At 44.2% G+C, this 53925-nt stretch overlaps 1 pseudogene; it reads left to right on the top strand.

Moving 5' to 3' along the window:
- The first annotated feature begins 1766 nt into the window (after positions 1-1766).
- LOC138774956 (beta-1,4-galactosyltransferase 1-like) lies at positions 1767-50150 on the top strand (annotated as a pseudogene).
- Positions 50151-53925: the final 3775 nt, after the last annotated feature.

Genomic DNA, 53925 nt, shown 5'->3' with positions numbered 1-53925 from the left:
TCTTGGCGGGAGTGTTTCCCGCTGTTGTGACAGATATTTGTAAAAATGTTTTTGGTTGAAAAACAATAAAAAAAAAAAAAAAAAAAAAAAAAAAAAAAAGATATAGTTTACAGTGCGGTAGGGGGCCCAGGCTTGGTGAACAGACCCGGGCCTATGGTAAAGTTAATCCGCCCCTGTCTATTACAGACTTCAGAATTCCCAGGAGATGACTCCCAGGGAGACACGGGCAGCTATAGGCCTGTGGGAGCTGCAGCCAAGAAGATCTGGTAAAAACCAGTGAGTGCAACTGGTGAAATTGAGCAGTAGGCTAAAAGGACAGCTAGGGAAGCTGTGGGTTAGTCAGTGGCTAGACGGCCTAAGATTTATTGATGTGTCAAGTGTCAATGTCTTACACGTTTTTCCTTGGATGGATAAAACAGTTTAAAACGTACAGCAGTGTCTGAACTGAAGTTTATGGCAAAACTAATTTGTCCACAGGATAAGTAAGAGATTGCAGGGGGTCCGACCTCCGTACTCCTCCCTCCCCAGGTTCCTTTGTTATGAATACAGAGTGCTGTAGTCTGCTCTCTCAGGCGGCTCGATTCATTCTCTATGGAGTGCGTCAGAGAGCAGAATACAGCACTCAGCTCTTTCTTGCAGCTCCAGAGGAATGATTAGATGCACAGGTCGCATGCCGTACCCGTGGCGGTATACATAAGGGAGCCAGGGGACAATAAAGAGATTGGCAGGGATCGGTACGGAGGCTACCCCCCCCCTCCCTATGATCTCTTACTTGTCCCCTATGCTGTGGATAGTGGACAAGTAAGTTTTGAATGCAAGAAAAACCTGGCTTACTGCTTCCACTGGGCATGCAGCACAGACTCCAACCAGCGTGCAATTTACATATAATCAAACAGGAAAAAAAGTCCAGCATCCAGTTAAGTGATCAATGAGTTGTGTATTCTTTTCACCTTGCAACACGCACACAAAGCAGCATTCCCCAACCATATTCCAATGCGTTTCAGCTGCATTCACAGCCATGATTAATGGTACTTTTACACGGTGCGATAATTCGCCCGATCGCACGATTAACGATTTTGAATGAACGATGGTTTTTTTCTAACGATCAGCGTTTAGACGGAACGATACATCGTATGGAAAATTCGCAATGCGATCGTTTTGCAATCGTTTAAGCCTATCTGACACATAGGGGAAATCGTTGAAAGAATGTTTACACTGAACAATCTGCGATTTTTTTGCGAACGATCTACGATGATTTGTGAACATGTTGAAAGATCAAATGAACGATTTTTTTTGCTGGTCATTTGATCGTTCGCTGCGTTTACCACGTACGATTATCGTTCGAATTTGACCGTTATCGTGCAAAAACGAACGATCAATCGTCCCGTGTAAAAGTACATAAGGCTGTGGAGCGCATCTGAAATGCATTATCGTTTAGTTAAGGGTAATGCTGCACTGTGCTCACTTTGCATGGTGAGAAGAAAAAGCTAATCATTCATTACTTTGCAGGATGCTGGACTCGTATTTCCTGTTTGACAAGTTAGTTTTGGCTGGACAACCCCTTTAATTGGTCATTTACAGGTGTTTTAAGCAATTTCTTTTTAGCTGGAGGGCCCTGTATAACCTTTTAGCACGTCACTACTACATTCTACCTGGTCTGAAACAGAAAAACATAAAGATATATATTTTGAGCTATTTTTCAAAAATGTAATAAACATTGTTCTTCTATTTTTTTTTTATAAGGTTCTGTCACAGTCAAAGTTTCCAAAATGGAAGAAATGCCTCTGTGTCCTGAACATCCACCAAATTTAAGTATGTGGCATCTATTTTTTTTATGATCATTAACAAATGTATATAGAAATAAGCAAGTGATAATTTGAGCAATCTGGGAAAACAAGACAGCATGTTCACAGCTCTCTTATAAAAAGTGCCTGAAAAGTCCCAGCACAGTGTATAAGGGCCCTTTTAAACAGAAAGATTATCTGACAGAGATTTGAAGCCAAAGCAAGGAATGGAATTGAAAAGAGAAGAAATCTCAGGCTTTCCTTTATGACCTGTTCCTGGTTTTGGCTTCAAATCTTTGGCAAATAATCTGTCAGATAATCTTTCTGTGTAAAAAGGCCCTCACACAGTGATTTTTAACTACATGACTAAGGGCCCTTTTACACGGAAACAGAAATCAGGTCATAAAGGAAAGCCTGAGATTTCTCCTCTTTTCAAATCCATTCCTGGTTTTGGCTTCAAATCTTTGGCAGATAATCTGTCAGATAATCTTTCCGTGTAAACGGGCCCTAATAAACACTGCAAAAAGAAAAAACTTTATCAGTGACAGCTACTTTGCCTAGTAGTGAGGCAAAGTACTAGACAAGTAAACGCCAGTAAAATAATAATATATATATTTTTTTCAAATCAATGGTCCCATAAAGTTGTAAGATTTGTAAATTAATTCTATTTAAAAATCTCAAGTCTTCCAGTAATTATCAGCTACTGTATGTCCTGCAGGAAGTTGTGTATTCTTATCAGTCTGACATGGTGCTCTCTGCTGCCACCTTTATCCATGTGAAGAAGTGTACAGAGCAGTAGCAAATCCTCATAGAAATCCTCTTCTGCTCTGGACAGTTCCTGACAGCTGATAGTTACTGAGAGACTTGAGATTTTTAAATAGAAGTAATTTACAAATCTGTAAAACTTTCTGGTACCAGTTGATTTGAAAAAAATTAAAGGTGCGTTTCTATGTACAGGGTCCGCAGCAGATTTGATGCTGTGTTCAGTCATTTAGTTACATTGATATCTGCAGCATCAAATCTGCACGATCAAATCTACTGCAGATCCTGTACGTCGTGAACGCAACAACCCTGAAACAGTCATTTAGCTGGTCTGCTACATTCTGGTGAAACAAGAGAGCAAGAACTTTTACTCTTAGCAGAGAGGTTCGTTACATATCCTTTTCACCATAAATTCCCAGAGAAGTTTTTGTACCTATAAGGCCTACTTACTGAATTTGAAAATCGTAAATTTGATTGGAGTAAAAAAAATAAAACGCAAAACTGTGTGCTTTGACCAGCAGTGGGAGCAGTGGGAGCTCCAGCCGTCCCTCGAGCTGGCCCCCCTCTGCCGTGTCATTAGCTGCTCAGCCGTGATTGGCTGAGCAGTTATGCTCAGCCAATTGCGGCTGAGCAGCTGATGATGCGGCAGAGGGGGGCGGCAGAAGGGAAGGCTGGAGCGGTCCGGCCCGCCTCCCGAAGATGACGTCTTCAACCCATATATACTGTGTGCCTGTTTAAGCAGTTTACACACTGTGTGCCTGTGTAAGCAGTATATACACTGTGTGACTGTGTAATCAGTATATACACTGTGTGTATGAGTGTCTGTATGTATGTGTATATGTGCCTGAATGTTTGTCTGTGCTTGTGTTTGTATGTGTACATATGTGACTGTATGCACTGTATGTGTGTGTATGTGCCATTCCTCTTTGCAAACAAAAGCACTGTATTTCCATCACTTGTCACACCTATCACCGGTCCTGCATGTACAGCATTTCAAGCTACATTGTGACTTATATAAAAGACTTTATATAGTGGACTATATTATATTTTATCTATATAATAAAATGAAAGTCTGTCTGTCTGTCTGTCCCGTATAGACTTCCAAACGCCTGAACAGTTTGACCCCAAATTTGGCACATAGATACATTGGGTACCCAGGAAAGTTATTGCGAAGGTCCCATCCCCGCCACATGTACAGGAGGGGAGGGGGGGGGAAGAGCGGCGCCCAATAGAGATGAATGGGAAAATCTCCACACTGCAAACACAGGTGATATAATTAGCTGCATGTCTCCAGCAGTAAACGGCAGTTGGGAGCCTTAGCAACCAATAGGATTACTGCTTTAATTTTCACGGGGAGCAATGGTTGCTAAGGCAGCTGCCTCACAACATCCACAGTAATAACTGGTAGACCCCCCTACTCCATCTATACAGTACATGTATACAGGACCCCCTACTCCATCTATACAGTACATGTATACAGGACCCCCTACTCCATCTATACAGTACATGTATACAGGACCCCCTACTCCATCTATACAGTACATGTATATACAGGGCACTACAGGTATACAGGACCATCTACTCCGTCTATAAAGTACATGTATACAGGACCCCCTACTCCATCTATACAGTACATTTATACAGGACCCCTACTCCATCTATACAGTATATGAATTACAGAACCCCCTACTCCATCTATACAGTACATGTATACAGGACCCCTACTCCATCTATACAGTACATGTATACAGGACCCCCTACTCCATCTATACAGTACATGTATACAGGACCCCCTACTCCATCTATACAGTACATGTATACAGGACATTATTACCAGCTGATGCTGCCCTAAGCACTATACCTGAAGGTGCCCCATCCTCACTCACCAATTAGCATCAGGATAGGTAGCTAATAGCTCCAGACGTCACATTTAACACCGCCACACCAGGCCTGACCAATACCGCCATACTGTGACTGGATAACACTGTCATACCACACCTGACCAATACCCCCATACTGTGACTGGATAACACTGTCATACCAGACCTAACCAATACCGCCATACTGTGACTGGATAAAACTGTCATACCAGACCTAACCAATACCGCCACACTGTGACTGGGTAACACTGCCATACCAGACCTGACCAATACCACCATACTGTGACTGGATAACACTGTCATACCAGACCTGACCAATACCGCCACACTGTGACTGGGTAACACTGCCATACGAGACCTGACCAATACCGCCATACTGTGACTGGATAACACCGCTATACCAGAACTGACCAATACTGCCATACCCCCCTCGAAAAGACACCAGATTTTTCTGGCAAGTCTGAACAGGAGGGTACTGCCCCTCTTCAAGGTGCTACCCTACGCACCAGACCATAGGTGCCTAATGGTAAATACGACCCTGCAGGTATACAGGACACTACAGGTATACAGGACCCCAAAACTATACACTACAGGTGTGCGGGACCTCCACCAACTATATACTACAGGTATACAGGACCCCAAACTTTACACTACAGGTATACAGGACCCCAAACTATACACTACAGGTATACAGGACCCCCGAACTATATACTACAGGTATACAAGACCTCCACCAATTATACACTACAGGTATCCAGGACCCTCAAACTATAAACTACAGGTATACACGACCTCCAACAACTATACATTACATGTATACAGCACCAACTATATACTACAGGTATACAGGACCCCTGAACTATACAGTGCAGGTATACAGGACCTTCACCAACTATACACTGCAGGTATACAGGACCTCCCTCAACTATACACTACAGGTATACAGCCCCCCCCCAACTACACACTACAGGTATACAGGATCCCCCCAACTATACACTACAGATATGCGAGACCCCTAAAAACTATACACTGTAGGTATACAGAACCCCTCCAACTATGCACTACAGGTATACACTAATTCCACTGATTAACTCAGATGAAACAATACCTTTAGCTTGGCCTCCTGGGCACCGTAGAACAAATCTAATTAACACACTGACATTTTATACCCGGGCAGCGCCGGGTACATTTTCTAGTTCTTACTAATTGTAGCTACAGTATCTGACTGCATTATCAATAAATTATGATACATTTTCACTCTTACATTTACCAGCTATTCCCCTTTGCGGTAATTTCTAATTACAGGTTAACTAATGAATAAAATTGTATATTTTTACATTTATAGTATATTTTCATTTTAGTTTTGCTATTGTAAACAAAAATATCAAAATTAAAATGAAAATATTCTATATAAAGTAAATGTAAACTAAAAGGAGGAGCGCAATTGCATGCATTAGACAGGATCCCATTATTGTAAAACCCGAATGTCTTTTTAATTTATACTTATTTAAAGGAGAACTCCAGATAGAGGTTAAAAAAATGAAACTTCTGCAGAAGCATAAAGCATTACTTACCTATCTATTGCATTTTTGAAACTACCAAAAATCACAGTTCTACAGGTTCCAGAATGCAATACTTTCCCTCAGCTGTTCATCACAGTCCTCCACCCTGCCCATTCCCCGCCCCAAACTGTTGCATTACATCTAGGCTGTGTTCACACATTGCAGTTTCATGTGTTACTGAATTATTTGCAGTAATTTATGATTTTATTGTGGTCCCACCCACCCACACAACACACTGTATTCTCTACCTATAACACGACACAGCACACTGTATTCTCTCCCTGTAACACCACACAGCACACTGTATTCTCTCCCTGTAACACCACACAGCACACTGTATTCTCTCCCTGTAACACCACACAGCACACTGTATTCTCTACCTGTAACACCACACAGCACACTGTATTCTCTACCTGTAACACCACACAGCACGCTGTATTCTCTACCAGTAACACCACACAGCACACTGTATTCTCTACCTGTAACACCACACAGCACACTGTATTCTCTACCTGTAATACCACACAGCACACTGTATTCTCTCCCTGTAACACCACACAGCACCCTGTATTCTCTACCTGTAACACCACACAGCACACTGTATTCTCTCCCTGTAACACCACACAGCACCCTGTATTCTCTACCAGTAACACCACACAGCACACTGTATTCTCTACCTGTAACACCACACAGCACACTGTATTCTCTACCTGTAACACCACACAGCACGCTGTATTCTCTACCTGTAACACCACACTGTATTCTCTACCTGTAACACCACGCTGTAATCTCTACCTGTAACACCACACAGCACGCTGTAATCTCTACCTGTAACACCACACAGCACACGGTATTCTCTACCTGTAACGCTGATATTGGAATAAAGTAAAGAACTTTTTGAATTTTTTTTTCTCTTTTCATTTCCATGCACATATTATGATCAAGCATCTGTCATCTTTGAAGTTGAGCCTCACAATAAGGCTTTGATCCTCTCTGCCGTTTACCATCATTTACTTGTGTTACTGCATCATTTTTGTGAATACACTGCAGTACTGCAATGACACTCCAACATGTGTGAACACAGCCCTTATTTCACTGCAGACTTGTGCACAATTAGAGAAATCAATGCAACACCTGATTCTGGCTGGTCAGAGATGGTGAATCACTCAGGGGATTGGGTGATCCAGCCAAGCCTCCTGTGAGATCACGCCCTGCCCTCTGTCTGCATCATCAGCCTGATCTCAGCAACACACACAATGTGAGACAGAGGCATGGAAGATTTGTCTCCTAAGGTGGGAGAGCAGAAGGAGCAGGAGACAATGTGGATTTGCACAGAGGCCATTTTTCTTCACTTCCTGGATTTCTATCAGCTACCAGTGTGGCAGAACCATACAGATACAGTAATACATTGTATAGACACATATATTTAACTTTTAATGTACTTTTAATAGAAAACAAGTTTTTCTTATCCAGAGTTCCCCTTTAACCCCTTAACGACATCGGGTGTAAGTATACGCCCCCGCAGGGTGGGCTTTAACGCAAACGGGCGTATACTTACGCCCGATGTTTCCCCGATCGCTGTGTGTTCACACACAGCGGTCGGGGAAGATGGCCTGCTATAATGTATAGCAGGCCATCTCTGCTCGTCGGCATGGGGGGTGATTAACCCCTCCCGTGCCGACGATCGCTGCTATATGCTGATCTATAAAGATCAGCATATAGCAGCTGAAAACAGCTTTCCGGGTCATCGGTGACCCGGTGACCCGGAAAGCAATGGCGATTGGTGCTGTCCGAGACAGCACCAATCGCCATTAGAGTCCCCACCAAAGATGGCGCCGATGCCACCCCCACGATTGCCGTGATAGGCCGGCCAGTTTTGTCGCGTTCTGCACCCCTCAGCTAGGTAGCTAAGGGGTACAGAACAGGTGTGTGTGGTGCAGGTGTACCATACTCACCTGATCTGGGCGTCCGGAGCGACGATCTGCGGTCCGCGCCGTCCTCGCGTCTTCTTCGGGTTACTTCCGGGTTCGGTCGTCCAGCGTCGGAAATCTTCGTAATCACTCGGGTCCTCGTGTTCGGCGGGCCTTGGTAATCTCTGGCAGCGTCGCTCTACCGCCCCCTAGCGGCTGATCAGTGAATATCATTCACTGATCAGTTGCTTTGGGTTAAAAAGATTTATTTTTATTTTTTTTCCAATTTTTTTTTTCTTTTTTTGCGCCCTAACGCCGCTGAGTGCTGATCAGCATCGCCCGTAAGTGCGCCACTGATCAGCAACTCCTCCTTTTTGGCGTAGGGGCTTTTTTCCCCCCTATATCCTACCGCCACTGTCTGCTGATAAGTGCCGCACATAAGTGTGGCATTTAGCAGCAGCTCCTTTCTTGGCAAAGGGATATTTTTTCTTACTGTCAAAAAAACACGTAAAAAACACTACACTACACTACATGAAATAAAGTTTACACTACCCCACTACACATTTACATACCCCATATACCAATCCCCATATAAAGATGGCCCCCAAGGTGTTTTCAGTGTCGGACGCATACGCTATTATTGCCTCCGACACCGAAACAGCCAGTGAGGATGAATGGGGGGATCCTTCTTTCCTCCATTCATCCTCATCATCCTCATCATCCAGTGACGTGTCTGGGGGTAGTGTAGCGTACGCTGCCCCCCAGACACGTCTTTTCCGCCAGTACCGTCCCAATAAGAGATCACGGTATGGCTTGAAATTTTACACACTCTGTGAGAGTACCTCAGGGTAAACTTACAGATCCAGGGTACGTGCACACTGCGGAATGGCGAAGGATAACCCTTTGTGCATTCCGCAGCTGGCACCCGCCGGCGGACTGATGGAGGCGAGCGTCTCCCCCGTGTCATAGACTCCATTCTATGCACGGGCGGATTCCGTCGTCCGTCCAAAGAATGAACACATTGGACAGAGGGCAGAATCCGCCCGTGCATATAATGGAGTGTGACACGAGCGGAGACGCGCGCCTCCATCAGTCCGCCGGCGGGTGCCACCTGCGGAATGCACAAAGGGTTATCCTTCGCCATTCCGCAGTGTGCACGTACCCTTAGAGTGTATGAAGGAAGGGACACCAAAATCCAGCCCCCAGATCAAGGTTCCCGAACGATCTCCCCACTAACTTGGAGGATGGGGGGGGGGCCCCATCCTCCAAGTTAGCGGGGAGATCGTTCGGGAACTGATCTTCCCACTGCTAGATAAAGGTTACCACCTGTACAGGGATAACTTTTATACCAGCGCCCCCTCTTCCGGTCCCTCGCTGCCTGAGCTACTGTAGCTTGCGGCACGATCCGTAAATAACAGAAGTAGTAATAAAGCCCTAATATTTAGCAGCCATGGAGCGGACCCAGCGCTTCTGGATATGAAGGACCCCGTATCGCACCAGGACAACATTTTCCAGGTGATGTCCCCCACACTGGAAAACAGGAGACCCCAGAAGAAGTGCAGAGTGTGGTGTAACAGGGGGATCAGGAAGGACACCATTTTCCAGTGTGACACCTGTCCTGATCGCCCCAGCCTCTGCAGACTGGATCGCTTCAAAGCGTACCTCACGTCATTGGAGTTCTACATTTTCTAAATTCTGTCCCTTATTCCTATTTCAGGGGTCACGTTGATCCAGGGATTATTCTGATCGCCATTATGGAGTCGGGAAGGAATTTTTCCCCTGTGATGAGGCTACTGTCGTCTGCCTTATGAGGGTTTTTTTTTTGCCTTCCTCTGGATCAACACAGGTTGAATTTGATGGACACCTGTCATTTTCAACCTTATAAACTAATAATTGGCCTAATACCCCCAAATAAATTAGAATGGTCCCTTTTCCCCAGCTAAATAGGTATGGCCGCCATTCCCATTAGAGGATGCCATGATGCAATTATAAACCCTCTGTGATGCCAGGGCAGTAGAAACCCCCCACAAGTGACCCCATTCTGGAAACTACACCCCATAAGAAATCTAACGAGGGGGGCAGTGGGGATATGGCCCTCTGGTGACGGGCACATTTGGGCCGTGAAAATGAAAAAATTGTATTTTTTATTTTCATGGCACATGTTCCACTTATGTGCCTGTTACCAGTGGGGTCCATATGCTCACTGTACCCCTTGTTGGATTCCTTATGGGGTGTAGTTTCCAGAATGGGGTCACTTGTGGGGGGTTTCTACTGTCCTGGCAGCACAGGAGCTTTGTAATTGCGACATGGCCTCCATCCTCCATTCAAGCCTCTAAATGGCACTCTGTCCCTTTGGTGGCTTGCCCTCTGCCCATATGGCACATTATATCCACATGTGGGGTATTTTCGTACTCAGGGGAAATTACCCTACACGTTTGTTGTTCACTTTCTTTTTTAACCCCTTGTGGAAAAAGAAAAAATCAAGGCTAGACCAACATTTAGTGTAAAAAATGTTTAATTTTTACACTAAATCATTGATCTTGTCTTGATTTTTTCATTTTCACAAAGGGTTAAAAGATAAAAAAACCACTAAATGTGTAGAGCAATTTCCCCTGAGTATGGAAATACCCGACATGTGGACATAAAGCGCCATGCGGGTGTAGGGTAAGCCTCCAAAGGGGAGGAGCGCCATTTGGCTTTTTGAGGCTGGATTTGGCTGGAATGGATGTCGAGGGGCCATGTTGCATTTAAAAGGCCCCTGTGTTGCCAAGACAGTTGAATCCCCCCACAAGTGACCCCATTATGGAAACTACACCCCTTAGGGAATGTAACAAGGGGTGCAGTGAGCATATGGACCCCACTGGTGACGGGCACAAATGTGGAACAATATTGCGTGAAAATGAAATATTACATTTTTTACACTATAATGTTGGTCTAGCCTTAAATTTTTCATTTTCACAAGAGGTTAAAAGAGAAAAAAACACACAAAATGTGTAGAGCAATTCCCCCTGAGTCCGTAAATACCCCACATGTGGACATAAAGCGCCATGTGGGCGCAGGGCAAACCTCCGAAGGGAAGGAGCGCCATTTGGATTTTGAAGGCTGGATTTGGCCAGAATGGATGATGAACGCCATGTCGCATTTACAGAGCCCTTGTGCTGCCAAGACAGTGAAAAAACCCCACAAGTGACCCCATTCTGGAAACTACACGCCTCAAGGAATCTAACAAGGGGTGCAGTGAGGATATGGACCCCTTGATGATGGCCACATTTGTGCCGTGAAAGTGAAAAAATTAAATTTTTCCCTTTCACGTCACAGTGTTCCACATTTGTGCCCGTCACCAGTGGGGTCCATATGCTCACTGAACCCCTTGTTAGATTCCTTGAGGGGTGTAGTTTCCAGAATGGGGTCACTTGTGGGGGGTTTCCAGTGTTTTGGCAGCACGAGGGCTCTGTGAATGCGACGTGGCCCTTGAAATCCATTCCAGTAAAATCCAGCTTGCAAAGGCCAATTGGCGCTCCTTCCCTTTGGAGGCTCGTCCTGCGCCCGCTTGGCACTTTATGTCCACATGTGGGGTATTTCCGTACTGGGGAGAAACTGCGCTACATGTTTGGTGTTTTTTTTTTTCCTTAATCCCCTTGTAAAAATGAAAAATGTATGCTAGAACAACATTTTAGTGTAAAAAATTGAATTTTTCCTTTTTTACACCACATTGTTCTGAAAATCTGCGAAGCACCTGTGGGGTCCAAATGCTCACCGCACCCCTTGTTACTTTTCTTGAGGGTTGCAGTTTTCTAAATGGTGTCCCTTTAGGGGTGTTTTTTAGGTTTTGGCACCCCAGAGCCTCTAACAACCTGAAGTGATACAGTCAAAAATTACAAAAAAAAAACGGAGGCGTTGAAATTCACTAGGCGCTCCCTTATATCTGAGGCTTGTGGTTGCGTCAAATAGCGCAATAGGGCCACATATGGGGTATTTCTATAAACTGCAGAAACGGGGCAATCAATATTGGGGTGCATTTCTCTGCTAATAGGTTTATCATTATGAAAGATATTGGATTACAATAAAATCTCTGCACAGAAAATAAAAATTTTCAAATTTCTTACACACTTCGCTTTTATTTCTGTGACTCCCCTAAAGGGTTAAAAAACTTTCTGGATGTGCTTTTGCTGAGTTTGGGGGGTGCAGTTTCTGAAATGGGGTGCTTTGTGGGGCTTTCTAACATACAGGCCCCTCAAATACACTTTGAACCTGAACAGGTCCCTAAAAATATCTGATTTTGAAATTTTACTGAAAATTTGGAAAATTGCTGCTAATGTTTTAAGCTTCCTATTGTCTAAAAAAAATGAAATATAGTTTAATAAATGCCGCCAGCATAAAGTAGACATGTTGCTAATACTATTTAATATATAATTTATGTGGCATAACCATTTTCTGTATAAGCAGAAAGGTTTCAAAGTTTGAAAGATGCATTTTTTCACAATTTTTCACGTTTTTTTAGTGTTTTTCATAAAGATTCGTTATGAGTATCGACTCCATTTTACCAGAAAAGCCGGATAGGTAAAAGCATCCCGAAGTTATTAATAAATAAAGTGACACTGGTCATATTCATAAAATTTGTCTCTGTCCTTAAGGCCATTTCAGGCTCTGTCCTTAAGGGGTTAATACAGCATATTTTCATTTTAACTTTTCTATTTTTTGTTTAAAAAATAATAATGATAATTAAAACGGATTTGGAAACAAATTTTGCAAAGTTTGCTTCAAGGCGAAGCTAATTTAGCAAAATTTGCTGCGAATCCTGCTTCGCTCATCTCTACACAGGAGTGAGGATCTTCTATAGGGTCATTGGTGCCCTTAAAGTAGACTGGCTCTGCTAGAATGACAAGCCAGTACATGCCACCACTTTATTGCTGTCTGGTCGGATACTCAGAGATGGTGATCAGACAGTATTCATGAATCTCAGTGACTTAGAACTTCACACGACTACTGTGATTGTTTAAGTCCTGTGATTTAAATTAAGTTGTGGCCATCTGAACATCAAAAAGTGTGTTTTGTGCCTTCATTTTATAGTCTGTGTTGATTGTTGTTGGAAATGTTTCAAGAAGAGGGGTCCACCTAATAACAAAAAGTCCATCCCATAACCAAAAGCTTTGGCTCTGCAATCTCTGCCAGCAGTACTGAAATGACACTGAGCAATGGACACTGCAGTCAATCACCGACCTCAGTGATCACATGCACTTTCTGTTTTTTTATTGCCACATGTTAAGGCTATGGGTATGTCACTAGGGATGCCTCAAGTGACTCAAGTAGCCACAGCACTGTGCCAAGGTGAGCAGATGGGTCACATTTGCAGTCAAAGCAATCTTTGTCCCATTTACTGCCCTCGGTTAGTAAAGTTTTTTTATTTTTTTTATTTCACCAACTTACAGCAGGTCCTTTCATAGTTGAAGAAAAGAATGTTTCTATTAAGGATATTATGTCAGTAAATTCACATCTGCAAGAAGGAGGAAAAGGAAAGCCTGAGAATTGCAAAGCACGACAGAAAATTGCCATCATTATTCCTTTCCGTAACCGTGAACCACATCTATCAATTTGGTTGTATTATATGCTCCCATTTCTTCAAAAGCAACAAGCAGATTTTGGCATATATGTTTTGGAGCAGGTAAGATTGAGTCACAACCTGTTATTTTAATTATGTTTTTGTGTTTTTAATTTTACTTTTTGGATTGTAAGAAGGCGCAAGGCACCGTCATAGATGGGAGATATGTCTCACCAAGGATCCTGGTCTTGGTGAGGTGAAAGACTATGATTGCTGGTGTCAGCGGCAATAGGCCACTGGCACATGTTTAAAATTTAGTATTGCTGCAATGCAGCTTAGTCCGAGACGGTCTTTCACGGGAGCATGGCTGCTAGAGATGAGCGAACTAGCCAAGGTTCGGGTTCGTATGAACCTAAACTCTCGACTTCTGATTCCCGCTGTCTGCCCGCTCCGTGGAGAGGGTGGATACAGCCTGAGGACCGCCTGGAAAACTGGGATACAGCGATAGCCATAGGCTGTATCTAAGTTTTCCAGGCGGTCCTCAGGCTGCATCCACCCTCTCCACGGAGCGGGCAGACAGCGGGAATCAGAAGCCGACAATTCAGGTTCATACGAACCCGAACCTTGGCCGGTTCGCTCATCTCTATTGGGTGCTCCCACATTCCAGGTCCAGGTTTTAGTGTGGGCTATGTAAGCCTGGGAGAATCAGCTGAGAGTGGGTGGGTGTGCCTCCAGTCTCAGAGTTTGCTGCTGTGGAGAAGGAGCTGTGTGTGGCTATTCTAAAGCCAAAGGAGACTTCCAGGAGCTGTTTGGTGTCTGACAGCACCTATCAGAGTGAGAGCTCTATGTAAACCAATTGACTGTTTTGCATAACTGCCAATGACTGTTCCATACCTGGGTGTTGGCTGAAGAAAGCTGTATGATTTGTTTTCTGTTGTGGACAATAAACCACTTATTTTTCTTTAACCCCTAGACAACCCTGGGCGTACCTGTACATCCTGGCGTCACTAGGGGAGCAATGAACCGGTTCCAGGTGCTGCTTGTATTAGCGGGCACGGTCCGATTGCCGTGTCTGCTAATTAAGTATTCAGATGAATCTGTCAAAGTTGACAGCTGCATCTGAATACTAGATTTCCCCACTCCCTGGTGTCTAGTGGGGGGATCGCACTCTACTGCTTTTGGCTGCAGCAGCCGAAAGCAATAGAATGCCTATCTCTTCGATCTATGCACTATAACTATACTGCATAGATCTCAATGAGAGATCAGTGTAGTTATACTAGAAGTCTACTAGAGGGACTTCTAGTATAAGTGTAAAAAAAAAAAAGTGTTATTATTAATTAAAAAAAAAAACTCCCCTAATAAAAGTTTGAATCACCCTCCTTTTCCCATGTTATAAATAAAAATAAATAAACATGTTTTATATCGCTGCGTTTGTAATCGCCCAAATTATTAATTTATAACATTCCTGATCTCACACGGTAAACCGTGTAAGCGCAAAAAAATCCCAAAGTGCAAAATTGCGCATTTTTGGTCGCATCAAATCCAGAAAAATTGTCATAAAAAGTGATTAAAAAGTCGCAAATGCGCAAAGTACTGACAGAAAGTACACTTTATGGTGCAAAAAATTACATCTCAGACAGCCCCATAGACCAAAGGATAAAAGCGTTATAAGCCTGGGAATGGAACGATTTTAAGGAACATATATTTGTTAACAATGGTTTGAATTTTTTAAAAGCCATCAGATACAATAAAAGTTATACATGTTACATATCGTTGTAATCGTAATATAACGATATATTGAGGAACAGATATAACAAGACAGTTTTACCCCCGGGTGAACGCCGTAAAAACAAACAAAAAAAAAAACAAATTAAAAAAATGTTGTTTTTTTTCAATTTCACCACACATTTAATTTTTTTTCTGCTTTTGCAGTGTACTTTATGCATAAATTCAGCCAGAATCAAAAAATACGGGCTCATGTGGGTTTCTAGGTGAAAAAATGCACCTGCTATGGCCTTTTAAGCACAAGGAGGAAAAACCAAAAATGGAAAAGTTGAAATTGGCCCGATCCTCTAAGGGTTAAACCTGCTGCTGGTCTCATATTAAAAAAAAAAAAAAAGCTTTTGAAACTGTTCCCCACAGGATGTTATAAATTATCCACTATACAATACACACGTTATACTATGCAATTCACGTTAATTTTTTTTTACAGGAAGCGGTGGAAATTTATCAAGGGCTTTGTGCCTATTTTTCGGTGAATAATTAGATTTTTTACCCATTTTTTCTATGTTCTATGTTCTAAGTTCTATTTTTGAAGCAGTATTTGACAGGTAAATATTTTTTTGATTTTTTTTAATCTGCCTGTATTGAGTATTCACCCAACAGTTAGCATAATCCGGGATTAGCACCAAATGTATCATTTGCAACTTTGAGAATTTGCACCTTTTTGTGTGACTTTTAAAACGCATGATTTGCAACTTTTTAAAAAGTCGCACAAACAGGTGCAGGCTTACAGTTTGTCAGTACCAGGTGAATGTGCTTGCAAAATGTTAGCATTTTTGCTACTTTTTACTTAGATACATTCATTATGGCAGTGATACATTTTAACCCCTTCGGGACCAGGCTAATTTTTGTTTTTGCGTTTTCGTTTTTTCCTCCTTGTGCTTAAAAGGCCATAGCACTTGCATTTTTCCACCTAGAAACCCACATGAGCCCTTATTTTTTGCGTCACTAATTGTACTTTGCAATGACAGGCTGAATTTTTGCATAAAGTATACTACGAAACCAGAAAAAAAATTCAAAGTGTGGTGAAATTGAAAAAAAAAAACGCATTTTTTTTATTTGGGGGGGAATGTGTTTTTACGCCATTCGCCCTGGGGTAAAACTGACTTGTTATACATGTTCCTCAAGTCGTTATGATTAAAACGATATATAACATGTATAACTTTTATTGTATCTGATGGCCTGTAAAAAATTCAAACCATTGTTAACAAATATACGTTCCTTAAAATCGCTCCATTCCCAGGCTTATAGCGCTTTTATCCTTTGGTCTATGGGGCTGTGTCAGATGTCATTTTTTGCGCCATGATGTGTTCTTTCTATAGGTACCTTGATGGCGCATATACGACTTTTTGATCGCTTTTTATTACATTTTTTCTGGATTTGATGCGACCAAAAATGCGCAATTTTGCACTTTGGGATTTTTTTCCGCTGAAGCCGTTTACCGTGTGAGATCAGGAATGTGATTAATTAATAGTTCGGGGGATTACGCACGCGGCGATAGCAAACATGTTTATTTATTTATTTGTTTACTTTTATTTATAACCTGGGAAAAGGGGGGTGATTCAGACTTTTATTAGGGGAGGGGGCTTTTTACTTATAACAACACTTTTTTTTTTTTTTTTTTACACATATACTAGAAGCCCCCCTGGGGGACTTCTAGTATATATACTTTGATCTCTCATTGAGATCTTTGCTGTATAGATATACAGCAAAGATCAATGAGATCGGCACTCGTTTGCTTTTGGCTGCTGCAGCTGAATACAAACGAGTGCCGAGTCGGGGACGGCGCCATCTTGGACGAGTCCCCGGCCGGCATCAGACAGGGAGATCGCTTCTCCGGGACAACGTCCCGGAGGAGCGATCTCCGCCACTAGACAGCAGGGAAGTGCTGCAGCCGGTAATCGGATGCAGCTGTCATGTTTGACAGCTGCATCTGATTACTGTATTAGCGGGCACGGCGATCGGACCGTGCCCGCTAATACCCGGCGGTCGCCGCACGGCCCCGTTCTGAACGACACAAGATATTGGAACAAAATATACACCAATCTTCATTATAGAACACTAAAAACTGTGAGCATAAATATCTAAAAATTCACCTTTATTGGTAAAATGCAATGCAAAAACATACATTTAGGCTACAAACCCACTTGGCGGGTCTGCAGCGAGTCCCCTTGCTGCGTATTTGCAGCGAGACTTGCTGCAGATCCCGGCCCTATACTTTTAATGGCAGACAAACACGCAGCAGGGATGTACATCCCTGCTGCGAGTTTGTCTGCAGCCCGCCCCATTAACCCCGCCGGAGCTGATACTTTACCTGATCCCAGCTCCGGCGGTTCCCGATGTCTTCAGCAAGCCAGAGCGGGGACCAGGTGAAGTATATGCTCCAGCCAGCCGCCTGCAGCCCCGGCCGCCCGATCGCCCCCCTGCAGCACCAATCGCTTGCACGCCCCCCCCCCCCCCCCCGCAGCACCGATCGCTTGCACGGCCCCCCCAATCGCCCCCCCACAGCCCGTCCGCTCGATCGCCCCCTGGCAGCACCGATCGCCCCCCTGCAGCCCCCATCGGGCGGCCGGGGCTGCAGGGGGGCGTGCGAGCGATCGGTGCTGCGGGGGGGGCGAGCGATCGGTGCTGCGGGGGGGCGATCGGGCGGCCGGGGCTGCAGGGGGGGGGGGGGCCATCGGTGCTGCGGGGGGCCGATCGGGCGGCCGGGGATGCTGGCGGCTGGCTGGAGCATATACTTCACCTGGTCCCCGCTCCGGCTTGCTGAAGACATCGGGAACCGCCGGGGGGGTTAATGGGGTGGGCTGCAGACAAACTCGCAGCAGGGATGTACATCCCTGCTGCGTGTTTGTCTGCCATTAAAAGTATAGGGCCAGGATCTGCAACGAGTCTCGCTGCAAATACGCAGCAAGGGGACTCGCTGCAGACCCGCCAAGTGGGTTTGTAGCCTAAAAAGAGGAATCAAGCTAAAACTAAAATACAACAAAACAGGATATAGTCACAAACCGAGGGTGACAATAGTAGCCATATATTGCCAAAGTTATGAAACCACAAAACTTTCCTAGTACTGCCGATAGATGGATAAAGGGATACCAATAGTATATACTATGACACTTATTGGGTCAAAATAATTCACTGCTATCTAAGCCAAATAGCTCAGATCATCCAATTTCTACCTATCCTTGTGCACGGTTTCTATGTCTCAAAGAAGTGCAAAAGCAGACTCACCCATCTAGTTGTAGACATCCTGATGCGAACCCCGATGCACGTTTTGCTGTTTATAGCTTTATCAAGGCGCATTTGTTGTATTTTAGGATTATCTTGATTCCTCTTTTTAATGTATGTTTGCATTGCATTTTACCAATAAAAGTGAATTTTTGGATATTTATGCTCACAGTTTTTAGTGTTCTATGTTTTAAGTGAGTTTTTATCTTGATCTTAGGTAAGAGATACGATATATTTATATGGTGATAGGTTGGGTAATTTTACCTGCCATCGCATCGTTGATTGAAGCTTCTTTGTGTCATACCAATCTTCATTAGAGTAGTCACAAACATTAGACTCCTACGTAAATGTCCCCCAGTGTGTCAACAGAAAATTACTTATTGTTTAACCCCTTCAGGACCGCGGATGTAACTGTACGTCCTTTTTGTTTGTTGTTCCCGTTCAAGGGATACAGTTACGTCCTGGGATGAAACAGGCGCAGGAGCTGCGACCGTGCCATTCCGCGATTGGTCCCAGCTCAGTGAAAGCTGAGCACCCACCGCGACCTGCGCCGATTTTTTTTTTGCACTCTGGACAAACTGCTCTTCATGTTTTTCTCTTTTAAACCCGTTTGAAAATGAAAAATTTACGGCTAGGCCACTGTTTAAGTGTAAAAAATAAAATTTTTACACAACATCATTGATCTAGTCTTGACATTTTTTCATTTGCGCAAGGGGTTAAAAGAGAAAAAACAAAACGTGTAGAGCAATTTTCATTGAGTACGGAAATACCCCATAACTGTTCCAATAGGCCAAATAGTAATAGAAAATGGATAGAGATATTTTTATATAAATACAGAAAAAAAAACAGAAAAAAGGCACAGGTTAGTGGCAACACAAATCAAATTTCTTCAGATATAGTACATCTGTGTAAGTCTCTTACACCACTCACAATCACTTGTATCAGTGGACAGCTGCCCAATACCATACACAGTGTAATGTTAGCCAACTACAGCCCAAATGTTTCTATCAAAAATGGGTACAAAAGAAATTAAGATAAGATATATCGCCATGTGAGCAGCCAGATAGGCTGCCAGACTACATGAATCTGCTCACCATAGCAGGGGCACAGTAAGAGGCTCAGTTTAGACATATGTCTTATCTTATTTTTTTTTTTTAACAGCATTAAATGCTGTTAAAAATAGCTCAGGCAATATGACAACCCCCATAACAATGTAACATAGTTAATAAAGTTGAAAAAAGACAACCAAGTTCAACCCACAGAAACCCCACTGTGCTGACCCGGAGGAAGGCAAAAACCTCCATGTGGCAGATGTCAATTGCCCCGTCACAGGAAAATAAATTCTTTCCCGACTTCAAAATTCTTTCCAGAATAATCCCTGGATTAACATATCACCAGAAATCTATTGGCCATAATTTGTAATGTTATATTTTTTAAGAAAAGAATCTGGACCTCCGTTGAACATATTTAATGAATCAGCCAAAATCATGTTGCAGGGAGTTCCATAGTATCACTGCTCTTACAGTAAAGAATCTGTGTCTGTGCTGGTGGTGAAATCCTTTTTCCTTTAGCCAAAGAGGATGCCCCTGTCAGGTTGAGAAAGAAGGACACAAGACAGGTGAAGCCCTGCTCTGGTACCTGCCCTGCTTTCCCTGCCTGCTTACCACTATCTGCACTAGACAACAGCGAATAACTTGGTGATGGTCCCTAACCTGGAAGAGTGCAACACACAGAGACAGACAGAACAAACACAATAAGGTCGAAGTGATCTAGCTGGGTTGGTAACACTGTGGGATAAGGCTGTATCGCAGGCAAAGAGGACACATAGGGGAGTACATTTATGGAGGCTGGAGTCCCAGCCCCAGGCTACATACTTCAAGCTTACTGGCAGTGTCATCTGCCAGTCAGTAATTCACAATATCTGGCACCTGTGCTGCTCAGCCAAGGGGCAGTGAAGCAAGATCAAGGACGCTGGCGCCGTGCCTCTAGCAACCATCAGGAGGAGACAGCCCCTTGTCATGATTACAGACCTATTTGTAAAAAGATCACTGTAAAGATCTCTGTACTGTCCATTTATATATTTGTACATTGTGAAAAAGACGTCTTTTTTCTAAACTAAATAGCCCCAATATTAACAACCTGTCTTGGTACTTTAACCCACCAATTTCCTTAATGACTTTGATTGCCCTCCTCTGTACCTGCTCCAGTTCAGCTGTGTTCTTCCTATATACCGGTGCCCAAAGCTGTACACTGTATTCAATATGTGGTCTGACCAGTGATTTATAAAGAGGCAAAACTATGTTCTCATCTTCAGCATCTATGCCTCTTTTGATGCATCCCATGATTTTATTAGCCTTAGCAGCCGCTGTCTGGCACTGATCACTTAAAGCGACTCTGTACCCACAATCTGACCCCCACAAACCACTTGTACCTTCGGATAGCTGCTTTTAATCCAAGATCTGTCCTGGGGTCTGTTCGGCAGGTAATGCAGTTATTGTCCTAAAAAACAACTTTTAAACTTGCAGCCCCGTGCCCAAGCGGAGTATCTGTGCCCTAACTTTGCACCACCCATTAGTCCCTCCTCCCCACCCTCTTCATCATTAGGAATGCCACTTTAACATTTTCTCCTGTCTGAACATTGCACAGGTCCCTTAACGATCCAGCCCATGTTCAGTATTCACACAGCTGATGAATAGGAGACAATCTGCCTGGAGCATTCCTAATGATGAGAGGGTGTGCCAGCCTAATGCATAGACATTTTAAGCCCCGGCCGTTGGGCACAAGGTTGCCAGTTTAAAAGTAGTTTTTTAGGACAATAACTGCATCACCTGCCGAACGGACCCCAGGACAGATCTTGGATTAAAAGCAGCTATCTGAGGGTACAAGCGGTTGGGGGGGGGGGGGGTCAGATTGTGGCTACAGAGTCGCTTTAAGTTGAGCTTACAGTCCACCAATACCCCAGTTTTTCCCAGTGTTTTATTATTTAGCACACAACTGTTCCAATACTGGGCCCTGTGGTATACCACTAGTAACTGTGACCCAATCTCAGTATGTTCTATTAATGATCCACCTCTGTTTTCTATCACTTACCCATTTATATATATTTTCCCTAGTCCCAGCATCCTCATTTTATGGACCAACCTTACATGTGGCACTGTATCAAATGCCTTCAAAAAGTTCAGATATACAACGCCCACAGCCTCCTCCAGGTCCAGTAGTTAACCGACCGGGACCGATCTCTCATAAACCCATGCTGGTGCTGTGTTATAAGAATATTTTCATTAAAGTGACACTGTCACCCCCTTTGTTCATTTTGACATCTCTACACAGGTGTAAAGGGTAAATTTAGTGTTTTTCATACCTTATTTCATATCATATGTCATGGTGCTTGTTCAAGTAAAAAGTGTCCTTTTATCAACTGCAGATTGTATTAAGTGGGCGTGGCCTCGAGGCATTAGCGCCACATAACCCCGCCCACAACGGCACAGTTGGCCCCCGCCCCCTCGCCGGCCATTGGAACAGGCTGGCCGAAAGGTCTAGACCCCACCCCCTTTACGTTGGACAACCAATGGGCGTCAAGGGGGCGGGGCTAAGTGGCGCTAATGCCGCGAGGCCACGCCCACTTAATACAATCGGCAGTTGATAAAAGGACACTTTTTACTTGAACAAGCACCACGACGTATGATATGAAATAAGGTATGAAAAACACTAAATTTACCCTTTACACCTGTGTAGAGATGTCAGAATGCACAAAGGGGGTGACAGTGTCACTTTAAGATACTCCGGTATAAGGGTCCATTTACACAGAAACATTTCCTGACAGATTATCTACCAAAGATTTGAAGCCAAAGCCAGGAATGGATTTGAAAAGAGGAGAAATCTCAGGCTTTTCTTTAAGACCTGATCTTTGTTTATAGTCTGTTTCTGGCTTTGGCTTCAAATCTTTGGCAGATAATCTGTCAGATAATCTTTCTGTCTAAATGGATCCTTACATATTTTACAAAACCCTCAAATACTTTACCAACAATAGATGTTAGACTTAAAGGGGTAGTCCACCCAAAAAATTTTTCTTTCAAATCAACTGGTGCCATAAAGTGCCAGAGATTTGTAATTCACTTCTATTAAAAAATCTTAAGTCTTCCAGTACTTATCAGCTGCTGTGTGTCCAGCAGGAAGTGGTGTTTTCTTTCCAGTCTGACACAGTGCTCTCTACTGCCACCTCTGTCCATGTCAGGAACTGTCCAGAGCAGTAGCAAATCCCCATAGAAAACCTCTGTTGCTCTCTAGACTGGAAATAATACAACTTCCTTTTGGGCATACAGCAGCTGATAAGTACTGGAAGGCTTGAGATTTTTTAATAGAAGTAAATTACAAATCTCTGGCACTTCATGGCAGCAGTTGATTTGAAAGAAAATTTTTTTGGGTGGACTACCCCTTTAACCCTTTAAGGACGTGGCCCATTTTCGTTTTTACGTTTTCGGTTTTTCCTCCTTGTGTTTAAAAGGTCATAGCACTTGCATTTTTCCACCTAGAAACCCACATGACCCCTTATTTTTTGCGTCACTAATTGTACTTTGCAATTACAGGCTGAATTTTTGCATAAAGTACACTGCGAAACCAGAAAAAAATTCAAAGTGTGGTGAAATTGAAAAAAAAAAACGCATTTCTTTTATTTGGGGGAAATGTGTTTTTACGCCATTCGCCCTGGGGTAAAACTGACTTGTTATACATGTTCCTCAAGTTGTTACGATTAAAACGATATATAACATGTATAACTTATATTGTATCTGATGGCCTGTAAAAAATTCAAACCGTTGTTAACCAATATACGTTCCTTAAAATCGCTCCATTCCCAGGCTTATAGCGCTTTTATCCTTTCGTCTATGGGGCTGTGCGAGGTGTCATTTTTTGCGCCATGATGTGATCTTTCTATCGGTACCTTGATTGCCCATATACGTCTTTTTGAACGCTTTTTATTACATTTTTTCTGGATTTGATGCGACCAAAAATGCGCAATTTTGCACTTTGGGATTTTTTTGCGCTGACGCCGTTTACCGTACGAGATCAGGAATGTGATTAATTAATAGTTCGGGCGATTACGCACGCGGCGATACCAAACATGTTTATTTATTTATTTATTTGTTTACTTTTATTTAAAACCTGGGAAAAGGGGGGTGATTCAGACTTTTATTAGGGGAGGGGGCTTTTTACTATTAACAACACTTTATTTTATTTTTTTACACATATACTAGAAGCCCCCCTGGGGGACTTCTAGTATATACACTTGGATCTCTCATTGAGATCTCTGCAGCATAGATATGCTGCAGAGATCCATGAGATCGGCACTCGTTTGCTTTCGGCTGCTGCAGCCGAAAACGAACGAGTGCCGAGCCGAGGACGGCGCCATCTTGGACGCGTCCCCGGCCGGCATCAGTAACGGAGATCGCTCCTCCGGGACAAGGTCCCGGAGGAGCGATCTCCCCCACTAGACCCCAGGGAAACGTTGCCTCCGGTAATCGGAGGCAGCTGTCAACTTTGACAGCTGCCTCCGATTAGCTAATTAGCGGGCACGGCGATCAGACCGTGCCCGCTAATAGCAGCGGTCCTGGGCTACTCGCGGCACCCGGGATCGCGGCACTTCAAAGCGGGGCCGCCGCGCGGCCCCGCTTTGAAGTGCAAGTGCGGACATATGACGTACCGGTACGTCATATGTCCTTAAGAGGTTAAAGGCCTATAGTTTCCAAGATCAGTTTTTGATCCCTTCTTGAATATTGGTACCACATTAGCTATGCGCCAGTTTTGTGGATCAATCCCTTTCATTATAGAATCTTTAAAGTATCACTGTTGTTCTAACTTTAAAAATCTAAATCAACAGTAGATGTGATATAAAGCAAGTTTGCAATTTACATTCATTATATATTTTTTTTTAGTTATCATGGAAAACACAGCACTTTCTGTTTTCTGACTTTTTCCCTCAAAATACAGGAAACAGTCAGAAACAAGGAAGTCCTGTGTTTCCTGTGTGATAAATTAATAGTTCGGGCGATTATGCAAGCGGCCATGCAAAACATGTTTGTTTATTTATTTATTTTTTATTTATAACATGGGAAAAGGGGGGTGGTATTAGGGGAGGTTTTTTTTTTATTAAAGCGCAACTATAATTTAAGTGACCAAAAAATTAAGTTCCACAAATAAAAAGCCCATGTGTTACCCTTTAAAAAGAGCTCTAACTTATGTGGATATCTTGTGCGGTTGCTGAGATATCCCCAGTTGTTTGGCTCAAACAAATAAATTAATTTTTCTCCTGGCTGACAGAAAGTGGGCGTGGCCTCCCTCTCTCTTACACCACAGCTAGCTCCACTATGAATCAGTGGGCTGCTGGTGGGGTATCAGTTGATGGAAGGGCGATGATGGGCGATCTGTGATGACAACTAGCTGGGATGACTTCTTTATATACTCCAGGGTTCTCCAACCTATGCCTCTCCATAACTACAGCTCTCAGCATGCCCTGCTAGCCTTCATATGGCAGGACATGATGGGAATTGTAGTAACACTGGTATAGTCAGGCACTATGACTGACAGTTCCACAAGACAAGCAGGGATGTGTATATATCACTACAAAGATGGCTGCATAGTGATAGCTGGAGAATAATGGCTGCACACATGTAGTGGTAGCGGTATGATGGTGGGGTCAGGGCAACCTTACACCAGACTCAGGGTCGTAGCTAGGGGTTCAGCCTAGAGGGAGGAAGCGAGTGAGTCTGAGCGAGAACCTCAGCAGGCGACTACCTTCTATTACATATCTGTGAGCAGCACAAGGATGATAGGGTGACCTCCATTATAAAAAAAATGTGTGTAGAGGTTCACCGGCACTACTTCTATATGGAAACACAGGAAATCAACCTGGGCGTGCTGGGGACTGTAGCCGATACACCTGGGGGTGCTCCTTATAACGCACGTAGATTCACGTAAAATACTGAATGAGTAGTAAAAAAGATAAGGGCACTCACCCGGTTACGGTGTATAATCTTCAAGCTTTATTTCATATTATTAGTGCGATAAAACATCCGATCACGCACTCAGTCGGAGCAGACGCCAAACCAACACTGCTATGTCATGATGGCCATTTCGCGCACATGCGCGCTTCCTCGGATGACGCTCCTCCCGCAGGTCTCAGGTGATATACCTGTAGTGACATGCTGGGAGTGGGCGTTTACAAAAAGAGTGTGTATATACAAAACTGCGTTAAAAACATACATAGTTGAAATACCAAAGCGATACTTTCAAATAAACATGCCTAATTCTATTTTATTATTTAAGCCTGCCTTGCCCTGTGCTCCCGTAGCTAATATAAGTCGTGCTTCTATTTTCAGGAGCTCTGCATTGGTGTCCTGTCCCGCTGTAAACCGCACTCTTTTTAACCCTATGAATTTAAGGCAGTTGAAGTCCCCATTGTGTTGTGTGTGCACGTGTTCCACAATTCTTGTAGTTGCTTTTTTGTTTTTAATGGCATAAATATGTTCATAGAATCTCCGATTCAAAGCTCGTAGAGTTTTCCCTATGTAGAACACGCTGCACACACACACAATGGCATAGACTACTCCTTTAGTCTTGCAACATATGAAATCATTTACGTTACAATCTATTCCTCCCAGATTTATTGTTTTGACTGTAAGGGCTTGTTCACACCATGAGCAATCGCCATACTTAAACATTCCTTTAGGTGTCATGGATTTTAACCACATGGGTTCTTGCAGATCCTTGTTGCTTTTAAATTTGCTATGTACTAACATGTCCTTTAAGTTTTTACACCTCCTGAAGGCTATTGTCGGTTTTTCTGTAATCTCGTCTGCCAGTACGGGGTTGTTTCTTATGAGATACCAGTTTCTATTTATTACTTCTTTTATTATTGTTGCCATGGGACTATATTTGAAGGTAAGTGTAAATTTTTGTGAACTTTCACTGTTATACGTTTTCCCTTTTTTCTTTTCTTTTAGCAATAGGGTTCTATTCTTACAGAAAGCCTTCTCCTCTGCCCGACGGAGCTCCTCAATGGGATATCCCCTTACCAGCAATCTATTAGTGAGTTCACTTGCTTTTTCTCTAAATAGAGCATCTGTACTGTTTATGCGCCTTAATCGCAAATATTGCCCATACGGTAGGGCAGATTTTACATGGGGAGGATGGTAACTCTTGTGGTGGAGGAGAGAATTACAAGCGGTTGGTTTACGGTAACTGACTATTTCGATGTTGTTATTTACTATTTTTACTGTTGTGTCTAGAAATTCTAGCTCTGACTGACTCATTTTACTGGTAAAAGACATGTTATAATCATTGTTATTAATGTATGCTATGAAATCACTGAATGCCTCTGGAGTGTCATTCCAATCATTCCAAATTATAAAAATGTCATCCACAAAGCGGTAGTACACGCCCACCGCTCTTATGAATGGATTTCTTTAATTGAAAATAATATTTCTTTCAAACTTGGCTAAAAAAAGGTTAGCCAAGGTACATGCTACGGGCGTACCCATAGCTGGCGTACCCAGCACGTCACTACAGGTATATCACCTGAGACCTGCGGGAGGAGCGTCATCCGAGGAAGGGCGCATGCGTGCGAAATGGCCATCATGACATAGCAGTGTTGGTTTGGCGTCTGCTCCGACTGAGTGCGTGATCGGATGTTTTATCGCACTAATAATATGAAATAAAGCTTGAAGATTATACACCGTAACCGGGTGAGGGCCCTTATCTTTTTTTACTACTCATTCAGTATTTGACCTCCATTATACTTACTAAAAGATGCTGGTAAAGCTGGGTGACCTCTATTATACTGGCTATAGAGTGCTGGGAAAGCTGGGTGACCTCTATTATACTCGCTTTAGGGAGCTGGGAAAGCTGGGTGACCTCTATTATACTGGCTATAGGGAGCTGGGAAAGCTGGGGGACCTCTATTATACTCGCTTTAGGGAGCTGGGAAAGCTGGGTGACCTCTATTATACTGGCTATAGGGAGCTGGGAAAGCTGGGTGACCTCTATTATACTGGCTATAGGGAGCTGGGAAAGCTGGGTGACCTCTATTATACTGGCTATAGGGAGCTGGGAAAGCTGGGGGACCTCTATTATACTGGCTATAGGGAGCTGGGAAAGCTGGGTGACCTCTATTATACTGGCTTTAGGGTTCTGGGAAAGCTGGGTGACCTCTATTATACTGGCTATAGGGAGCTGGGAAAGCTGGGTGACCTCTATTATACTGGCTATAGGAAGCTGGGAAAGCTGGGTGACCTCTATTATACTGGCTTTAGAGAGCTGGGTGACCTCTAACTGGCAGAAAGAGTTAATACTACACGATGTACAGCCATGTAATTCATTCCCCCAAACCCATATGTAGTGTAGGGCAGGGCTGTTTTTGGTTAGGGGGCAGTGATAGCAGCAAATGTTATTCCCATAAGGCTCTGGTGTGCTCTGCTATGTTAGGAAGGCAGCAGGTGTCAGGTGCACTGTACCCACAGACCCCCAGCTTCCCACTCGTACCTTCAGTGGGGAGCCGAAAACACTGCATCACCACTGAGCAGGAAGTAGTGGAGGCTGAGGTGTTTGCTGTCATTGCAGGACAGGCTGAGGCTCGGGGACAGACTGCCAGCAGAGGTGGGTGATGGCCCCAATATTACTGATGTACAGCCCCCCTGCACTCTGTCACAGTACCCCCGGCAGGATCAGGGGGTGGGGCTTGCCATCCGGGGGCGGGGCTTGTCAGAATATTCATCTGTTTGTGTGGGGCAAGTTAATGTCCCAACAAGCCCCACCCCCGGACGACAAGCCCCACCCCCTGTATTTGATTTTTCCAGTGGGCAATGTTCCTAGATTTACTGACGTTGAGAAACACGTGATGTGGTTCTGCTGTGTTTTGGTTGATCTCCCTGAGGTTAACCATCATTCTCTTAAAGCGATTCTGTACACACAACCTGACACGACCCCCCGTCAAATAGCTGCTTTTAACCCAAGATCTGTCCTGGGGTCCGTTCAGCAGGTGATGCAGTTATTGTCCTAAAAAAAATGTTTTAAACTTGCAGCCTGTGCCAAACGGGAGTATCTGTGCTCTAACTTTGCACCACCCCTCCATCCCTCCTCCCCACCCTCTTCATCATTAGGAATGCCACTGGAACATTTTCTCCATGCTGAACACTGCACAGGTGCTTAAAGGGTATCTGTAAGCTCCTGGGCCCTACCTGAGGTGCTGACAGTGTGCTGTAGCTGGCAGCCCCCAGTGAGCATGGTGCCTTTTTGGTAATTTTCCGTGCAGCGGATTATGTTCATTCTTATGTCTCCTACTGTACTAAAGAGTCACAGAGCTGTTGTTCGTGCCACACTCTTGTATGCATCCTCCTCCCTCTTCATTAATAATCCATGCTGCCGCCCTTCTGCTCGCTCAGCTTTCAGATCATAAACACTCAGGTATAATTGAATCTATACTCCCCATTTGTGTTGGAGGTGGTCTAGGGCTAAATCACCTGTATAGAGACCTGCCAGCTGTTTATTCTCTGGTTCAAATCCCCTGATGGAAATTATATAGATGTCTTTTTTTTCCTCATTATTGTATCATTTTTAAGGCAATGTTCACATACAGTATTTTTTGCTCAGTATTTTGGTCAGAATTTTGCAACCAAAACCAGGAGTGGATTGAGAACACAGAAAGGCTATGTTTTGACACTGTTGAAATTGAGTGGATGGCCGTCATTTAATGGCAAATATTGGACGTTGTTTTAAAAGAATAGTGATTATTTCCTATTAAATGGCAGCCATCCACTCAATTTCAACAGTGTGTGAACATAGCCTTTTTGTGTTTTCAATCCACTTCTGGTTTTGGTTGCAAAATATTGACCAAAATACTGAGCAAAAATACTGTGTGTGAACAATAAAAACCTTAAAAATGATACAATAATGAGAAAAGACTATTTAATTTCCATCAGGGGATTTGAACCAGAGAACAAACTGCTGCCACGTCATTAGACAGGTGAGCTACCCCCTAGACCACAGCTCCAACAGATTAGGGAGAAGAAATTCAATTATACCTGAGTGTATCTTTCAGCTATAAACTGCCAACACAGGACTGATCTGCAATCTGACAGCTGAGCGAGCAGGAGGCCGGGCAGCATTGATTATTCATAAAGAGGGAGGAGGATGCATGCCAGAGTGTGGCACGAACAACTACTCTTTGAATCTTTAGTACAGTAGGAGACATAAGATTGTACATAATCCACTGCGCTGAAAATTACCAAAAAGACACCATGCTCACTGGAGGCTGCCAGCTACAGCACACTGTCAGCCATGCTGAAGCACTGGAGGTCGGCCGGCCCGCCCCCCAGTGGCAGGGAATTCCCTCCCCTCTATGATGCAGCTCCATTGATTCTAATGGAAGCCGCGTCATAGAGGGGAGGGAATTCCCTCCCACTGAGGGCGGGCCGGCCAACCTCCAGTGCTTCAGCATGGCCCAGCATCGCTGGATAGAATGGCGCCATACACGGGAACTGGGCCACGGTTAAAAAAAACGAACCGCGGGGACCGGCTTCCCCATGACGGCTTCCCCATGACAGGGTGTTAAATTCAAGAGGATTTACCTGGTGGTACATCCTCTTTAACAATCCAACCCATGTGCCGGGCTGACACAGTGCGGAATTGGAGGCAATCTGCCTGGAGCATTCCTAATGATGAAGAGAGTGGGGAGGAGGGACGGAGGGGTGGTGCAAAGTAAGGGCACAGATATTTCCATTTGGCACAGGCTGCAAGTTTAAAAGTTGTTTTTTAGGACAATAACTGCATCACCTGCTGAACGGACCCCAGGATAGATCTTGGATTAAAAGCAGCTATCTGCCGGTACAAGTGGTTTTGGGGGGGGGGGGGGTCAGATTGTGGGGTACAGAGTCGCTTTAAGTACCAAACTAAAGCATTCAAAGTGTTCCGAGTATTCAAAGTATCAGCGGGTCTAAGTCAGCAAGTCTGACCATAACGTGTACTGTGCTTTTTAGAAATTACAAGTAAAAGTTTGCACTTTTTTTTAAGTACTTGCTGGACTCTGTAAGTCCATGCACTACACTTAAATCTACACCAACTTTAATGGTCATGTGCAGGGCTGATTTTAGACTAAATGTGGCTCTGGGCAAATTTGAAGGCTGTGCCACAAATGCTGAAATATTGTGAGAACAATTTATGGTCCCCATACACTTCACACTTCACCACTGACACGGATATCAGTGTAAGGGGCTCTCTGGACAGTCCTCTGACAGATGATGGGAGTGGGAATGATGGAAAATAAATGCCTAACCTCTTTGTTCTCAGAGAGATAAGCTGCCATGAGATCTGTCTGGCTGTGGCTTACCCCTCCCATAGGGAACACAGGAACACTCAGCTGTGCTGAACATTCCTGTGTATAGGGAGGATGGGGCCGGATGGGAGAGGTAATTGTCAGCTGAGGGTTTCTTCCCCCCGGCAGTTATTGAAAGTGTATGGTCACTCTAAGGGCCATATTACACGGACCGATATTCTGGATAAGTGAGCGCCAATCTAGTAGAACAGTTATAGAACGATGTCTGTGCAACCTTTGCTGTATATAGTAAATAATAAGATTTTACTGCACTACCTGATCACATTCCCCAGTGTCCTCAGGCCTTGTCCTGTGGAATTTTCCAGTCACTGCAGCTCTCACTTCTGGTACCATATCCTGAAGTAATAGGACACTCAGCCAATCATTGGCCAAGGATGGAACCAGCGGCTGCAGCCAGTGATTGGCTGAGCGGTTTGTCACTTCAGAAATGGGACCAGCTGCCTGATTCGGAGGATTATCTCTCCGTGTTTTAGAGTCCTTAGTAACATTCAATCAGTTCAGAAGGGGGCATGCCAGGACTGCTGCTAGTGTTGTAACTATTTATAAGCAAACTATTTATAAGCATTAATATATATCGCTATATCAGGACCAAATATTGCCTCAATACTGTTACTGAAGAAAACACACTATATACAGACCGATATTACCGCCATAGAGTAACTGAAGGACTAAATAACATAAGGACTGAATAATTTTTTCTTAATTAAAAACAGTGTATTGCCTTAGTGATGCCTCATATGCTATTCATGGGAGCGCTGCAGCCAATCACCGGCCTCAGTGGCCACGTGCAGCAATTACATATGACTGATGAGGCCAGAGAATGGCTGCAGTGCTCCTATGTACGGTCTATGGTGACTTCACTTCAACACTTCTGCTGGGGTCAGTGGAGTCAGCAGTGGCGTTATATAATATACATTGTATACATCAGTTCAAGTGGCAATAGAAAAGTCTCTCAAAAGTTTCTCCATACGCAGTTTAGTCAAACATCAGTCCTTTTATTTAGGGGCGTAGCTAGGATTCACGGGGCCCCATAGCAAAAAACTGTAAGGGCCCCCCCCCCCTCCCCTACGCACAAGAAAAAGCACTGCATATATATATATATATATACTAGAAAATGTACCCGGCGCTGCCCGGGTATAAAGTGTCAGTGTGTTAATTAGGTGCCCAGGAGGCCAAGCTAAAGGTATTGTTTCATCTGAGTTAATCAGTGGAATTAGTGTATACCTGTAGTGCATAGTTGGAGGGGTTCTGTATACCCACAATGTATAGTTTTTTAGGGTCTCGCATATCTGTAGTGCATAGTTGGGGGCTGTATACCTATAGTGTATAGTTGAGGGAGGTCCTGTATACCTGCAGTGTACAGTTGGTGAAGGTCCTGTATACCTGTACTGTATAGTTCGGGGGTCCTGTATACCTGTAATATATAGTTGGTGCTGTATACCTGTAATGTATAGTTGGTGGAGGTCTTGTATACCTGTAGTTTATAGTTTGAGGGTCTTGGATACCTGTAGTGTATAATTGGTGGAGGTCTTGTATACCTGTAGTATATAGTTCGGGGGTCCTGTATACCTGTAGTAAATAGTTTGAGGGTCCTGTATAACTATAGTATAGAGTTGGTGGAGGTCCTGTATACCTGTAGTGTATAGTTTTGGTGGTCCTATATACCTGTAGTATATAGCTGGTGGAGTTCCTGTATACATGTAGTATATTTGGGTCCTGTATACTTGTAGTATAGAGTTGGTAAAGGTGCTGTATACCTGTATTATAGAGTTGGTGTAGGTCCTGTATACCTGTAGTGTATGGTTTTGAGGTCCTGTATACCTGTAGTGTATAGTTTGGAGTCCTATATACCTGTAGTATATAGTTGGTGGAGTTCCTGTATACCTGTAGTGTATAGTTTTGGGGTCCTGTATACCTGTAGTGTATAGTTTGGGGTCCTGTATACCTGTAGTATATAGTTGGTGGAGGTCCTGTATACCTAAAGTATATAGTTGGTGGAGGTCCTGTATACCTGTAGTATATAGTTTTGGGGTCCTGTATACCTGTAGTGTAAAGTTTGGGGTCCTGTATACCTGTAGTATATAGTTTTGTGGAGGTCCCGTGCACTTGTAGTGTATAGTTTTGGGGTCCTGTATACCTGTAGTGTCCTGTATACCTGCAGGGTTGTATTTACCCGTATGGCAGTGTTATTCAGTCACAGTGTGTCGGTATTGGTCATGTCTGGTATGGGGGTGTTATCCAGTCACAGTCATGGTGGTATTGGTCAGGTCTGGTGTGGCGGTGTTATCCAGTCACGGTATGGTGGTATTGGTCAGGTCTGGTATAGCGGTGTTTTCCAGTCACAGTATGGCAGTATTGGTCAGGTCTGATATGATGGTGTTATCCAGTCACAGTTTGCCGGTATTGGTCAGGTCTGGTATGGCAGTGTTATCCAGTCACAGTATGGCGGTATTGGTCAGGTCTGGTATGACAGTGTTATCCAGCACAGTATGGCGGTATGGTCAGGTCTGGTATGGCAGTGTTATCCAGTCACAGTATGGCGGTATTGGTCAGGTCTGGTATGACAGTGTTATCCAGCACAGTATAGCGGTATTGGTCAGGTCTGGTGTGGCGGTGTTATCCATTCACAGTATGGCGGTATTGGTCAGGTCTTATATGACAGTGTTATCCAGTCACAGTATGGCGGTATTGGTCAGGTCTGGTATGACAGTGTTATCCAGCACAGTATGGCGTTATTGGTCAGGTCTGGTGTAGCAGTGTTATCCAGTCACAGTTTGGTATACCTGTTGTGTCCTGTATATACATGTACTGTATGGATGGAGTAGGGGGTCCTGTATATACATGTACTGTATAGAGGGAGTAGGGGGCCCTGTATATACATGTACTGTATAGATGGAGTAGGGGGTCCTGTATATACATGTACTGTATAGATGGAGTAGGGGGTCTACCAGTTATTACTGTGGATGTTGTGAGGCAGCTTCCCTAGCAACCATTGCTCCCTGTGAAAATGAAAGCAGTAATCCTATTGGTTGCTAAGGCTCCAACTGCCGTGTCTGCTGCAGCTAATTATATCACCTGTGTTTGCAGTGAGGAGATTTTCACATTCATCTCTATGGGGCGCCTCTCTTTCCCCTCCCCCTCCTGTACATCTGGCGGGGACGGGACCTTCGCAATAACCTTCCCGGGCACCCAATGTATCTGTGTGCCAAATTTGGGGTCAAACGGTTCAGGCATTTGGAAGTCTATAGAGGACAGACAGACAGAAGGACAGACAGACAGACTTTGATTTTTATGATATAGACTAGAAAATGTACTCGGCGCTGCCCGGGTATAAAGTGTCAGTGTGTTAATTAGATTTGTTCTAAGGTGCCCAGGAGGCCAAGCTAAAGGTATTGTTTCTAAGGTGCCCAGAAGGCCAAGCTAAAGGTATTGTTTCATCTGAGTTAATCAGTGGAATTAGTGTATACCTGTAGTGCATAGTTGGAGGGGTTCTGTATACCCACAATGTATAGTTTTTAGGGGTCTCGCATATCTGTAGTGCATAGTTGGGGGGGCTGTATACCTATAGTGTATAGTTGGGGGGGTCCTGTATACCTGTAGTGTGTAGTTGAGGGGGCTGTATATCTGTAGTGTATAGTTGAGGGAGGTCCTGTATACCTGCAGTGTACAGTTGGTGAAGGTCCTGTATACCTGTACTGTATAGTTCGGGGGTCCTGTATACCTGTAGTATATAGTTGGTGCTGTATACCTGTAATGTATAGTTGGTGGAGGTCTTGTATACCTGTAGTTTATAGTTTGAGGGTCCTGGATACCTGTAGTGTATAATTGGTGGAGGTCTTGTCTTTGTTTTTCTGCAAAAATTCTTTAACCTCCTGCTTCTGTGACACTGATAGAGTGTCACCAATCTTGACCGGAGGGGTTGGTTGTGACAAATTATTAACAGTGTTTGTCACCACCAAGGATTCCCTGTCTTTCAAGGGTTTGATCAAGTTTATGTGATAAACTTGGAAAGGCTTCCTTCTACCGGGTTGGTGCACCTTGTAGTTTACCTCACTGATCTTTTCTACAATTTCATAGGGACCTTGCCACTTTGCCAAGAATTTACTTTCTACAGTGGGAACAAGTATGAGGACCCGGTCACCTGGGCTGAATGTCCTGATTCTTGCAGAACGATTGTACATTCTACTTTGACCCTCTTGCGCCCTCTGGAGGTGTTCCTTTACTAGGGGCATTACAGTGGCTATACGGTCCTGCATTTGTGCTACATGCTCTATAACACTCTTGTATGGGGTGGACTCGCTTTCCCAGGTCTCTTTTGCAATATCCAACAAACCCCTAGGGTGACGACCATAGACCAACTCGAAGGGAGAGAACCCTGTGGAGGGCTTGGGGCACTTCCCTAATAGCAAACATCAGGTAAGGTAGTGAGTGATCCCAATCATGACCATCTTTTTCCACTTTTTTTAACATATGTTTCAGGGTTTTATTAAACCTCTCGACTAACCCGTCTGTCTGGGGATGATATACAGAGGTATGTAGGTGTGAGATTTTGAACAGTTTGCATAGATCCTTCATCACCTTTGACATAAACGGGGTACCTTGGTCGGTCAAGATTTCTTTGGGGATCCCCACCCTGGAAAACATATAAAACAATTCACGTACAATTGTTTTAGATGCGGTGTTTCTTAGGGGCACAGCCTCAGGATAGTGGGTCGCATAGTCTAAGACAACTAAGATGTACTGGTGTCCCCTAGTCGACTTTACAATGGGCCCCACTAAGTCCATTGCAATGCGGTCAAAAGGTACCTCTATGATGGTGAGCGAGACCAAAGGACTGCGGAAATGTGACACTGGGGCGCTAAGCTGACATGTGGGGCACGACTCACAGTATTTTTTAATGTCATCATAAATCGCAGGCCAATAAAACCTCTGGAGGACTCTCTCCTGTGTTTTATCTGTCCCCAAGTGTCCCCCAAGAACATGATTATGGGCCATGTCCAATACCTGACGCCGGTTCGGCTTAGGAACCAGAAGCTGTTCCACAACCTCGTCATTATTCTTAGTGACTCTATAGAAGAGATCGTTAGTCACAGAAAAATGTGGAAATCTTTTTTCAACATCTGGTTCCTGAGGTACCCCATTCACAACAGCGACCTGCTCTCTCGCACTTTTGAGAGTGGGGTCCTGCAACTGTGCAGTACCAAAATTATCCCTGGACACCTCTAAGTCTGGAACATTCTGGTCAGTGGGAGGAGCCTCTTCCTCACCAGCCAGGACCTGCAAAGGAAAAGCATCATTTTCATCCTGTACATTTCTATCATTTACCGTGGGTAACTCAATAGACTTAGGGATATCCTCACTCCTTTCAGGGGATTTTCTTTTTCCCCATAGAGCCCAGAACAATGGAAAATCACGCCCCAATATCACATTATGCATAAGGTTTTTAACCACACCCACTTCATATTGTACAGCGCCTAGTTCAGTCCCGACATTAGCCAGCACTATAGGGTACACTTTTGTATCACCATGTATGCACACCACACTCATATGTTTGTTTGACACAAAGTCCCCAGTCACCAGGCTGGCATGCACCAAGGTGACAAGGCTCCCTGAGTCCAGCAACGCCTTAGCAGGGAAGTCATTGACAGTAATGTTGCAGACTTGCGGTTCAGTCTCTAGTCCAGTGACTGCAACAAAGACGGTTCCGCAAATAGCGACTGACGCCGGCTAGCGTCACACTCCATGGGCTCACTGGTAAGGGGGCAATGGGCAGAGATATGTCCCGTCTCATGGCATCTCCAGCACTGGATAGGGCCTGGTCTCCTTGACAGGGAGTCCTTTTTAGGGCCACTTAGCCATCTGGGACCAGCGCCAGTCTTTTGCTCCTGAGCGCTCTTCCCTCTATCAGCCCCCCTCCACACTCCCCCAATAGATGGAAGTCTCTTACCAGCTGACGGCACAGATCTGGCACTCCGGGGAGGTGAAGATGCTGCAGGAACATCATGGAGGTAGTCCTCAGTCGCATGGAACCTCTCCACAAGGTTGACAAGTTCGTCTGCATTCTTAGGGTCACCTTGTCCCACCAAGCGTTGCAGATCAGCAGGAAGTGCTCGAAGGTAGCGATCCATCACAACCCTCTCTAGGATCTGTGCAGGAGTAGAGGTGTCTGGCTCCAACCACTTTCTTGCCAAATGGATCAGATCATACATCTGGGACCTTGCTTACCTTGTCCAGACTGTAGCTCCAGTTGCGGACCCTCCGGGCACGGACAGCAGCAGTAACTCCTAGTCGGCAAGTATCTCTTCTCTTAGCCGAGGATAGTCTTTGACCTCTTGCTCACTGAGGTCATAGTAGGCCTTTTGAGGTTCGCCTGTTAAATAGGGAGCAATGACCTCTGCCCACTCAGTGGATGGTAACTTCTCTCGCTCAGCCACACGCTCAAAGACAGTTAAGTAGGCCTCAACATCGTCATCAGCAGTCATCTTTTGCAGCGCACGCCGCACAGCTCTTCTCACAGAAAAAGTCTCTGGAGCAGCTGCGGCCGCTGGCTGTGGATTAGCACCTGCAGACGCCTCTTGCTTTCCTATCAGGTGCTCAATAAGTTTCTGTTGTTGAGCCATCATTGTCTGTTCATGGCACAGGTTAGCGTTTGTCAGAGCCTGTTGTTGCTGCCGATTAGCCTGCTCATGGCGCAGGTTAGCGTCTGTCAGAGCCATGTTTCTGTTGCAGACTCACTTGCATTAACTGCTTCACATTTCCTCCATGTTGCTTGACTGTTTCTGGAGTGAAGCAGCAGCCTTCACCCAGGACATAAGCAGCTTGTAGCCAAGTTGATGCACACGTTGCCCCTAGCAACCGTTTTGCCCGCTCCGCAGCCCCAATTGTAAGGATTCTTCCCGGGGGATGGTGTGTTTGGACCCAGTTCACATCAGGCTTGGACTTATAAAAGATCAACTTGGCTGTTTTATTTGCAGCAATAAACAGTCCAGTAAATCCAGGCCCGGCAACAGTAAATAATAGCTCAGCAGCATAACACTGCTGAGCAACAGATCCCTCCTGGACTCACCATCTCATACTTAGGTATGTAGGCAGTAACCTAGGTGAGATGTACACCCCCTCAAACACTTCTCCTGTGACATGTCCACAATATATATACATATATATATATATGCGTGATGTCACCAAAAAATAAAATCTCCTGTGGCCAGAAGCAGAATCCTGCCTGCAGCCACAAAATTAACAGGCAGAGCAGAGAGCCAATGGCTTCTTGCTCTATCAGTCCACTAGGAGCCCTTACAGATAAATACATAGGTGCAGGAGCAGAATGCCTTCTGCTTAACCTCTCATGTACTCCAGTGTGTAAGTAACCCAATGTCCTAAGACAAGGAAATCTTTGCTCTACTGCTGTTGCACTGATAACCCCTGACCTCTGCACAGCAGGCAGTGAGAACAGAGATCAGGGGTTATCAGCAAAGTTTTTTTTGTTTTCCTTCTTCTTCTGTTAACCTTTTTTTGTGTGTTGCGGCATGTAAGGAAACATTGGGTCACTTATACACTGCAGTACATAAGGGGTTATGCAGAAGGACTCAGGAGGCTCTTATCTTCTCCCCCGGGCCCCCCCCTGCAATGGCCCCATAGCAACTGCCTACCCTGCCTCTATGGTAGCTACGCCACTGCTTCTATTTCCAGCAAAGAAGGCACAGCAGACGCAAAACAACTATGGCTTGACTTCAGCAAACAGAATATAGAGTCCAAGTGACACAAAACTCACAGGTCCTTTTCAATTGCAGGTTCACCCACCTGGATGTCGAAAGGTGTAATGGCACAGCTTTCAGACCCCCCACCAGCTTCCCAGCTGACACACTCTACTTCAAGTCCAACAAACTCCAGAGATGGAACCACACCCCCCAGCTCTGCTAAACTACTTAGATTATATCAGGCTACAGAAAACCCAACCTGGAATATGTGGAAGCAGTCTCCCACCCATCTCTAAAGGTGCCTTTCCACAGTAATATTTATCTGACAGGTTTTTGAAGCCAAAGCCAGGAACAGACTATGAACAGGGAACCAGGTCATAAAGGAAATACTGAGATTTCTCCACTTTTCAAATCCATTCCTGGCTTTGACTTCAAAAATCTGTCATCTAAATCTCTCTGTATAAAGGCATCCCAAGACTGCTCCAGTGAAAGGCTGACCCCGATCAGCCATACTATTTAAAGGGGTTGCACAAAAACACCTCCAACACCAACCAAGCACGGATCGTGGGGCGCAGGTCCAATAGAATAAGGATATTGTAGTATAAAAATATTTATATTTATTGAAACTCAACGCGTTTCGGAACCGCACCGGTTCCTTTCTCAAGAGTCATAATAGTACACGCAAAAAAAACACAGTTCATATAAAAGAGTTAGGGATATGACATCAGAATATAGGGGAGGAGGGAACACACCCACTTAGAACAGGTGGAGCAAATCTCTATTATTAAGACAAAAGTGTTACAATATATATAAAATACACTGATAAAAACACTATATCTAGAGACATTATATACAAAAATAATTGCGACTGTGCGATGAGCTCTTCCTCAAAACGACCCATGAAAAGATTGGCGAAAACTAGGGGAGAAACGAGAGCCATCGCACAGCCTTTGATCTGACGGAAAAATGTTATCACCAAAAGCAAAAGCATTGTGTTCTAAAATAAAACGCATACCACGTAAAATAAATGTGGATTGTGACAATGGTAAAGACATATCATTAGATAAATAATAATGTGCCGATTTTAATCCCAGTTCAATATCAATATTAGAATAAAGCACTGCTACATCTAATGAAATAAAAGCAAAATTCGTAGGTAAATGAAGAGACTGAAGTTCAGAAATGAGTTGTGTTGAATCTTTCAAAAAAGACGGTAATGTCACAGACATATTTTTGAAGAAATAAATCAATGTAGTGAGAAAGGTTGCTAGTGAGAGAGCCCACCCCGCGAAATAATAGGTCTACCAAGTGGTTTACTTTCACACTTGTGTACTTTTGGCAAATAATAAAAATAAGGAAAATTGGTATTAGTAACTAATAAAAAATCTTTTCATTTTTATTGAGAAATCCTTCACTGTATTGCCTCCTGTATCAAAGCATTGTAGGCAATGGTATACTCATGGGTAGGAATGCTATTTAACTCGATGTAGTATTCAGTATCTGAGAGTATTCTATGAGACTCTTCGAGGTAGTCAGATCTATTCAGTAAAAACAGTCCCACCACCCTTATCAGCGGGACATATTATCAGGTTGTGAATTGGATCTAAGGGTGTTTAAGGCTGTTCTTTCACCCCTAGTTAGATTATCCTTGTGAACACTATTATAAACAACACTATTGATATCTCTTAAATCATTTGAGTACCAATGACTGGAAAGTCTCAATAAAATGACCTTTGTTTTGTAAAGGATAAAAGTTAGATTTATTTTTAACCGAGACATGTGAAAAGGTATCTAAAGGGACATCAGTATTAGAAGGTAACGGTATGTGGTTAGTACATTCTTTTAAACTAGAATGAGCTTGAGAGTTAACTTACGTAATAAAATCATTAATATCTAAAAAAGTTTAAAATTATTAGGATATGATACCGGACAAAAAGATAAGCCCTTATTTAATAGACTTATTCATTTTGATTGAGGATATTGAGAAGATAGATTAAATAATTTCATCGTACCTGGCGAGTCAGTGGATGAAGATTTTATATACAGGTCTATTTTTCCTTTTTGTCCTTTTTGTCTAATCCATCCTCGGCAGCCTCTAGGTATGTTTTTCTTTTTCCTTTTTCCTTCTGACTGTGGGAGTGATAATGGTTTCGGGATTTTCTGAAAGAAGTGTGAGATCTTCTGTGTCTGGCTGTTTGAAGATGTGTGGAGCATGTAGTGCAGCCTCCACTAGTGCAGGTCGGGAGTCTAAAAAAACTGATGTTGCTGAACAGTTTTAGAGAAGAAGAGTGGTAACGCGTTGAGTTTCAATAACTATAATATTTTATACTACATATCCTTATTCTATTGGACCTGCGCCCCACGATCCGTGCTTGGTTGGTGTTGGGAGGTGTTTTTGTGCAATCATTCCTTTGGATAGCGGGAGTGCTGCGGTCCATTGTATATGCCAATACGAGTGTTGTGCCTCTCATTTAGCACAACCTCATCAGGTGAGGGTCTCCTTGCATGTTGGTCCCTCTCATTGTCTCTTATAATTTGATCCGCGCTATGCAGCGCTGTCCTTTCTATTTATTTAAAGGGGTTGGCCTCTTTATAAGTAAAATAGTTCAGTGTACAGTATTAGTTAGTGTACTTACTGTATATACTGACAACAGCTCCCAGTGTGCCTCTTAGACCTATAAAATCCTGACTCCCCTCCTCGAGGGCTGTGCTGTCCTGCTCTGTGGTGTTTCTGTCCATAAACTGGCTGACATGGAGGAGCATGTTGGCCATGCCCTGCCCCCCAAATATCCAAGACTGAGCCTGTTTATGCCTATGGTGGACACTGGGGACGTGGGGCTATGGTCATATGCTCCTACATGTCGGCCATCTTATGGACAGAAACACACACAGAGCAGGAAAGCACAGTCCTGGAGGAGAGGGAGCCCGATTTTAGCTCTATGAGTCACACAGGGAAGCTGCTGTCTAGTATATACAGTGAGTACACTTACTAATACTGTACACTAAATAATTTTACTATAAAATGGCCAACCCTTTAACAAAAGTGTCAGTAACCAAAAGACACCAGCTCACTTCAACAGGCCAGGTGTGGTGGCTTGTTTTGTATTGGTGGCTTTATTCCTCAAAATGCTCGGTAACATTCCATGTTGTCTATATTATATACACACAAATGCATGCACACACATACACATACTAACACATCTATTAAAACACATTATTCAAATCCAAAACATCCAGTACACATACTATTCACATGAGCATGTAACACATAGTACATTCATGCATTATACACATAACATTCATACACATTAAAACTACACACCACATATACAATCAGGGTCGGACTGGGCCACCGGGGAGCCGGGGAAACCCCCGGTGGGCCCCTCCCCCTTTCTCCCCCCTGGTGGGTCCCTGAACAGGAGGCTCCCTGTTCAGCAGATCCAGGCCCAACATAAGCCTTCTGCAGACTATGGCCCTAGGACACTCCTGTCAACCTCCTAACTATCCTGGCAGGGGCCCCACGTGTCCCCCCTGTGTCCCCCCCGAACGGTCTCTGAGAGGAGAAGCCCCGGCACTTCCTGCATACAGAGTGTCTATGGGCTTCCTCTGTGCAGGGGGCGTGTCTTAGGGCAGCAGGAGCTCTGGGTGCTGTTATCTGTATGGACCAAGAAACAGTGCAGAGAGCAGGAAGTGCCGACACAGGACGGCTGGAGGCAGCACAGAGAGAGGGTTGAGAGGATGGGTAATGTCATCTAATGGCCTCCAGCCATCCTGCCTGGGCAATCCAGAGTGCAGGTGCCTGGTCCCCTCTACATTGTGCAAATACTCCTTCCCCACAGCACAATAGCCACCTCCTCCCTCCAGCCCTGTACATATTCCCTCTCTGCCTCCAGCCCTGTATATATCCCCCTCCCCTACCTCCAGCCCTGTATATATCCCTCCTCCCTCCAGTCCTGTATATATCCTCCCCTACCTCCAGCCCTGTATATATCCCCCTCCCTCCAGCCTTGTATATATCCCCCTCCCTCCAGCCCTGTATATATCCCCCTCCCTCCAGCCCTGTATATATCCCCCCTACCTCCAGCCCTGTATATATCCCTCTCTGCCTCCAGCCCTGTACATATCCCCCCTCCAGCCCTGTATATATCCCTCCTCCCTCCATCCTGTATATATCCTCCCCTACCTCCAGCCCTGTATATATCCCCCTACCTCCAGCCTTGTATATATCCCCCTCCCTCCAGCCCTGTATATATCCCCCATACCTCCAGCCCTGTACATATCCCTCCTCCCTCCAGTCCTGTATATATCCCCCCTACCTCCAGCCCTGTACATATTCCCTCTCTGCCTCCAGCCCTGTACATATCCCCCCCCCACCTCCAGCCTGTATATATCCCTCCTCCCTCCAGTCCTGTATATATCCCCCCTACCTCCAGCCCTGTACATATTCCCTCTCTGCTCCAGCCCTGTACATATCCCCCCCCCACCTCCAGCCCTGTATATATCCCTCCTCCCTCCAGTCCTGTATTTTATCCCCCTACCTCCAGCCCTGTATATATCCCCCCTACCTCCAGCCTTGTATATATCCCCCTCCCTCCAGCCTTTATATATCCCCCCTACCTCCAGCCCTGCATATATCCCCCTCCTTTCAGCCCTGTATATATCCCCCCTACCTCTAGCCCTGTATATATCCCCCTACCTCCAGCCTTGTATATATCCCCCTCCCTCCAGCCCTGTATATATCCCCCCTACCTCCAGCCCTGTATTTATCCCCTCAGCCCTGTATATATCTACCCTCCCTCCAGCCCTGTATATATCCCTCCTCCCTCCAGCCCTGTATATATCCCCCTCCCTCCAGCCCTGTATATATCCCCTCTCCCCCAGCCCTGTATATATCCCCTCCCTCCAGCCCTGTATATATCCCCCTCCCTCCAGCCCTGTATATATCTACCCTCCCTCCAGTCCTGTATATATCCCTCCTCCCTCCAGCCCTGTATATATCCCCCTCCCTCCAGCCCTGTATATATCCCCCTCCCTCCAGCCCTGTATATATCCCCCTCCCTCCAGCCCTGTATATATCCCCCCTCTCCTCCAGCCCTGTATATATCCCCCTCTCCTCCAGCCCTGTATATATCCCCCCTCCCTCCAGCCCTGTATATATCCCCTCTCCCTCCAGCCCTGTATATATCCCCTCTCCCCCCCAGCCCTGTATATATCCCCTCTCCCTCCAGCCCTGTATATATCCCCTCTCCCTCCAGCCCTGTATATATCCCCTCTCCCTCCAGCCCTGTATATATCCCCTCTCCCCCCCAGCCCTGTATATATTCCCTCCCGCCAACACTTTATATACCCTCTCCTCCAGCCCTGTATATATCCCCTCCCCCCCCAGCCCTGTATATATTCCCTCCCCCCCCAGCCCTGTATATATCCCCTCTCCCTCCAGCCCTGTATATATCCCCCCTCTCCTCCAGCCCTGTATATATTCCCTCCCACCAGCCCTGTATATATCCCCTCCCACCAGCCCTGTATATATCCCCTCTCCCCCCCAGCCCTGTATATATCCCCTCTCCCTCCAGCCCTGTATAATCCCCTCTCCCTCCAGCCCTGTATATATCACCTCTCCCCCCCAGCCCTGTATATATCCCTCCCGCCAGCACTTTATATACCCTCTCCTCCAGCCCTGTATATATCCCCTCCCCCCCCAGCCCTGTATATATTCTCTCCCCCCCCAGCCCTGTATATATCCCCTCTCCCTCCAGCCCTGTATATATCCCCCCTCTCCTCCAGCCCTGTATATATTCCCTCCCACCAGCCCTGTGTGTATCCCCTCCCCCCCCCAGCTCTGTATATATCCCCTCTCCCCATTGCCTGTATATATTCCCTCTCCCCCCAGCCCTGTATATATCCCCACTCTCCTCCAGCCCTGTATATATCCCCCCTCTCCTCCAGCCCTGTATATATTCCCCCTCCTTTCAGCCCTGTGTATATCCCCCCTCTCCCCCAGCACTGTATATACCCTCTCCCCTCAGCCTGTATATATCCCCCTCCCTCCAGCCCTGTGTATATCCCCCTCCCTCCAGCCCTGTATATATCCCTCCTCCCTCCAGCCCTGTATATATCCCCCTCCCCAGCCCTGTATATATCCCCTCTCCCCCAGCCCTGTATATATCCCCTCTCCTCCAGCCCTGTATATATCCCTCCTCCCTCCAGCCCTGTATATATCCCCTCTCCCCCCAGCCCTGTATATATCCCCTCTCCCCCAGCCCTGTATATATCTCCTCCTTCCAGCCCTGTATATATCCCCCTGTTATCGCTTATCTCATGGTGTATACTGTATATTGTGTTACCGCTTATCACTGGTCCATGGTGTATACTGTACATATTGTTACTGGTTATCACTAATCCCATGCTATATATAGTGTTACCAGTTATCACTGATCTCATAGTATATACTGTGCTGATGGCTGGATCATTAGTCCGTCTGTTATGTTGTACGTAATGGGCTCAATACATTATAATGGAACCTATCAACTGCAATTGGTGCTGAGCCCGTCACTTGCAATATGACAGGTGAGCAATGATCCAGCCATTGTTGGGGGCCTCAGCACTGAAACCCTGGCTGATCAAACTTTTTACATGTCAGTCTGACAATGTTTTAATGACCACTCTATGCCTTTCATGATGGACATTAGGCCTCACTCTCGCTTAAAGCCGCTGTACTAACGTAAAAGGTTTGTCACTGGTTAAATCCGTCTTTGTAGGGTGGGCCCCTAGAGTCAGTTTCCCTGGTGGGCCCAAGGTACCCCAGTCCGACACTGTATACAATAGATATACTTACTACCATTAGCAGCTAGCTGGGTGTAGAGCTGCACCCCCCTCACAGCAGGAGCACTGAGGTGCAGGAAGAGGAGCTCGAAAGGGGGGGGGGGGGTCTTAAGGGAGCACACACGGGGAGCACAGAATCGTGCAGCTTCTGTGTGATCCTCTTATAGCAGCAAATAGCTATAACAAGGGCTCACTCCCAGATGCTGCAGGAAGCTGTCAGTATGCTCCTGCCCCCAACACATACTGTAGCTGAGCAGTTTGGGGTGAGGAAAAGGATACAAAAAAGAATTCACTGAGGGAGGAGGATCATGGGAGCAGTGTGTGTGCTGAAGGAAAGTTCTAAATGATAACTTTTGGGGTACAGTGTTTGTATTTAGGGGTCTGGAATACTCTTGTGGTCTGATTTGGGGGGAGGGGAGTAGTACATTATTTATAATTTTTATATTTTTATTTTTGTATAACCCTTTGATGGCTACCCTCCCCAAATATTTGAAAAAAGTTTTATAATCAAGAACCATTCGGGCAACACTGTGCACAATAATTAACAATCCTGTTTTTTTTTTCTCTCCTTTTTTCTTTTACGTTGTTTACCATGTGGGAACAACATTGCAATATTGTTTTTATTAGATCGGACAATTCTGCATGGTAGGATACTAAATAGGTTTTGTTTTTGTTTACATATTTTTCATTGCAAAATGGAAAGGGGGTGATATAAACTTTTATTGGGGGAGGATATTTCTAATATTTTTAACTTTTTAAGTCCCCCTAGCAGACTTTTGAGAAGATCGCTGATCTGACAGGATAAAGGCAAGTATTTTACTCCCTCTGTCAAGGAAAATGATCGGGATCCCTGCAGTTCCGATCAGTCATGGACAGATAAACTCTTAAACGATGCACTCTCTATAGATTGCTGCATTTAAAGGGTTATTGGCGGCCTGCGGGCAGCAGCGTGGTTGCTTCTGCCTATCATTATGCCCGACTCCTGGCACATTAATGTATGCTGGGCTAATCACACACTTGGGTCATTGGCAGTAAGAACATATATAGTCGAGATGGGTAAATTTACAGTAGTAATGAAGCAAAGCACTTTTTAATGCTTGGCCGGCGACTTGTCAGATGTCTGCTTTGAACTCAGGAGTTTTTTTAGCATCATAATGAATTATGAAGCTGAGAGTTCCATAAGAGTTCAAAAGTGCAGTCTGTGGGATACATCTACTTTGACGTGATCTTCTTGTTTATATTGTGTATCATATGGTAAATGCTGTAATATATTACATAAGACCTAGGTTATAATAGCAGAATAAAATTATATACAGTATATTTTTTGGTTTCACAGATTGAAAATACAACTTTCAACAGAGCAAAGCTGATGAATGTTGGGTATTCAGAGGCAATAAAAGATGATGATTATAATTGCTTCATCTTCAGCGACGTTGATATTATTCCCATGGATGACAGGAATTTGTACAGATGTTCCAACAATCCTAAACATATGGCTAATTCTTTAGACAAGTTTAAATTTTAAGTAAGTTTGTTTTATATTACATCTTTAGCTAACTATAATCATTAACCTCTGTTGACTTCAACATGCTGAAAAGAATAAGGCAATACTTAGTTGTGACATCTTGTGGCCGAAAAGTAGTAACACATCGCTGAAAACAGATATTGGAAAACATAAGCAACCCATACAGAAATACCTTCAGGGTTTTCTGGACTAAAAGAGGACACTATCTGTGGCCCAGGGTTCCTGGACACTACAGAGTGACCTCACTGCAAGCGCCACCCCAATATAATGAAAAGAAATGAGCCAGCCAAGGGTAGTCTCACTATTGCAGCTCCACCCATTACTATGCTTTATTTAAGATTGCCTTATTCCCGGTTGCATCCGGAGAGACTGTTGCTACTAGTTACCACCGTTACAATAAATATACAACTACCGTTGTTTCTGAACCTTGGCATTGGTGTGATAATTGGTGCCCTGACTAAGGACAACGAAGAATCGTATGCCCAGCCTCCGCATGGTCAGGAGCCCGGTTCTCAGCTGTGTTGCCCTTGTGCCAAAACCGTGATAATCCTCTGCTCAGCAGCTGCCCTGGTTCCTGCCAGTAACAACACCCATCAGCAGAGTGGCCCCTAGGGGCCCAGGCATCGCACTAAGGTGTTCCTGCATTTGCTCTGCAATAGCATTCCTGTGTTCCTGTATCCTCTGCCCTGGTTCCTGTATTTCTGCCCTGGTTCCGCTGTTCCTGTCCTGTTATCACTAAGGTGTCCTCGTTCCTTGGAGTTCCTGTTGTTTATTCCTACACTCCCAGTTTCATCCCGCACCTGCATCCTGTGTGAACTTGACCCAAGCCGTGTCTGCTCCAACTACCACTCCTGCATCTGGTTATCCGCCTTGTGTGAACTGCACCGTGTGAACTGCACCTGTGTCTTCGTCCTCAGCATCTGTCACCTGCATCCATAACTTTCATCCGGTGTTCTGTGTGCATTATTGTCTTTACTGTCAGTTGGCAACACAGGTCATCTCACCCTTGCCATCTGGTCTTCCCGGACTAGCTGTTACGTGCCTTGTTTATCTCAAGAGGTAGCGACCTGGCATATCCTTCAGGAGTATCTTGTGAAGAACGGAGGATACGCTTAGACAAGGGATAGACGGGCACGTGACAGAGTGGGCTGATCCTGACAGTAACAAAACCCTTCCCTCTGTGACGCGGCTCACAGCCCGGACGGGGGTTTGCCTCAGCCCGGACCGGTGCTCAGTAATAGACTGGCAACGTGTGAGGAACCGGGCCACGGTGCAAAACAATGGCGGCGGCAGCAGCTTCCCCATGCCGACGCCATGTACCTGATGGTACATATGCTTTAAGTTATTATTGCACATCCTAATATTACATGGGGGTGGCTAGTGAATTTTTGAAGTAAACAAACTAATTAGTTGGCGAATTTCCGTGGGTTAATTGCTGGACATGTTATACAGGGATATATTGGCCTGTTCAGCATTGAATCGCTCAATGTAACAGTGCCCTACTACCTTTTCTTATTTTAGCGCCATAACTTTAAATTCCTGGGTTTCAGTGCTAAATAGGACAACCCAGCTATCATAAGCTATTTATTATACTGGTATCCAGTTATGTAGCTGAAGCCTAGCCATGACTACTGCCTTATGTCCTCTATAGCTACACAGTATAACTTACACAACCCTATTTTTTTTCCCAGATTACCTATGAAACTATATTTGGTGGTATAGTGGCTTTTACAAAAGAACAGTTTATAAAAATAAATGGATTTTCAAATCGGTTTTGGGGATGGGGAGGAGAAGATGATGAGCTTTATAACAGGTAAGTGATTCTGAATAAACCTATTAAGAAACAACAAAGGAAAAACAATAACACCATAGCAGAATGTGGCAGTCTCATCACAGCAAGCAATAAAGCAATCTATTGAAAGAATGTAAAAAAATATTTGGTAAGGGGTAATTTGAATTTTTATTATAAGGAAATTGTTTTACATTGTATTTAAATACATTTTCAAAGTCTCACTGTTATTTGCATTTTATTATTAAGTGCTGAGACCCTCACAAATCTCTAGGTATAGCTGAGAGAAGGGTTCAGTGCTGTGAGAAGGGTTCAGTGCTGTCTCTAACTCTTTGCAGGAGACTTATTGCATAGACTTATAATAGACACTGTCACTTTTATAAGTTAGTGGGAAGGGTTTTAAGCTGGAGATTGTGGGGATCTTAGTGTTGTCTGTAAGACTTTTAAAATTATTTCATTGGTCGGCATCTGGATGTTTCAGAACCCCAGCATTGCCATGCTAAGTTGTTGTTTTCAGCTTCTTCTGGCTCGTTTTACCAATGGTTGGGGGTGTCAACACCCAGACCCCGATTGAAAAAAAACTGTTTATATGGCTGATTAAAGGTTCGACACCAAAATCACCAACCGTGCATCCCTACATTAAATACATTAACTCGTCACGCTCCCGGTCTTCTCTGCTCCTTTTAAGGCTATACTCACACAAGGAATGAAAAAACTCAAAAGCACCCAAAACAACATCCATTGTAGCAAATATCAAACAAAGGCCATTGCATTAAAATCAAGGTACTATGGCCAGAAATAATTGATTATCAATATTTCTATGACCGTAGCAAGCAACAGCCGTTATTCAATACATGTGTGAACCATGGTCATTGTTTGCATCGACTTAATGCAACCATTTCTTTATGACAAGAAAAACTGCAACTCCCAACATGAACTGCCTATAGCAGTAGCAAATCCGGATATAAAAGCTCTCCTGCTCTCCAGACGGAGAGAACACACCACTTCCTGCAGGACATACAACAGCTGATAAGTTTTGAAGATTGGAGATTTTTTTTATAGAAGTAATACAAATCTCTGGCACTTTCTGACATCAGTTGATTTTGTTTTTACTGGAGTCCCCCTTTAAGCTGCCAAACCTGGGGAGGAGACTATCAATGTCATTATCAAATACATTATTAACCACACATATATAAAAAAAACACATATGTGTGCAAGAAATGTAGGTAGTTGTAGGGTGGGGCCTCTTTATTAGTTTTTTTCTAAAGTTGATCCGATTAGTCAATCTCAAAAAGTGTTATGAGTTGGGTTGAACAAGTTGGTAAGGAGTCATACAGAGTGCTATAAATATAACATATATCTGTTAACTCACTCACATTTTTTTCTCAGAGTGATAGCAGCAGGAATGAGGATTGAACGTTTAGATCCACAAATTGCCAATCCAAAGCAATTTACATAAAAGAGACCTGGAAATGAGAAAACGGGCAGAAGGTAATTATACAGACAGGAGACCCTCTGTACATTTGTACATACTCTAAAGTACTTTATCGCTTATATGGTGCAACATAGGCTATTATTACAGAACATTGTAGAGGTTCATGTGTATGGACTTGTGCGTGCTTTCCTTTTAAGTTGATGTGGCAGACATTACGATTTCAGCTGTTTTGGTTCGTATTTGCCCCTTTAAGTGATTCTCTAATGCTGCCTACAGCTCCACGAAGCAGTTTTGATGCATTTTCTTATTCAAGAGAAATACTGCCATGTCGAAAAAAAGTATTTTACATTTACTCATAATTGAGTTTGTATTATCTAAATTTTAGTCTTAGGCTGGGGTGGCAAGGAGACAATCTGTGAGCTGTCAAAGCGATCTGAATGATGTCATTATCACATGAAGTTAGCTAGGCCAGTACAGAATACTTCCTTTAAACACATTAGGCACTCAATCCAGTTAGAGTGCTAAAACACATAGATTTTGCTACATTGGAATTAAACAAATTGTGCTGTTCAATAAGTGGTGCCGAGTAGTGATGAGCAAACTTGCTTAAGTTCATATTCGGGCAACGTTCGTTCAACCTGTGCACTTAGCATTTGAATCCCCAGCAGCTGAGAAGTTGGATGCAGGGGTAAAATCTAGCATCACAACACCAGCATATTACAGACCTACAATAAAAGTCAGGCCTCCAGCATATTACAGACCCTATATCAGTCCTCAGTATTGTGGGCAGCCTGCATAATACGGACCCATAATAAGAATCCAGTATAAGGCTCTCTGCATATACCGAGACCCATAATCAGATCCTAGTATCAGGTCCCAGCATATTATAGACCCTGGAATAAGACCTTCATCTTATTATAGACCCTAGTATCAGGTGGCAGTGTGGGGCCTTCTCTGCAAAATCTGCCAGAGAAACATTTTAGATTACTTGTCTCAGCACATAGTATGAAGACCATTGTGTGTCTCTATATAGTAGTTAGGCCCCTATGTCTCCTCATATAGTAGATAGATATAGCAACATATAGTAAATAGGTTTCCTCTGTGCCCCCATGTAGTATTAGGACCACTCACATAAAGTAGCTTGGCCCCTCTGTGCCCTCATCTAGCATTAACCTTTAGGCCCATACAGCACCCCCTGTATGAATACGCCCTTTAAATTAGCTACACCCCCTGTAGCTCTTAGTAGTTAAATACCCCAGTAGGTAGTATGCCCTATATAGACTTCCCTATAGGTAACCTTCCCCAGTAGTTATCCCCCCAGTAGGTAGTACCCCTATGTAGGCTTTGTCTGTAGGCAATCCACCATTATAAATGCCCCCCAATCCCCCACCTCCGGTAGGTAGAATCCCACAGATTAAGTCTGACAAAAAAAGGGAAAAATTGATCACTTACCACCCAGAATTAATTTATTTGTTCATAAATAGCAATAGATTACTGATAGTTTGGGAGTTTAGTGGCTTTTCAAAGGCTTTACAACTGTTTGTGGGCTTTTCCTGCCTCCTCTTGCCTTGACAGCAAGCAAAAATTCAGTCAGGAAACAATCCTGTCTGAAGGGGTTAACATGAAACGTGTAAATAGTTGATTGGGTTCTCTGACACCCTCTGGGTTTTTTTTTTACAATAACATCCAGAAATTATAGTTCAACTAACACTAAACTACTAGTGAGAAACATGGTGTAGTCATTTTGAATGTTAAGTTACTGACAAATGCTTAGATTCTTCTTCGTTGCCTTCCCATGCTAGGGAACATGTCATCCCATAACAGGTATAAAGATTTTTTTTTTTGTAAGATTATTTTTCATATTGTATACAAATGTTTCTATAACCCTTCCCTCCTGGGCTAATTTTTGGGTGTTCGTTTTTTTTCCTCCTCATGGTTTAACCCTTTGAAGACCAGGCCCAAAATGACCCAGTGGACCGCATGATCGCTGCAGCCTGTCATTAACGGTGAGGCTCACTGCAGCCGCCCCCACCTGCTATGAAGCGTGCTTTGCTCCGGAGCGCGTTTTCATAGCTCAGGACATACCGTACCCCCAGGGTCGTTTGGGCAACAGACTTCCAGGGCGTACTGGTTTAAAGGCCATAGCACTTGCATTTTTCACCTAACGACTCACATGAGACCTTATTGCCCACATTGGTAAAAATTACATGTATCTATGTTTCTTAAGTCGATATGATTACAATGATAGCACTGGGGTCCCTTTCTTTTGTTGTTTGTGGGGACCTCTGTGTTGTGTCGTATTCCATTTGTCTGTATTTCTTTTCATGTTATACTTTGACCCGAATGTTTGGGTCTTTTATTTTTTATGTACCAATAAAAGTATTCTATATATTGATTTTTCCAAAAAATGCATTTTTCTTTTGTTTTTGTTCTTTTTTGTGTTGGGTAATTTATTTGTTAGGGGATTCGTTGTATTAAACAATAGGCAACTTAATAACTTTTTATCTTATTTGAAAAATCTAAAAAACGTAAGTCTTTTATAAAACTAAATGTTCCTTAAAAATTGCTCTATTCTCATCCTTATAACGCTTTTATCCTTTGGTCTAAGGGCTGTGTGAGGTGTTATTTGTTGCGCCATGATGTGTACTTTTCTATTGTTACCTAACTTGCATATCTGTGACTTTTTGATCGCTTTTTATAAGAAATTTTTTATTTTTATTTGATGCCAATTTTGCGCTTACGCTGTTTACCATGGGAGATCAGAAATCTGATAATTTAATAGTTAGGGGAATTATACATGCGGCGATACCAAATATGTATGTTTGTTTATTTTTATTTTTAAAATCGCAGTGCAGGGGAGGATCCGCCACTAGACACCAGGGAGAGGAGCTGCAAAGGACTTTTAAATGCAGCTGTCACATTTGACAGCTGCCATTTAACTGTTCTAATTAGCGGTGCGGTGATCGTCCACACTCGCTAATAGGCTCAGTTTTGGGTGCAGAAAGCAGCGAGGTTTGCGACTGTTCACGTCGGGGTCCGGCATGGCCCCTTTCTTAACTCCCCACCACCTCCCAACCCCCGCAGGCACATGCCGGTACGTCCTGAGGAGGGAGGGGTGAAACCACAGCTAGATGAAGATTACAAAAGTGCATGACAGTTCTCCCAGTTGTCTGGCAGTACCAATTTTCTCCAAATGTGAAATAAGTATTTTTGAGAACTAATTCCAGAGCTCGCTAGTAAATTCAATGTGGACCTTAGTGTGCCCGCCTTTTTCTGGTTGTAGTTTTCTGCTTTTACCTGCGGTTTGGAGGAACACCTAGGGAGGTTCCTAGATTCCTCTTATGTCCAACGCTTTCCTGTCTCCCAGTTAGGAATCTTGTTGTGTCCAGTCTACATATTTGCAGACAACAGATTCTAATATCTATGAAGACCAATAGTAATTAAACCCTAGACGACCCTGGATGTACAGTTACATCATGGATGTCTGTCCACCAAACGACCATGGACGTAACTGTACGTCATGGTCTCTAAGGAGCTATGAAGAGCGCTCCAGAGCGAAAATCGCTTCATAGAAGTGGGGGCTGGCTGCAGTCAGCAGCCGGGCCCCTCACCGTTCATGACAGGCTGCACCGATCGCGCTGCAGCCTGTCATTAACCCCTTAAGTGTAAGTGACAGGAGCAGCTCCTGTCACTTACCGATCGGGACCCCTGACCGCCGGAGGTCTCTTTACCTCCTCTGTGCGGCCCGATTGGCGCTCTGCTGATTGAGTCTGTCACAGGTAGGCTCAATGAACAGAGCGCCAATAACACTGATCCAGCTATGTCCTAAAC

The sequence above is a fragment of the Dendropsophus ebraccatus genome, unplaced genomic scaffold (genome assembly GCF_027789765.1).
Source record: "Dendropsophus ebraccatus isolate aDenEbr1 unplaced genomic scaffold, aDenEbr1.pat pat_scaffold_1151_ctg1, whole genome shotgun sequence".
Classification (NCBI taxonomy): domain Eukaryota; kingdom Metazoa; phylum Chordata; class Amphibia; order Anura; family Hylidae; genus Dendropsophus; species Dendropsophus ebraccatus.
This window is presented reverse-complemented; position numbering and strand designations above follow the sequence as displayed.